The following is a 72089-nucleotide window of genomic DNA, read 5'->3' on the forward strand; positions in this document are numbered from 1 at the left end:
TCATTTATGCTCGTGTGGAGTACAGCCCTCAAATATTAGGGTCGCTGCGGTCACGAGAGAGAAAAACGGCGAAGTTTCATCCCCTGACTGAGCGGCCGCACGGAGGCCGTTGCGCTCATCTGGAGCGCCTAGGCTCTGAGCGCTGTAGCCCTGCACGCAAATAAAATTCGAGAAATATGTGATGGTTCCGGTATGCTTGATGATGCTGTACCATTTCCTCATTACAATGAAACACGTAAATGAAAAATTAAAAAGGTATAACAACATTTACAACAATAGTTATTATTTCTAAAGATAGCACTTTCAAGTCGTCTTATTGCGTCTTCCGGGGCCTCTGACCACTTCGCGCAAGAAAAACAATGTTACCTCCAAGAGCCTATTTCTTTAATTACATAAATTATTCCCTTTGACACTGTATGTGTTACGCAAATGCTCAAAGCGCCTTTAGTGTTTTGGCTGCAGCATTTAAACACTTAAGCTCATTGTTCATTGTATAACACAGCACCATCACTTAAAATAATGGTAATAACGCCATCCTTATGACCATTCACAAGTTTCTACAATTTACTTGGTTAGCTTTTCAGAATTTCACGCGGCATTTGTTGGCTGTACGTAAGTTTATTCCAACCATTACATCACCGCCTTACCTATAGGTTCTATCATTACGATACAATGTGTAAGTATTTCTGAATTCTTGAATCCCAGAGTCAAGCGCTTTGTCGCCAGCCAATTTTCAGTAAGCACTACGATGTCAGCGGGCGCTGAGTCAATGAATTTAATTTGCTGATCTTGCTTATTAGAAATGCTGCTAATGTTCGTGAAAAAAGCATCTTGATAAGTATACATCCCCTCAATAAGCCCTGACTGGGAAGATCACTCGATCTTGCAGAAGACACAGCGGCATTGACACGTCCTTTAGGGCGGAAGGTGTGACTATTGGGCACGACGGCCGGTATCGTGGTGTCACTTGTGACAGTTGCCACCCAAGAAAGGCTTTTTGCACTGAATTTTATTGTGCCTTCCCTATGATTTGCAACTTTTGTAAGGTTTTATGCGAAAGTCAAGATCCCGGACAGTAATCTGCACTTATCGTACGTTCTTTTCTTTAAGATCCGCGCGTTTTCACAGCACAGTGCTTTTACACTTGAAACAAGCCAATTTAACGATTAAGGGTCTACAGCAAATGTGTGCAGCATGCCCAAGCCGGTGAGCGCAAACTATAGCGGTGGAAGTAAGTATGCAATTTAGCAAGTCAGAAAAAAGAAAAATAAGTTTGTGCTTTGCGTTAGTAGGTGATTCTGTTGGAGATTCCTGAATGCCATAAAATGTTAAATTGCCGCGACGTAGACTATTTTCGTTATCATCAAGACGCGCACGCCGGCGGTGGCACTCAATAAGGAGTTTTTAATGTTTTTAGGTTTGTACATAACATGTAGCTCGTCCATCGCTGGCTACATTACTTCAAGACTGCAAAGACGAGCACAAATATTTGGAAGCTTCACACGTATGGTCAGAAATTTCTGGGAAAGCGTAGCAAGTGAACTCTTCAGCTAGCCTAGCCTGACCTGAAAGCCTAACGACCGCTGGTGCACGTCGCGGAGTTTGTCATTTACGTTCAGTTCACGCCTTGTGAGGTTTACTGGGTATCGAAGCTCGGGTTCAGCTCAACATTCCCCGGCAATAACCAAAGCTGACTAGTTACCACTGTACACCCATTCTCAAGAGAAAGCAACACTTGTTATCTTGGAAACAGCAAGAGGAAGTGTTCACTCGTTTTTATGCTATAAAGACTTGTACAGTAACTGATTTGCGGGATAAAGTAAGCCCTGGCACGATCTGCCGGAAAAGAAGTGGCAGGCAGGGTGAGACATCTGCGAATTGTAGCAGCTTGCTTGCTCACTTCACAGGGGTAGCGACAAGCAGTCTTTCATATGGGTTTCGCTGGGTGACTTGGCTGATTACGGCAAAGTCCTGTGTAACTGCGCAGGCTTCAAGTTAAGTCAGACCGTGAGCCTCCCGTGTAACTGAGGTAGTCCCCATTGCACGTGGCACAGAAGCGGTGCGGCAGCTTGTAGTTGTCTTCATCTGTACACGCTGGGTATGGTCGACATCATTCTGGGCGAGAACTAAGCCGACAAAAGTAAGCCATGGCAGTATCTGCGGGATAAAGACGCGTCAGACAGGTGGAGCCATCTGCGCAGTGTAGCAGCTACCATGTCCGCTTTAGTAGGTTCCGTGTCCACTTAATTTCCGTGTCCACTTCAGTTTGGTTCATCTAAATTTTTAGGGTTATGGCAATGTGTGGCTTTAAGTGCAGACAGAATGCTGTGAGTAATTTAAACGCACTCAATGTGGCTGAAACCGCTTGTAACCTTGTATTAAGTATTTGTTGTGTGCCGCAATTCTTTTTTTTTGCCATTATGGCAACGCTACGAGAGAGGCTGCTCGCACCGCAAGACCTGATATCTATTTAGTATGTTCTTGCCTTTAGGACTCAGTTTGATTTCCTGATTACATAAGGCAAGAGGTGAGGGTGTGACACGTATGTTTGTAACGTCATTGAGGTCATTTAAAACTCCTCTGCAGTTCCTGTGAAAAATAAACGTCTCGTTATCATCTTTGTATGGGGTGAAAATGTTTTGAGCCCCGTGATTCCACATTTGTTTCTTTGCATTTTCGGGGTAGTTGAGCGCCCCTCTTAAGTAACCGGCATTGAACCTCCTTTGCTCTTGCCCATCATCTCTTCAGAGACGCTGGAGCCTTTCGCCGCTTGCAGGGGTATGCTATTGTTACACCTTGAAATGTGGGACGAGGCTTTGGAGACTGCCAAACCGGCCTCCTAGGCAGACCTCTTTGGAGGTGGTGGTGCAGCGCTAGCTCCTTCCACCGACTGCGCGGAACCCTTGCATCATTATCATCCTGTGGAACTTCTGCACGCCGCACAATGCTGTAGTGCCACGCCCTGTAGCACCAGAATAGATTAGATGCGTTTATTCACCGGTGAAAATTGATTTCGTGCTTTTCTAAATGTTATGCCCTCTTACATTTTGAGGGTACCTATTTCTTTGTCGTTTTTCATGCTTGGTGAACTAAGGACTATGCTAGGAGATTGCCCTCGCAGTTAGCACAGCGGTATGGTTCGGCTTCACAGTTCTCGGCAGGATTCTTATTTGAGGTAAATTTAGCGCATGACAAGTCTGTTGCCTCGGGAGCTCTGCGAGCCGTGATCGTATTGTTGACATTTGTAGCATCGGCGTGGATTTGTGGATCGGCGTGGATCTCAGATTAATTTTTGCGCAGCGTACCTTAAAAGATTCCGGAAGTACGCTTTACGCAAAGGTTATATCCTCCTTCTTTTTCTGGAATTGTTTGTTTTCCGTCTGATTTCAATACAATAGGTGTTTATAGGCTTTGTTCAGTTAGATAAAGTGTAGCTCTTCCTCAGTACGGTACCTGAGGTTGTCGTCTGCGGTTTCTCCACGGACTGTGTTCAGTGGCCGGCGTTCGCTGTCGCCTATGGGGATCTCCCCCCGAAAGTGTTAGTTATGAGAGCTTTTCATGCTGCTGCTTGGACAGTACTTGTAGAAGGAGGCCTCTGTTTGCCAGCTTGTTGTTTGTAAGCCTTTGATGTTTAAGCCTTCATCTATAGTGGCTATTAGACTCTTTGTTACTAGGAGTCATGACATAAGTCGTGCAGCTTTGTTTGCGCCATCGTGGTGTCCCACATGGCATCGTGGGAATATGATGAAGTCGTTTATGAAAGACCTAACAGCTAAAACAGTGCCCCGCTTATACGAGAGAAATCCTTTTGTTGAAAAAAAGAAGCCATGAAAAGAAAACTATTTTTGGCCACGGTGCCAGACATCCGCTCTGGAGTCCTACAAGGGGATAAAACAGGAACTCATGGGCATGTCCTGCCCGCGCCAGCTCTTCACCATGACTATAACCAAAATAGCACTTAACCTAGGGTAGGTAACCACACAAGGTTACCCTAGACGCCAGGAAAATTTCAACTAAGAAGGAAAGTTGTTAGAAAGGAGACAGTAACGTGAAAGATGCAAGGCCGGACAGGAAAATGCGACTGCAGGTTACCTCCCGGTGGTTCAGACCGGAGCTACCTTCTACCAGAAGCGGAAGAAAGAATGGCTTGTGGCCTTCGCCAAGGAGCCTCACAGGACTAAGCACGTGGTGCCAGCCAAGTCACCAGGATTCCCTCTTCACGGGACCCGACACTACCACGCATGACTAGAGGTGGGTGCTCGGGTGGGAGTACACGCGATTATCTTTCCCATATTCCCACTGCGGGGTCACTACGCGTGTTTTGTCGCACTCGCAGGTTTAAATAAACGTGGCGTTGGTTCTTTTTTTAATAAAGAAGTCTTTGCCTTGTGTTCCCGTGCCTTTTATTATCCGGTGGCGCAATACACAGGAGACAGACAATCCTCCAAGGTGCAAAAGAAACGCCTACAACTTGACCATCTCCGCTGGCGCAGAGGGCGCTCATCCCAACAGATTTAACAAGTTCTTTCTCGCAGCATGAATCGACACTTCATAACAAAAATAGGTGGAAGGAGGTGTATTTTATTAATCACGGTATGGAAATAGCGCAAAATGGCGGTTTCTGAAGCATTGCTACTGCGCCATCACAGATAACGTCGAATGCCATAAAGCTGTTGCACGGAACTGAACCGAAACTGGTTTAAACCACTCTCAAAAACGTTTACTCTTCCTCGGGTAATATCAGTGTTACCAGTACCAGCAGAATGTTTTATGAAAAAAAATCACTCGCAGGCTCTCAATTGTATTAGCATGAATTTAAAATCTTGGGCGTCATCCAATCATATCGCAAAAGAAGAGACGCGTCCTTTAGAGTCGCTGCTGTAGTTGGGGCCGTTACACATTTTTCGCATGATATTTTTTTCTGTTCCGGGCTTTACAAATAAGCACTGCTTTATTTACAGGGTACAAAAGGAAGAGGCGGTTCATTAGAGACCGCCCCTGCTAAATTAGCTAAAATTAGCAGAAGTTGGACAACTTTTGTTCTCTGTTTTTTTGTTACGCTTCTCAACTCTTCCTTTCGTAATTCCAGCTGTTCTATTAAACCATTCAAATATTTACTCTCTGTGAGAGTAGGGCTTATATTTCTCGAGGTGAGTCTTGCTTAAAAAAAACGGTTCTTCACCACTGCTGGAGTTGATTTACCTCAATTTTGTTTACATTATGTGTGCATATATTTGTCTACCAGAAAAATGTTTCCCGTACTGTTCACACTTGAATCAATTTTCGCATGTTCTCAACTGTGCGTAAAGCTTCTTCGGAGAACACTTCACCTGGCTGACTCCCAGCGTCACCTTTCGCCAGTGGAGTAAACTGTATTCCTCAGTGGTCTTAACTTCAACTTATTTTCGTTGAACGTTGGTGTGATTATGATGTATTTACAGAGGTGCACTTTTCTGTGTCTTCTTCGCACTGCGGCAACTTAGCCTGCACGAGAGTTACAATTTGGCGCCCTGCATAGGCGAAATTTATTAGTGTGCTTTTTTTCTGCTTAGCGGTGTAGCAGAATATTGCGGCGCTATGGATTGAAGACTAGGATTTACTATACTTCGGTGCCACTAAGTGAAATGTATGCACACCAGCTGGCGTTTCCAATGGTGTATCCGAGCTCCCCAGGAACGCACTAGAAATGACGGTAACTTGGGTGACAATTCTGCGTTAGATTTTCGGAAGTGTTTCGAGTTTAGACACACTACAAAACCAAATTCCAGGCAGAGCGTTCACTGCCACATATGTTTATTTTGCAGAAGACGGCTGGCTATATACGGAAAGTTACTATACCATGCTTAAATATCCAGAACCTAGGTCTGCATGCATTCAAAGCCGTGGCTCGATGGCAGAATATTCTCCTTCCTTTTTAGTGTCACGTCCGTCATGATTTCGTGTGCAGCCTTCTCTTGGTTTCGAACCGTACTCTTCACCTCTCAATAGACTGTAGAAGTATAGCTTGCTGGCCCAGTTGGCGAATTCTGACCAGCCGCGTGCGTGTTGTGCTTGCGTATTTGTGCTCGTTCTTATTTTTTACAAAAGGTCAACACACTGGCTCACATACACAGCTACTTCCTTGTGCATACAATGTGTCCCCATAACTAATTTTAGCTACAGGTCGCTTCTTCATTCAATGTAGTTTACACACTCTCTAGATGGCCTATGTGGGCCTTATCCTACTTGAGCTGAATCCAGCAATTCGCGCCAGATGCGCAATTCATCGAGGGTCTTGGATGCTTTTTCGGTGCGCTTTGTCTGGTCGCCATTGGAGCAAGGGTGCCGATCATTTGCACGTTGCACCGTATAGCCATTTTTCCGTTTTAGCCTCTTAATGAATGAAAGAAACAACATCCACCCACTTCTCTTTTTTCGTGGTCTCTGCACTCAGCCGTGTTATGCCCTAAAGCACTTGAGCAAGAGCTTCGGCCATTGCCAACAAAACTGCGCAAACAGACGGCCAAATAACAGACTTGGTATGCCGCTTTGCAAGGCAATTTCTTTAATGCTCCAGGCTGGTACGTCATGCAGACGTGGTTATGCGACATGATGAAGTTTACTTGGTCTTGTGAAGCTAGCTAATAGTTAAACAAATACACCTATTGCGCAAATGCTGTTATTTTTATGTTAAACAAACGCTGCTTACTTAAGAGTCGGGTCAAATAAAATATAGTGCTTTTTATACACTCAATTTTTTATCAACGTCTCCACGTACACTGGAACCGAACCGCCAAACCATGTCCCGGTTTTCACAGATTCCGAAAACCTATTAGGGTAGATACCCGCCGGCGTGTGTGTGTTCTGAACATATCATTCGGTTTTATGGTGTTACCGATTACATTCACCCAATAATTGCACGTGATGTTGAATTTCGGCGGTTAATAACATATTTCATGTTAGAGCCTGGGCACTACAAAAACTTCAACACCAAAAAATGAGGTCCTTACCATATTGCAAGCGGAAAAGATTTATAGGTAATATGAATGCCTAATCTATTTTCACAACCTTCGCCCACATGCTTTAAAAAAAATTATTTGCCACAAAAAAAAAATCCCGCAACGTCCAGCCCAGATTTCACATTCCTTTTTGTATCGTTTAAACAAACCTTTCTCACAGAACATACAAGGGCAGGAACGGGTTACATGCGACGACAATATTACCCGTCGGTGCAATATGCGAAGAGACATGAACCTATGCATCGCCTGCCAGGTGTGTGGCTTAGTACTGTTGATTTTGTAAGTATTATTCCTCCGTTCTTGGTGCTCCCAACTGGTGGGTCTAGGCTTAAATGTTGTGCTCTGTTTATTTGCTTGAAGTTTATTTGACATGTTTTAAAACATGTGAAATAAACGTGAACTTCAACTTCATTTGCAAAATACACTGTGTGCCGGTTTGCAGTCGCAGCAAATACAAGAAAACCAGGTTTCGTAGAATACGTGTTCCTAAGTCCCCGTTCAAAGGGGTTTGCCGGCCACACATCTGAACGTTTTTTTTTTGCGTAGCAATTGTGATTGAAAGTAAAAGCGTTTCCTCCAGCAATGGCCTACGATGCACATTACTCTCAAAGATTCCCTCACTTGTTTAGAGTAAACGGATGGTTGCTTCAATACACAAAATGGGCCGTGCTGGTTGTAAAAAACATGAACAAAAGCAACTACAGCCATTTTTTGTAAATATGTATACAAAAAAAACGTCGAAGGGAGTTTGTTACGTACTGTTAGCACCGTACTGTACAGTGTACTGTTATGAACTGTACAGTTTTTGTTAGCACTCACCCAATGGCAAATGTACCTCTCCACTACTCCTAACCAGCCAAAATTACGACACGGCTACAGAGGCTACACGGCTGCACGGCTACGGGCAAGTAAGATACTTGTTCGATGCTGTTCTCAGTAATGACGTGCTTGAAAACAAGTATGCGCAAGTGAACTGTCATGAAGGGCAGAAGGTCACAGCAATCGTGGTGCCGCAGTATCGAACCTAATTTTTGTCGCCTAGATCCGGATTAGGGCAACATTATTGGACGTTGATAATAAATATGCGTATATGTGCAAAGTTGTGTATTCAGACGTTAAACTACAAGGAGAGAGATCACTCCTATCCCTGTAAGGTGTCCTGAATATTGTTGGTAACCGTATGGGCAGTCAACAGTTTTAACGAGCGATGGAATTTTTCGGCAAACAAAAGTCATTTTTTCTATAAATTTCACTTTGGGTGTCTTAGACTGGCCTCTCTCTCAGTGCTACCTTTCAGCGAGGGTTTTATGGCTTGTGACCAATAGTTATTGAAGAACTAAAGTCAACATCTGGACCATCGGAAGAAAATGCAAGACAATTGGTTTTGATTTTGAAAGGGGTTAGCGCATGTGCCCGAAATAAGCGGATAATGTTGGCCATTTTGTCAGAACTCTGTTAAGCGCTGTAAGAAAAACACAGGGCGAGTGAGACAACGACCGCAAAGCTAGTCTATTGTGCCGTTTTCTCTGTTACAAGGAGTTTATATAATACCTGGTAGTCCATTGCGGCTGGCGGGAGCGCGAAGTTTACTGAGGCAGGAACTTTGAAGGAACCCAAAATAGGGCCTATAGAAACCCTGGTATAACAAGGTTGCACCATTGAAAGTCGCAAAAGGAAAATATGCGTTTTTTGTCAACAACCGCTAACAGCAGTGAGCACAAGGTAGTGAGCACAAACTGTTTCCTATTCGGCTTCTTTTAGTTAGAAAAGCAAGGTAGTTAAAGCCTGATGGTAAAACATCTTTGCAATTGACTAGATGTTCCCGCTCCAGATCGGTAGAAGCCCTTCGTCCAGGGCCCAACTGGCAACTGTGTCCTGCATGCCCGGTCCACAGACTGTCGGTGGTCTTCAGAGTACGGGGTGCACAGTGCGGCCCCCTACTTCTCAAGTATTGGGTGCGAATAGTGGAGGCTGCTCCTGTGTTCTGTCATGCCTAGGTGGTATGGTTCAATGTTGGATGTTCATTGCAGTGTGGACTTGTTGGTAGATACATGGTCCGCGAGGACGATATGCCAGAACCTAAGGTGGGAGTTCGTGTTAGGTGGTGGTGGCTGCCTGGCAGCATCCTCCTCTCGGGTCAGCTTCTGGTGCGGTGTTGGTTGTCGCGCTCTGGCTGCACGGTGGTGTTTCAGAAGAGCTGCTAGAGAGGCCCTTGGTCCCGGGGGGACCTGGAGGGTTCTTTATATAACTGTACCGTGTGCTCGCTCGTTTTAGTCGATTCCTTGGTGAATTGGCGTCCATAGTAATACAGTATGATTTAGGCTATCCTTGTGCTTTTAGTAGTCGGAGGGTAAATGTTGAGATGTCACTCATGTAGTAGTTCTGTATCGCTGCTGAAAGGCTTTGATTGTCTGTTTCTTCATAGGTAGAGACATCATCGTCATTGCGATGGCCGTTCCCCTGGCTCTGTCCAAGTTTGTAGTTTTTATGGTCGCAGTGCGAGGGAAACAGCCTGAGACAAGAATGACGCTTACAGCTGTTGCCAGGTGGAATGCGTTGTGGGCGCGTCCGTTAATCGTACATGAGTGTGGTCAGAGTATTTCCGTTGTAATTGCGCCCCTGCTTGCCTACCCTGAGTGTGATGCTCGGGACTCATTGTGCGCGCAAACGGGGCAACCTTGATAAGCATACGGACGTCCCGTGACACAGTTTACGATCGAGGGTTGTTCGTGTCATCTATCTCATAGCCCAGCTGCCTCACCACTGTGCGGCAGGTCGACGATTGCCAGCGCTAATCAAATGGCCCGATGAGGTGGGCATCATTGTTCTCCGACATTTTGTTCTCAACCCCGAGGGCTTCTAGCTTGCTTGTGGCGGTTTGAAGTGGGAAGTCTAGCGCTTGCTGTTTGTTAGCCTTCCGCAGGAGTACGTCATTTTGGTCCACCTCTCTCCTTTGCAGCGGGAAGAAAGGGGTAGTGTACACCCCGCGGCTGACAACCAGGGCTTCCACGAGCTTTATGACATTATCCTCCTCCATACCCTGTGGCCGGTTTGTGACTCGACTCACCATACGCCTGATTTGTGAGAGGGCGTGGTTGGTGCGCTGGAAGGTTAACGTTGCTTCTCTGTATTTTTGAATGTAAAGTCCCTGTGTGCGAATGATCGGGACAATGAGGATGTCGGTACCCTGTATCTTTAATTGTGTTCTCGTGGATTCTACTTAGCCGCCGTGTAGTTTGCGTCTCAAAATGACGCGGTAGAACTTGACTACGGAACATTGAAAACCGTGCATACTTGCGTATTGTTGGATCCCGTCAGCAGCATGTCGGGCCGCATCCTGCATGTCACCTGCTCCCACAAGTAGTCTATATCGAAATATTATGTATTAAGGTAGGCCACTGCATATTGGCCTCCCTTTTTACGTGGGCCACTATGCAGTGCAATCGTATTAGGGTAGGCCACTGCATAGAGACAAACAATCATAAGCACATATGCAATTTTGTGGGCAAGGAAAAATTTGCAGAAATTGAATATTGGAACGATTGCATTTCCGGATTTGTAGGTAGCCTACCTGCACAAAAACGCTGAAAGTGGGTGAACATCGCGCTAGTGCTGCGGTGTCCTTGCCAACTGTAAATGGTAGCTCCCGAGGACTCTTTTGCACGCGCTGCTTAGGAACTGGTCATGCACGAGTTGCCGATATTATGGGGGCCATGAGGACCACGCCGAAGGTAGGGGCACGAAGACGATAAGGTGAAGGGGCGATGAACAGGCCATGACTACCTACAATGAAGTACACAGGATTCTACACGCTAGTGCAAGCTGAGTAAGTCCACATGCATTACCGTTGTCGAAAAAGAGTTTCTAAGCCCACTGCCATTGGAAGAAAACATGCAGTTATGGAAGCAAAAGCAGTCAAAAACGTCCAAACCCCACAAATCTACTCGGCAGTACGTACCAGTACTGGATCTCGCCACCACAGCACACGCACGCAGCCTGAGTACTGCGTTCCCTCTGGGACTTCGCACGTGAGGCTGACATTCTGAGCCGGACTTAATTTTACTCCCTCCTTTTCGACCCTACCATTCCTATAGGCCTCTGAGCCAGCCCTTTCCCTAATAAAGTTACATCTATCTATTTATTTAAATATTTATTTATTTTATTTATTTATTTATTTATTTATTTATTTATTTATTTATTTATTTATTTATTTATTTATTTATTTGATTGCCGAGGGCATTTCAAGAGGAGTGGGTTCCTAATATTTGAAAATAGTCTACAGAAATGCAGGTCAGTGAAATAGTGAGAAAGAAACAGGTAAATCGAACTAGTACAATTTATATTGATACAATGTTAGCCACTAAAGTTTTAGAATGTTGGTGGTTACAAATTGGAGCCGTCAGCGCCGGTTTAGGGTTCTATACCAGATGTACGCGGGGTAAACAACTGTGAGAAAAATTAGCTCAGCGGGGCAAGAAACCGAATTTTTTGACGTAATTTTAGTGAGCGTAAATGTACTCGCGAGAGGGATTTTTCAGGCGGCTGACTGTGATAAAAAAGCTTGTGGAAAAAAGGGCGAAAGATTTTTGCGCAAGTTTGAACGGAAGACGCGTCGAGTGTAGATTTTATAGCAGGCTTGCTAGCAGTCAGCTTCCAATTAGAGATATAAACAAGCATCGTTATTTTTAACCATTTCAAGGGAGCTTTTAGGAATATTTGCTAGGGTTCTGAATTCATGCTGTATATTCTACTGCTGATTTGACGAGTGCTTCGTGTAGCACTAATGCTAGCCTGCGATAAGTTTTGAGGGGCGTACCAAAGCATCCCATTAGCGGTATTATTTCCATACGCACTGGGAGCGGACAAATGATGTCTAATAAAGCGTAATCTGAGACATTTGTAAGTGCCACCAAATTACAAACCAGGACTTGTCAGATAATAAGCAGTTAATAAAATGATTGAGCGGCTCTACCACCACAAGGTTACCGAGATAAAAGCTAATTAGTCCTCCATCATGTCCGCCACGGGAGCAGTCAGTTGATTTCAACCAACCGCACCAACTGCTTTCGCTCATAGACTAGCCACCCACTGTTAATTATGGATAGTTACGTTGGAAACTCAGTGAGCGGAAGTGGTTGGTCCGGTTGGGTGAAATCAAGACAGATGGATCACTTTTAGGTGCGAAACAGCACTAGCGAGGATTGCTCTACTGGATGGAAGCCGCCTGTCCTGAGTTTTACCCAACCGCCCAAACGTTCCCGCTCACTGCCTAGACAGCATCACTATCAATTATTACAGTGAGTCTGGCTAGTCAGGGAGCGGAAACGGTGCTGCCGATTGGGTGAAATCAACTACAACTGCTCCCTTGGCGGCCTTGACAGACCACTAATTATACCATTACTGGGTGCCCGCTCAGGGCACCTTTTATATTCAACCTGACAGAATCGGCGACGACATGGATCCCGACCCGGCATACTAAGCTATAACTAACCATGGCGATACGCTAGGGGGTGAAAGGCAGACACCTCGAGCGGTGGTCACCAGATCATTAGTAAAGCTCCAAGCGATGAGCTTTGTCTAACAGGCAGAGAGCTGCAGAACCTCAATGGCCATGAAGGTCATGTCAGACCCCTGTCTTTTCCTTGCCCATAAGATAAATATAACATAAATAAGGCCCCCATTGGAACATGAACCTGGCAACATTTAATACCGCGGTCTCGTGGACAAAAGAGAACTGGGAGTGGAATTGCTGGTTAATAAAAGCATAGCTGGCAACACAGGCGATTACTATAGCATTTACGTAAAGGGTATCCAGTCTCGTATTTAAAATTAATAAGAGGTGTAAACTCAAGCTGGTACAGGGCAACGCGCCTACATCCAGCCACGACGACCAGCTAGTTGAACGCTTCTGAAGATGTGGAATCGCCAATGGCTGAAGTAAAGCAATGGCTAAAGGAGATAGACACAGTATACCGTAATTATGGGACACTTCAATGCCAAAGTGGCAAGAATCAGGCTGGAGACAAGCCAGTTGGAAACTATTGACTGGCCTGTAGAAATATCAGGAGGGACTTGCTAGTATAGTTCGCAGAACGTAATAATCTACGAATGGTGAACACCTTCTTCTGCAAATGGTACTGCCGGAAGTGGACGTGGAGGACCCCGAATGGGGAGCATAATAATGAAATACACTTCATATTGTGCGCAAACCCTGGCATCCTGCAGGATGTGGCAGTGCTCCGAACGGTAAGGTGTAGTGACAACTGTATGTAAGATCTCTAATTAGGCTAGACTTGAGGAGGTACCATAACAAGCTGACACGAAAGAAGCCGATCAATGAGCTAACATTAAGACGTAAAGTGGAAGCATTTATGATCGCACTGCAGAACCGATATTAAGCTCTTATCGAGGAAGCAGTGTTTGCGACACAGAAAGCTAACGGCAATCTTACACGCGTTATCATGGAGTGTGCAGTACAAGCCGGAAGCACCGTGGCTACACAGGATACTGGTAAACATTACCAGGAAACGAAAGATCTAATTAGGAAAGGGCAAACCATGACAATCTCTACCCCAGCTGACAGAATACGACTAGGGGATCTTTCCAAGTTAATCAATAGGCGTAAGACAGCTGACGTAGAGAAGTATAATGTGGAGAGAATCGAATAAGCCGTAAAGAACGCAGGCAGCATGAAAGCAGCGAAGAGGCATTTAGGCGTGGGGAAAAATGAATTGTATGCGCTGAAATACAAGCAAGGCAATTTCGTAACGAATAGGGATTAAATAGTTATAGTATCCGAGGAGTTCTATAGAGACCTGCAGGGTAGCCGGAAAATCGAGGATAATGCTGAGCGAGAATAAAATTCCGAGAGGACAGCCAAACCACCAGTAACGAAGGAAGTAAGGAAGGCTTTGAAACAAATGAAAAGGGACAAAGCACCTGGCGACGATCAGATAACATCAGACCCCTTCAAGGATGCTTTGAAAATTTTGAGTATTTTAGTATTTGATTTTTATTTCTTGGCAAAACCAAGGGGAGGCTGAGACTAAAGGCGGACGTGGCCTGACAGGGGCCACAGATACCCGATTTGCAGCGTACATAATTACGCGTCTGTTCACAAATTTATAATTATATTAATTTTAAGTTTAATTTTTCTCCCATATTTATTATTTCAGTTGCCTGGTACAGGAAAAATTGCTCACCATAATTCGTTCTTACTTTTGGAGCGTGCAGTATTGTATGCCTGAGATTGTATCCAGAAGATTTATTGTTAACTCGATTGCGGGTCTTTTGTAGATAAATAGTGTGTAGAACCTTCATCCAATAGATTTGGTCAGCTTGAAGCATTGAATATTCAGTAACTACACTACTTGTCCTCAAATCTGCGTAACAACCATATTAATCTATATATACGCGCCAAATGTTTTTGCAATACAGTGAGCATGTTATAATTACTTTTTTTTGTGGTCCCCCCCTACAATATCCCGTAGCATAGTTTCGAAAAAATGAGAGCATTGTATGGGTTTTGTTTCAACCACAGTGGTATTGTACAAGTAAAACTTGCAAACCTGTACACGCAATGTGTATTTGCCGAGAGTGTACCGGAACCTTGAAAGAACCAGAACATCATCCTAATTTATAAGAGAAATAACATGAAGGACTTAAAAATTGCAGGCGCATCAGCCTACCGTCAGTCATATTCAAGGTAGTTACCATCGTAATCTCTACCAGAATAAATGGCAACTTAGATTTCAGTCAACCTGAAGAACAAGCTGGGTTTCGTAAAGGACATTCAACAATGAACCATATTCCGACGATCAATCAGGTGATAGACACATCCGGGGAGTATAATGAACTCCTATAAATAGCCTTCATGGGGTATGAGAAAACATTTGACTCTGGCAAAACCTCAGCAGTCATTCAGGCATTACGAAACTAGGGTGTAGAGGAGCATTATGTGAGAATATCGAGGATACTTACAATGGGTCCACAGCTGCCATCATCCTCTATAGAAAGCACTAAAATACCTATTAGGAAGGGCGTCAGACAAGGCAACACAATGTCCCCAATGTTATTCACAGAATGTTTACAAGAAGTATTAAGAACATTGGATGTAGTAGAAAGAATTTATGTAGAGTAAACTAAACAACCTAAGATTTGTTGATAACGTTGCAGAGCTAAGTAACTCGGAGGGCAAATCGCAAAGCGTGCTTTCTGCACTGACAAAGTAGACCCGTGGGTCTGGAAAATATTATGCAGAAAACTAAAGTAATAATGAATAACCTCGGGACAGCACCGCGGTTTGAGAAAGGTGGCGAGGCAGTAGAAGTGGTAAGCGAATGCATTATCATGAAGCCAAAGACGATGCAGTTGCCTGTTTATTGCAGTTGCCTGCAGTTGCCAACAAGTTTATTGGAGCGAATTGGTGCTCCCTAAACAATTCAAAGAATACACATGCGCCGAAGCAGCAGTCAACAAAGTGTCGTGCGAAAGCAAGCGTCGACGACCCAAATACCACAGCATAATCTCCTCAGGGATTTATATCTGGACGCGAGCGTTTCTCAACTTTTCCAAGTGCATCAAGAACACTGTGAATAAAAGATGAATATTCTACGCCGTTGAGTTTATAATTAAATGCTCTCCCTATCAAAAGAGATAACACGAGCGGAACAGAAATAAAGAATAGAACACGCGCTTCCCTTGGGACAGAGCTAACACAGATAACAGAGCCCGGCGCAGCCGCTCTGAAAAAAACAAAACATAAATTAACAAACCTAATCCATCCTTCGCGGCATTACCCCCCTCTAAGGGTGCATCGACCCGAGGCTAAAATAAAATACAGTCGCAAAAACAGCCAAAAACATTCCTTATCTTGAGTAATAAGGTTGCAGGCGAACGACGTGGATGACTTCGGGAGGCGTGTGTCGTCGTGATGTTGCGGAATCACCATCGGGGATAAACTCGTAGGTAATTTGGCCAACACGTTGCAGATTCCAGTGTGGTCCGCAATTCCGTAGCAGAAGCTTCTCACTTCCTCCTCCACACGCTGAAGGTATCCGTCGATGTCGGCGTTGAGGTCGTCGTCTTCTACGTGCGAAGCATGGCGTCAAGCATTTGTAGTCGGCCGTCTTCCGTAGACCAGCTCGAACGATGTCATCTGCGTAGTTTCCTGGATAGCCGTGTTGTACGCAAACGTGACATACAAACGGACTTCGTTCAAAGCCTTATGTTCGACGTCGAAGTACATAGACAACATATCCGCGATCGTCTTGTTCCAACGTTCCGCTATTCTGTTCGTTTTTGGGGGTTGGCGGTAGTCGTTCGTCGGTGATCCGAGTTGCTCTAGAGCAAGATTCCTTGCATATGGTCCGCAGTGAAGGCGTTTCCGCGGTCTGTTATTAGGACTTCAGGGGCTGCATGTCGCAGCACAACTTGGTTTGTGAAGAACTTGGCGACTTCTTGTGCAGTCCCCTAGGAAGAGCGGAGGCCTCTGCGTAGTGCGTCATGTACTCTGTCGCTAGGACAATCTACTTGTTCTCGGATCCTGACCTGGGGAACGGGCCCAGAACGTCCATTGCAATCTGTTGGACGAGCCTTGATGGGACGCAGAGGTCCGGCGGGCCACGTCAGGGTGTTTTTTGTCGCTGTTAGGCACGGCAGCTCCGGGCTTAGAGGGTGACGTCGGATATAAGTCGGGGCCAATAGTACTTCGCCTTGATTTTTCCAATAGTGCGAGCTGTGCTCAGATATCTGGAAGATGGGACGTCGTGGCACGCTTCCAAAATTTTGCCCCGAAGGTTTCCGGGAATGACAAGAAGATAATTCCTTCTCGTTCCGGGGCTGAAATTCTTCTTTACGAGGAAAGAGTTTTTCAGGCTGAATGCTGGTAGGTTGAGTTTGTAGGCCTTAGGCACGGCGACGTTGCGTCATCCGAGGTAGTCGATCATGACGTGTAAGTTGGGGTCCGCACGGTGGTGGGTGGCTGCTCGATCTCCGTCACGACTCCGAAGAGCGCGCTGTCTTCAGCACAGTCCTGTGGTGGTGGGTCGACGGGGACACGGGAAAGGCAGTCGGCGTAGGAGTGTTTCCTGAAAAATTTATAGACAATCGTAACGTCGAACTCTTGCAGGCGCAAACTCCACCACCAGGACGCCCAGAGGCGTCCTTCAAATTAGCTAGCCAATCTCTGCCACAACCTTTAATGGTCTGCCCTACACGTATGTGCGAAATTTTGAAACTCCCATATGGTAACTAGGCCCTCCTTCTCAGAGGCTGAGTAGTATTTCCCCTTCATCGAGAGTCTAAAACTAGGAAAGGCGATTACTTTTTCGCAACCACTTTGCTTTCGAACGAGGACAGCACCTAAGCCCATATCACTGGCGCCCGTGTGCATTTTCGTTTCGTCTTTTTCCTCGAATTCAGCGAGTACGGGTGCGTTTTGCAGGCGTTATTGCAGCTCGAAGCATGCTTTTTCTGGGGCGTGTTCCCAGCTGAAAGGGGGGCGGGCTATTTTACGTTACCCGCGTGAGTGGCTGCAATGCGTGCAAGGTGCAACCGGTGCCATGCAACCGGTAGTAAGCGCAGAGTCCTAGAAATCGTCGCATGCCCTTCTTGTATTTCGGTCTCGGGAAGTTCGCCATCGCTGAAATTTTCACCGGGTCAAGCAGGACTCCCGCAGCGTTGCGACGTGACCCAAAACCTTGCGTTCCTCGTACACGAAGTGGCATTTTTCAAGCTTGACCGTTAACCCCGATGTGCGAATTGCTTCGAGTACCGACTCCAATCTTGCAAGGTTTTCGTTGAAATTTCGGACGAATACCACAACGTCGTCGAGGTACCCCTGACAGGTGTGCCTATTTAGGCCGGCTAGCATGGTGTCTATCAATCTTTGAAACGTTGCTTGTGCTGTCAACAGCCCGAATGGCCTCACCTTGAATTCGTAAAGGCCGTGCGGGGTTATGAATGCAATCGTCTCTTGGTCTCTCTTGTCCACTACTATTTTCCAGTAGCCTGTATTTAGATCGACCTATAAGAAGTACTTGGCGTGGCTGAAATGGTCGAGGGCGTCGTCGATTTGTAGCAGGGGGTAAACACCCTTTTTGTGAGCTTGTTCAGTCGCCGGTAGTCAACGCCAAACCCTAATGTGCGTTTTTTTCTTCACCAGCACGACCCACGCAGCCCAGGGGCTTCTTGATGGCTGTATAATGTCGTCAATGAGCATGTCTTCCAGTCGTGTCCGGATGGCTTCCCTCTCCTGTGAAGACACGCGGTACGGTGACTCTCGGGTAGGTCGGGCTGCATCTTCTGTTATATTTCAGGGCTTTGCTAGAGGTATCTGACGTAATTTTGAGTTCGATGAAAAACTTTCGCTGTAGCGACGCAAAAAAACAAATATTTGTTCCGTTTTTCCTGCGGTAACGCCGGATTCACGTCGAAGAGGTGCGGAAGCTCGAAGGCATCTTATAATTCGTGTTGAAAGTCGGCGACCACAATCACGCGCTTGCTTCTTGCGCTTCTTCGGGAAACGCAATTGCAGTACCTTGTTTAGGTGCCGGTACGCCTCGGTGAATTTATTGACTAAAATGTGGAGTTGACGTTGTTTGAAGGGCGCAATGCCTCTTGCCATGGAGACACCACGGTCGAAAAGCAACTTATGATCACTCTACGATAGCGTGACGTCAAGAGCAGCATCTTCACAGTAGGCCGTTATCATCAACCGTGCGCGGGGTGGCGGAGTGACATGATCATCGACATTCCCACAGCAGCACGGTCTTAGGTGTGCAGATTCGCCTCCATGGAGGTCAGGGAAAAAGTTATCGACTAGGTCTTCATATCAAAATCGGCGTTTTTGTTTATCAAAAAGCCCATTCCAAGAATTACGTCGTGGGAGCAGTTGGGCAAAATAACGAACGCAGCAGGGTACGTGGCGCCGTCTAGGGTGACGTGTGATGTGCACGTTCCACTGAGCGTCACGAGATGCCTTTTTTCTGTGCGTATGCACGGACCTTCCAATCTGGTCGTGACTTTCTTCAGCTTTGACGCGAATGATCCGCTTAAGACTGAGTAGTCGGATCCCGTGTTTATGAGGGCCACTACATCAAAGCCTTCAATTTTCAACTGGTCGTCTGACGACGCCTTTTTCGAGTTCCAGGTATGTCGGGGCGTCGTATCTCGGCCTTTGCGTCTTGATGGTTGGGCAGTATGCGTCGTCATTATCGTATTCTTGTCTTCGGGAGACTCGGTCTTGTCAGGTAGGCGCTGGACCGTGTTGCTGTCGTAACGTTTTGGAATCTCGTCAGGGTTATTTTGGGTCGTTGGGATGAGGGCATGTCGTGAATCACACTCTACGGCGCATCCTTTCGTCGTTGGAGGGTTTTCGTTTTTTCTCCATAGCGCCACTTCACGTGACTCCAGACGTTGCTGCATTTAGGTTTACCCGCGTGGGCAGGGGGACCTCCCACGTGAGAAGTCAACAGTGGTACGGCGGTTAGGGGACTGGTACGGGTGGGGCTACGCCGAGCGGTTGAAACAGGCTGGGTCACGGCTGGTTTTAGATAGATGCTCGTTTATCTCCGCGGTCGTTGGCCAGGGAGAGGGCGAGGTGCGTCGATGGAGAATCCTCGCAAACCTAGACTCTTGTAAGGGAGGTGACGGTAGATATGGTGGGACTCTCTGCAGTGGTTGCCCAGGAGGCGATTATTCAGCGTTTGCCACACCTCGGTCTTCCTTGGCGTCTGGTATTTCACTACAAGGAGTCAAGCCGGCGACTGTAGACAGCGGTATGGGGGGGCCTCTTGACGACGGTTTGGAGCAGGTCGCGGTCGACGAAGAGCTGCGGAGTAGGTCATTGCTTGTTGCTCGCGGGGTGCTTCGGATGACGTAGAAGTCCCCAGTGTCTGTTGAACCTCTTCGCGGATGACATCAGTCAGGAACGTCACTTGAGGTTGTGGCGTCGTTGGGAAAAGCTTCCGAAGCTCCTCTCTGACCACTGCTCGGATGATCTTGCGCAGTGTGTCGGAGATAAGAGCCCCGACACCGAGCGTCTTGGAAACCAGCGTATTGACTAGGCGATCGTACTGCCTCGCACTGCGATCGTAACTTCCAACGTCTTCTCATTTCGGCCGCCTCAGACGCGAATTCGGCCACCGTCTTAGGAGGAGAGGCAAACAAAAAGGTCGTGTTTTACCCCTCGCGTAGGAAACCTTAGAACATTTTGTTCTTTTAATTCCGGATCCGCACGTCGAAATATTCTCTTCACCTCCTCAACAAATATCGCTATCCCTTCGTTGGGGTGTTGCGTGCGCGTTTCTGGCAAAAGTGCGGCTCGTTCTTTTGGCACTACGGTGGCAAACGTGTTAGGGCACTCGCTCTTGAATAGAGTCCAGTACTACTGGGAGGGCGTGCGCCCTCCCAGTAGTGCAGCCTTCATATAGCGGCGACGTTTCTGAGCGAGCGGCCGGAGAAAGATTATTGCCGCTAGTAAGGACGTACCTTGACAGCACAATGGTGTTATGGAAAGCTGCAAGACAGGGTATGGTGCGGGGTAATCCACAAACGAGCCACTTCACGCTTTATAATCGTAGATAAAACATGCTTTCGTTGACAAACAGGATTGCTAAACATCTTTTGATCTAGCAAAATCCTATGACACCGTTTGACGGTATGATATCCTTATCGATCGTAATTCTTTCAGATTGCCGGGGAACATGCTCAATACTCATGGCAGTTACATGTCGAAAAATCTTTAGTGTGAGACTTGTTAATGCGCTCTCTGATTTGGACCTGCAAGGACAAGGCTTCCCTGGTAGGGGGGCGGGGGCGTGTCTTAGGCTGCACGTTTTTTATTGTAACAATGAACTGTCTTAGAAAGCGACTGCCGCCATACATTTATTATTGTATGTGTGTTCGTGACGTCCAAATTTCCTCTAAATCTTGTAATATTGCAATCTCAGAACGCCAAGTGCAGCTTGGGGACAGCAAACTTGCTAGCTGGCCGGACAAAGGTACGTGGAACCAACTTACCGTATAAACCGGAATATAGGTCGAGTTTTTTTCCAAAAAAATCCGCACAAATGTCACCCCTCGTCTTATATAGCGGTCATTGGCAGAATGTAAATCGTTGTCTGGCAACAATGTTCAAGCGCAGTCCATCGCCATTGCCATTCGTGTCGGACTGCTCTCTCGCACTATCAGGCTTTTATTTGATTTCGCTTTTCTCTAGTTTTTCGTCTTTTACTCGTTTATTGTGCGTGCGTGCATACATTTCTGTACGTCTCTGTTCCGAGATGAGTGGCGGCAGTTGACGCCAGTTCACCGCGGCGTTTAAGCTGACGGCGATTGAGTCACCGAGCAGAATGGGAATATGGCGGCTCAACGCCAGTAAGGCGTTTCGGAGAAAAGTGTGCGGTACTGGCGGAGCCAAAAGGCCAAGCTGTGTGCGTGCAACCCCCGAAACTGATCGTTCCGTGGACGTCAAGCGGTCCACCCCGAGTTGGAGAACAAAGTGGCGGACTTCGCTCACGAACTTCGCTCACGATCGCTCCGGAGGCCATGCGCGGACCGGCTCCGCGAACTGTACAATGAGTGGATAGCCGGCGACAACAAAAAGACCTATACGTGCCGGTTGCGACCGTGTCAAGCTGGGTGTCCTCCTCTTGGCAGTCGCTGCCCGACGACATGGTTACACGAGCGTTCAGGAAGTGCTTCATCAGCAACGCGCCTAATGGCATGGAAGATGACTGCGAAGCAGTCATCCTTGGACGCCTCTGAGAGCTCGGACGAGTGACTTCGGCAGGCATAGTGAGTGGCAGTGACAGACGGGCGTCGAAAATAAATATAGACATTGTGAGTGCGCTTCTGTGCCGAATTCTTTTTTTGTCAACTTTTCCCACCTCAGGGTAGGGGGTCGACCTATATTCCCACTCGACCTATAATCCGGTTTATACGGTAGCCTATATCGGTAGACTACGGTGCAGAGAATCTAAATACACCATTCTCTCAACTGCAAGTCGTCTACTAAGACAGGAAATTACAGAAATGTCAGAACAGGGCACGATACCCCGTACGCTTTTAGGCACCACAGTTTGTGCCGTCACAAAATTGGTGAATGGCTAGGACTCATTGAAGAAGCATGCATAGATGTTTTCATGAAATAGACAGTTCCTCAGTAATTGAGCACGTGAAATGAACGTAAAGCCGTGTTGTTCGTGAGCTAATCGTGTCTAAATACCCAGACTGCAGCTTTTATACGCTGCAAGGTAGGCTGCTTCGCTCACTATTCCGTCAGCTGTCATGCGTTCAGCTTCATTTCCTAAAAGCAGTGGTGCGCCACTAGCCGAGTCAATAACATACAATGGCACCAGGCAGTAAGCAGCTAAAGTGTCTCTATTAGAACCTGCAAAGGCAACAAGATGCACTGGAGGAGGTTAACTAGTGAAGCTATCCGAGCTTTCAATCTCCACTTTTCCGCGCGTGAAGGGGGCGAGATGAAGAATGAATAACACTTCGTTTAAATTGTTGCTATCGCTTAAATGCACCCGGTTCCAACATGATCACCCGCGAAATGAAGTTACTGCCAGTGGTTAGCTGACCGATGTGCCTCCTCGCCTCGAGCAACCGCTGATTATCCGGACAGCGTGCGCTAATCTGCGCGGGCAACGACGACTACTGCACCAGACTGTTGTGAAAAGGGTATATTTAGAGCTAGGTTCGATGGGTGTCATCGCGAGAAGAGGTGACATAAAGGTTGGTACCTTTATATCACGTCTTCTGGCGATCACACCCACCGATCACACTGGCGGGTGCGCCGGCAGCACAGAACGCTCCGGTTGATATTCGGAACTGCGCTTAATTGTTGCATTAAAAGCGGCTTCGCCGTAATCATCCCTGTTCGATGCCGTCTCGATGGGATCTGGGAAGTCGGAGTATGCCGGCACACCGGCCGCTCGATCATCTAAACGCATGTCTCATTACGTCGGTGAAAAATCAAAAGTCCAAGCCAGAGAGAGAAATGGTGCCGTAGTAGACCTGAGTGCCGCCGCGCCGCCGCCGCAAGCTGTTTTTTTCACGCCGCTGTAGGCCGTCGCCCATGCCCACAGAGTGAGCACGGCGCCGGGGATTCGCTCCTGTTTTGTGAAGCAATGGCTACGTCCCCATAAACTGGAAGGGAAGCACGTGAGAGAAACTCCAGCTGTATGTACATATTTTTTAGAAAATAACGCATCGTTGCTGGTCGAGGAAAAGCCGAAGCAGTTACGAAAAGTATGATCTTTCAGTTAAATAAAACTTATTTTGCCTTTAGTGCCCCTTTAAATAGTACTTATATCATCTTCTGCCAGAGGTACGGGATTAAGGCTGAATCTGACAATGGGCTTCACTGTCTCTCGATTCCTGTAAAATAAACACATGTTCTAAAATTTGTAAATAGACGGGTAAAGTTATTTGTACCAATTGAAAAACAATCATTTTCAAAGTCAAGCAAGATTTGGTGACGGCCTAGATGGTCGGTTACTTCTAACGCCATGAGGATTGCGGGGAACGCTGCGTGAACGATCGTGCAGGGGAGCATGAGCGCACATTGGGAGATATAGATGCTAGATCTAACTTGACGGAAAAATTGCGAAAAAAGTGGGTGCCGGCCGCGACTGAATGAGATTAAAATTCTTGGCCGGAGGAGCAGCGATGTCGCGCGTGAGATAATGGAAGCCTTCTTGATAAATAATGCGCACAATTGCGTGAGTGACACATCTTTGGCTCTGTATAAAAGAACGTCTGAATTGTGAAGTCTTGTCCGGTAGGGTTGACGATTTACATGTTCTTTCTTGGCGTTTTTCACATGTATGTTCGGCGCTTCCGCCAAATTTTCTTATATTTGGGGGCGTAATCACTTGTATAAATTAGTTGCTAGTTGTGCTCGTCCTGTTGTCTCCTCTTTGTGTCATCGTTCCGCGCAATCCTAATGGCGTTTAAATTTTCAAAGTCATACGACACCCCTACTACGCAGCCGAAAAGGGACAGATTCTTGTAGTTCTAACCAGCATTGTTGTTTAGAATTCGGACTAAGAAAGATTTGCTTACGCATCCGCGTGTGAACAGTAATAAAATGTTTAACTTCGGGTTCCGCCTGCGGTACCGTCTTGCGTTTGAAGCTGAACGACGAAGCCCATTCTAAAACCTTTATCTCGACAGTGAGAAATGAAGCCTTGAACACCAGCGAACGATCATAGTCTTGCTTTGTGGTTCAAAAAAAATTCGGCAATGCCCTGTATCCGTTTTAAATACGTCCTTTTCCAAATATTCCTGTACCGCTTTTTTATTCTAATCAGATGCCCTAAAGGCACCGAAGGGCATTACATAGGGGGGTGGGGGGGACAATGTGTTGGATACATTTCAATTCAAGAGCAAACACCGTCAACAGCGGGCATGTAACAGGAAAAGGTAGAATAGCAAATAAACAAAAATGTAAATAAAAAAAAATACAAAACAAGCGCACATATTACATATCTGTAATTGTCGCACAAATCTGTAATTCATTTTAACGCACGTAGTTTATCCAAACATAAAGATGACGTAATAAACTTTCTAACACTCCTTGATCATAATTTTTCGATTATATGCCTTTCGGAGACCTGGTTGTCATACGATGACGATAGGCTGTTTGCCATACAGGGTTATGAAGCGGAATACGCCCACCGAACAAGTGATCGTCACGGTGGTTCCGCCATATTCATCTGGAATCAGCTCTCATACAGACGCCGCTCTCACATAAAATTTAACCTTGATAAAGTAGAGTCCGTGTGGCTTGAATTTGACCGCGCTTCTTACCCGTCTAACAAAAACACCATAATTGCCTCCATTCGTCATCGTACGTGAATTTCTGCGCAGAACTGGAAATCATTTTGAGCCACCTGAATCACGAAAACAAAAATATAATCATAGTTGGTGATATAAACATTGACATTACAGATATCACGAGCAGCTGCTGCGCAGAATACGTAAACTGTTTTGTTGGCCGTGGTTTGGAATCATTGTTACAATCGCCTACACGCTGCACTTCACCCCGCCATAGCACTCTCATTGATCATGTCCTAACGAACGTCATCTCGCCTCAGATTGCGGGCATCGTTAACTTTGATATTACGGACCATTACCCTATTTCCTTGTTGGTCGAAACTCATAACCAACGCAAGGGAAAAACTCTAACAAGGTCTTTCTTCGACACCAAATTGTTTCAACAGTTAATTTCAAACATTGACTGGAACGTTATACTCCAGGAACCGAATGTTGAAGCCGCTTTCAGCAATTTTTCTACTAAATTTACGGAAACAGTTAATTTATGCTCATTATTTTCTGTGACATACAAACGCTACTCTGCACCGAGAAACCCGTGGATCACAAACAATCTACTACGGTGTATTCGTAAAAAGGACAACCTACATAAAAAACTTAAAAAGCGCCCATTTAATCTAGCTTTACAGAAGCGGTTCAAAAATTACTCCCAAACGTTATCTAAAGTTCTAAAAGCCGCAAAACGGGACTATTATCAAAATCAAATTATTAAAAATGGTAACAACAATCACAAAAATTGGGAACTAATTAAGGAATTTTTGAACCTGTCTAAACAAGCACCCAGCGCAAATGAAATTTGTTGACGATGGAAAGTGCTTGCTAATTCTTCCGATATAGCCAATTCGTTCAACAAATTTTTTTTCGAGGGTATCATCAATCCCACCAAGTAATATTCCGCATTATGCTCGTTGTTCCCAATCATTTTACTTACGCCCTACATCACCGGAGGAGGTTTTCCGTGTTTTGTGTGGTCTAAAATGTACGGGTCCAGGCTTAGACCTCATTCAACCATCAAAAATTAAGCTTGTCGCTCATGATCTTTCGGGTGTTCTCGCTTCTCTTATAAATAACATATTTACCACAGGCATTTTCCCTTCCAGACTTAAACTTGGAAAAGTTGTGCCAGTTTTCAAAAAAGGAGAACGAAATGCGTTGGGTAACTACCGCCCGATAACGATACTGCCATTCTTAAGTAAACTTATCAAGAAAATTCTTGCTAACCACCTCACCAAGTACCTAGAAACATTTAACCTTCTCACACCACGGCAATTTGGTTTCCGGCCCAATTTTTCTACGGAGCTAGCGCTTATAGAATTCACTGACCAGATTAAAACATTTATTGACAACGGTTGCTGGGCTGCGGCAATATTTATCGATTTTACTAAGGCATTTGATACAATTAACCACAGTATACTTTTTTCAAAATTAGAATCATATGGTATGTGTGGGCCGGCTCTAACCCTTCTAAAAAGTTATCTGTGTGACCGCACACAGGTTGTTCAATTTGCCGATGCCGTATCGCAGCCAATACTATTAATCAAGGTGTTCCGCAGGGATCCATTTTAGGCCCGCTTTTTTTTCTTTTGTATATTAATGACTTACCTAGTTGCCTGAACAGTTCTGATTGCATTCTTTACGCTGATGACACAACTATATTTGCCGGTGATAAGAATCTTAACAACTTAACGACGCGACTTATCGTCGACCTGGTGAACATTGTGTCATGGTGTAAGGATAAAGCGCTGCACATAAACGCCACAAAAACATGCTTCATGGTTTTTCATACCCATCATAAGCAAACCTTTTTAGTTCCGAGCATCATTCTAGATAACCACGTGATTTATTCATCAAATACGGCCACGTTTTTAGGCGTTGTGCTTGACTCTAATCTAAAATTTAACAAACATGCCATGTCTCTTGTTAAACAAATTGGTTTTGGTATACGTGTATTAATCAAATCTCGCCATTATTTCCAGCAGCATGTTATTCTGTCACTGTATTACGCTTTCATACACAGCCACCTCACATACTGCCTATCTTCGTGGGGAAACACGTACGAAACTCACATGTCTCACCTTGAACACTTGCAAAACCAAGCAGTACGCCTGATTACATTCAATCCTGTCCAGACATCTGCCCTCCCAATCTACCGGAATCTGAACATTCTTCCCCTCACATACTCACTACAGTTAAAGCTCGGCCTTCTAATTCATTGAATTCAAAATAAAGGTACTTCCGTTATTAATATTTCTGCCCCACAATTACTAAACCCTAATATTACCAGATTTGCGGAACAAAACAATATGCTACTACCAAAAGTGCGTACTAATTATGGGAAACAAACAGTCCTCTTTTCAGGAATAATTCTTTGGAATTCATTGCCCACAGACATCAAATTCATCAACTCTGAACGCTTATTTTATAACTGCTTAAAAAATCACTTGTGGTCAACAGTTTGTCGGTAATCAGTCACAATTACCTTAATTTATTACATCTAACCCGTTCTTTGAATATATTTGTTTAATTATGTTCTATTGCTGTTTTTTTGTTCTTTGCCAAATATCGCTTCACTGATCTCTGCAACGCTCTACCTGCCAGTGTGTGCTTTTGTTTTGTACTCAGCACAGGAGGTCCCCAGTGTAAACTCTGGGACCTCCTTCTGTAATAATAATTGCCATTGTTCTTCTCCTGTATGCAAATATTTTTCAATAAAACCTGAAACCTGAATAGTTCATGGCGCTGATGATTTAGCTATCTATACGTAAAAATCACTTCAAATGGCTTACAAACAAATCGTGAATAGGAATTGTGGCAATATCTTCTGGTAATCGATTCCAATGAAACATGGCCAAGAACAACGGGGATGTACGAAGAAGATAAGTACTGGCAAACAAGGGGAGGACTTTGAAAGAGTGATCTAGACGAGAAAAAATGTGATGGGCAGGTTTGATATGCGATGCAGAAAATTACGACGCTCTATGGTAAAGCCGGAGCAAGTGAGATAGTAATGCTAGTATTCTTTGTTTTTCTAGAGAGGGCAGCAGCAGAGATTCTTTAATGGCAGTTATGATAGATGTGCGGCAATCGTTCTTAGTAATGAAAGGTGCCGCTTTATTTTGCAAGGCCTACAGTCTGTTTGTTAAGTATGCATGGTTTGGGTTCCGAATAATGGACGCGTACTCAAGTTTGGGTCGAACTAATGTAGTATAAGCTAAAAGTTTAGTTGACTGACTAGCTAAATACAAGTTTCGTTTGATGAAACTGAGTATTTTACTTACCATGAAAATTATAGCATCAGTATGTTCATTCCAAGTAAGGTTGGACGACAAATAGACACACAGATATCTTAGCGTAGAAACGTTTTCGATCACAGTGTTATTAATAGAATACGAGTTTCGGTTCACGTTATTAGACCTGGTAAACGTCATAGTTTTTTTTGGGTGCATTTATTTGCATTTGCTAATCCTCGCACCAGTTAACAATACTACCCAGGTCGGTCTGTAAAGCATTAAAATCTTCATAGCTGTTATTTTTTCTGTAAATTACGCTATCGTCGGCGAATAACCGAACATTAGAACTTAAGGTTTTGCTTACGTCATTAATGCAAACCAAGAATAAAATTGGTCCTAGTACAGAGCCCTGAGCCACTTCTGATTTGACTTCTGGTAAGGGGGACTTGTGGTCTTTTACTGAAACGTATTGATAGTGCTTCGTAAAATTGTTTCAACCCGATTTAGAACACTGCTGTTTATTTTAAGCCGGGCAAGTTTTATCGTATATGGAATCAATTTAGGATGAGTCATGAACGGCCTGATGTAGGTCGGTTACAAGTTCAAATAATCTTGTTTCGCAAAAACGCCCCCGAAGAAATACATGCTGATGAATATAAAAAAAGTTGTGCTTTGTAAGATACGTCACAACGGCTGATGATATGATATTATCTAGAATTTTGCATCGTACGCTTGTTAAGGAGATCGGTCTATAGTCTGAACGTTCCGATCAGTTGCCGGATATAAATACGGGAACAACGCATGCGATTTTTCAGTCATCTGGTTTGATACCGGTGTCGAGTCACTGTTGAAAAATGGCGCCTAAGATACGAGATATAATTAGTTTAGTCATTTTGAACAGTTTTGGACAAGTGGCATCGGGTCCTGGTGCGGAATTATTTGAAAGTTGATCAATGGCCCATTCAATTCCTTCCGCTGTGATGGTAATGCCACTCATAAAAGCTCAAATAGAAACTGTATGGAGTTCAAGTGGTAGTGGGCTTTCTCAAGCCATTCAGCCATTTCTTCTCCATTTTTACAGATATTAAGAGAGGAATCCGCTGTACTTTATATGCCCTTCCTAGACACACGCTTCTTTTCCGAACTTTCCCCACCATGGCAGTCCCGCCTTCGTACATTCACCAAAATTTATATAAACTGCTAGCTAAAAAGAGTGGTTTTGCTGCTTTTCTTGTTTCTACAGAAAAAAATATCCTAAGGCATAATTAAAGAAAAGCATTCTACCTCCACCAGCCAATGGTTCTTTCGTGGCGTGCGGTAAAAGAAATTGCTAAGGCGGCTGGGCGGGCGGAGTGGGCTTTTCACGCACGGAGCACAGTGGTGATGGTGCGGCGATAGAGCGCTATTACCTAGCGTTTGTCATGCTCACCCCCACTGACGAGTTGGAAGGGCCCTTGCGTCGGCTCTTTCGTCTCATTTAGCGACGGTGTTTAGCCTGGTTTGGCGCAGCTTCGCGTTCATTGCGCGCTTAGTTCTCACGGCTTCATTAACTTGTTTTGCGGCTGCTGGGTAACACAGACCCAACGAAATTAATTACTCACACAGCAAATATACATAAAGGATTGGCTTGCTGGGAGGGAAAACAAAATGTAGCGATCACTTACAGACATCTCGCCGCAAGACAAACGCCACGTTTTCCACGCTGCTTGTCACAAATGGGAGTGCGCATATCAATACGGCTTTGTTAGGACAAGAAATGCACAAGACGAACGGAAACACTGGTTATGCGAAATAGCGATTATAAAAGTTCCGCCAGCTTTATCGCAATTGTCAAACTTACGAAAAAATTTAAAATATTTTACGAAACCTTAGTAAATAGGAATCAGTAAGCTCACATGCCGGATTTCTTCGGTGTCTGCGCTTGTGTCGCGCTGTGGTGTAGACCCGAGCTAGCACATCAGGATGACCAGATTATGCGTTTTTGCCCTTCGAAACACGGTGCTCTCAGTTTTTTTCTTCCGACGCACGGTCGGCCTACAGCGCCGGCGTCCGCAGGTCGAACCCCGCCGTGGCCGCAATGCTGCTTTCGGGATGGCGACCCCACGAATCCCAGGTAACGGCTGGCAGAATATCTGGTTCCGCACTTTCTAGAGCCATGTGCGTAGTTCAAGTGACTTCACACGTGAAATTGTTGTGGGGGTCGCTCGCAGCTTTGCTGTAGGACCACCTTCACAGCGTGAATTGGAGCCATTTTATAGCGATGCGTTTAGAACTCCCTCCGCTAGCTGAACATGGGCCAACTTCAATACACACAGAACTGATAATGTAAAGACCGAGCATTCATACGGTGCGGGCTTATGACGTTTTTTGTTTTGAATCCTATTGCTGGGCTTAGAACGCCGAAATCCGCCTGATACTACAATATCTGAGTGCGGTAGCGGTTCATCGTTCCAAACGTTTTCCGAAAAATAACTTTCCGAAAAACGAAAAATTGAAGTTCGGAGGCCATCTGTCTGTCTGTCTGTGTGTCTGTCTGTCTGTCTGTCTGTCTGTCTGTCTGTCTGTGTGTGTGTCTGTCGGTCTTTCTGTCTGTCTGCCTGCCTACCTGCCTGCCTTCCTACCTCCCTGCCTGCTGCTGACCTTCGTACGTACCGACACACGTGGCCAACTGCCTACCTCCCCACCTGCATACGTACCTGCCTATCTTAAAACCTGTGTACCTAAGTGCCCACCTAACAACCTAGCGCCTGCATACCTACCTGCCTACTTGCCTGCATTACTGTCTGCTGGCATACCTCCTACCCATACACTAACCAATTTATTCGCATACCTACAGACCCACCCACATCCCCTACCTAAGTACCCAACCGCCTATTTACCCACCCAGCCACGCTATACTCTTGTATGTCTTTCGCATAGTTTTATAAAAAAAGGTATTATAGATACCTTTTTGCTGATGCCAACATACCGTATGTGAGCTATTATATTAGTTATCCCGCACAAATAACAATCATGCTAATATGGGAATTCCACCTCGCTCGCGTACTTGTTAAAGCACCGATTTGAAGGGGGTTACAGTTTTAAATACGGGACTGAAACTTGAAGCTGAACATTTTGACAGACTTCTGTCTGGTTGGGAAGTTACTAAACTGAGATTTAATTATGCTCCAACAAGCCTTCGACAACCGCACGCCACCTAATCCCCCTCCCCAAAAACCGGCCGACAATAGAGAAAGCGTCCGGGGTCGTTTACCGTATTCCGTGCGCTGAGTCCAACGCCTCGTACATCGGTGAAAGCAGAACCCTACCGGAGGGTATTAGGCAACACAAAAACGACGTACGGAAACAGAATAGAGAACGTAGCGCAGTCGCCCAACACTGTGAATTGGCCTACCACAAAATCGACTTCTCCGGAACGGTTATCCTTCGAAAGGGAGACGGACTGGAGGAAGCGGCTTTTCCTTAAAACGTGTTATATCCAGCAAACCCCTGGGAACCCGTGTCGCTAGCTTGACCCTCTCCCCTTGGTGTACACACACGGATTACGTGCCGAAACGAAGGGCTTTGCGCGAGGCCAGCAAAAGTGAAAGACTATAAGACGCAGCTGCAGTGTGGCCCCAGTCATCCCTGAAAAAGAAGCCCAGCCGGTTTCGAAACGTCGGGTTTTTGTCTATGTAATGGTTGGAGCATAATTAAATCTCAGTTCAGACTGAAAACGTATTGGGTGAAAGACCGCTTCTAAATAAGTTTTCTGTATGCGACGTATGCTTTATTTTGATTATAAAAGTTAAGTCTTATTATCATCAATGATACCGCTGTACGCCAATACGCTCTGCTGGAAAGCCAACATTTTCTGACGACGCTGAAGAACGATTGTGGGTAAAGTGTAATAAAACACAATGCCATCGGTGTCTCGAATAACTCCTGGGGGTCTTGCATTACGCAGCCGGCGTCTCTCCTATTGCTCCATTTCGAGATTGTCGAAGTGGTTGGGAAATCTCAGACAATAACTTAAGACTCTGTCACGAAAAGAATGGCGTTGATGTGCATGAAGTATGGCTGTTAGGAACAATACGTTAGGCGTAACTTCCTTTTTTCAGGCATAGGACACGCGGCCTAATGTCACATCCTGGGGTGAATACGTAAAACAGGCACCCACCAAACAATTACACATTAACGCCAACATGGAATTACTAATTGACACCGTGCACCCCTAATCCAAACGTTAGGCATTCCGAGCGCGCATCTGAATGTTTGTGTGAATTCTAGAAAAGGGGTGCGTACCTCTAGAGTAGCACACCTTGGTGTGTGGGAGTGGCTAACAAAAAAAGTTGCGTGTTCAGCCATCGTCGTCTTAGACTGAGTAGTGCACAGTTTTTTACTTAACATTCCATCTTCTTGATTTAAAACCAAATTTTCACATACATTTTGTGTCTTATAGATATTTGACCAAATATTTTTAATAGCGTCTTTACCCAACTCGCAATCATTATTTTCATATCCCTTGCGCAGGGCACAACCAGGGAGATCGGAAGAAAGAGTACTTCTTGACTGTGGAAGCCCGGTATGCCTCCCCAGTTCTCCTACTGGATACAAAAAACTTGTCTCAGAGTTTTGCCTTTTTCCGGAAATGGAAAAAATCTTGCATGCGCACAACTTGTCTTCCGTAATATTTCATAGCTTTAAAAGGGACACATTGTAGGTATTGTAAAATTAGACGAGGTTGACCGCCCAATGATTTCCTGCGCCACAGCAGCAGGTGGTCATCAGCGCCCAAGTTAACGGCATGCCGGAACTTGTATGAAAAATTTGAAACCGTTACGTGGCCCTTCTCAACAGTCATGTCTAACATGCATGGTCCTAGAGACGATGGGTAAACAAGAACACGGGTCCGCAGCCTTGTCAATGCCAATGTGAGCAATTTAAAATTAGCCGCTAATTTGCCAGCATGCAGCGAGGCCTAACAACGCCGGCATCCGTGCCAACGGTGCTGCACTAAAAATGAAGTCTGTGTTTGGTGGTGCCAAAGCCTACCTGAGCAATGTCAAATTATGCACTCATTTATGAGCGTGACACGTGAATAAACCACGCCAGCTTCCATGACAACGGCGCTGCGGCAAACAGTAACGCGTCTTTGCATCAGTGAGGAGCGCAAGCTTCGCCATATCAAAGGGTTCCCTTATTTCCCAGCATGAAGCGCGGCCTACCAGCGGCAGCGGCACTGGCAGCGCCGCAGCGCAAAGACCACCTCCAATGTTTCGCACAAGAGTAATAGCCTCAATCTGTGGAGCAATGGAATATATGTCCAGCTCGTAACGGGACAGGCCAAGGTTCTATAACCGCCGGCCGGAGAAGTAATTTTTTTTCCGCGCTCTATTAACCAGTCGGACCATGTCCTAGATCACGTATACAGGGAAGTAATTCTTTACCTAAGAGTGTTTATAAAAAAGCTGCGGGTTGCCGGCACTTCGACAAATGACCCCACCTGGATGGCAAGTTTTACACAAAGAGGGTGGTCCGCTTGGTGAGCCTCCCCACTCGTTCATCGATGACGCCTCCCGTAGTGATGATGATGACCGGAAGCAGGGAGCATCCCGGTTTCAAATTTCTCCTGTGGGTACCAGCGTGTAGCGCGCGGGAGCAATGATGATGACTGCTGCTGCGTAACCTCTTGCTCCGACATAGGAGGTTACGGTTCGCTCAAACGCGTCACACTCCACACTACTTTTGTTATTATTTGTTTTCAGTAGCCGCTTATCCTATGATATAAGCTCCAGCACAAAATAACACAAAGAATACGCGCACTGGCCAAACATACGTCGTAATTCTTGTTTGGCAATGCATACAAAGGGATAACAGATCGTAAAATATTATCGGCGGAAAACCTGGTCGCGGCCGTTACCCGTTTCTTATTAGTGTATCACAATTATAACAGATCGTAAAATATTATCGGCGGAAAACCTGGTCGCGGCCGTTACCCGTTTCTTATTAGTGTATCACAATTCACTAAAATTTTTGTTCGTAAGATTTTACTTGGCAATCACAGCATTTCGGAGCTGGAAAGCCTAAAAAAACACATAGTTTGAAGAAAAAAAAAACTCCGGTAGTGGTGGTGGCCCATAAAGTGGCGCATACCCACTCAGGGGGATTGGCCAAGAAGTTTTTTTATTATTATTAAAAAGAACCCGATAGGCAAAAAGGTGCAGTCGAAGAAAGAATTTAGTATATAGGTTGAAGACAAATAGAACAAGAAAGAAGAGCGAGAGAACCTGATCCGAATCATTTTAGCAAGGCAGACGAGCCGTCTCTGAAATGAAGGAATGAATAGCTTGACAGACATCCCCCTGGCAGTGGCCTAGCTGCGTGCCTCCAAAAGACAAAAGCACTGCAAGGTTAGTGGCATTCCAAGACGCCGCAGGGGAGCCTCCAGCAGTCTTCTTCGGTGATGCGAGAATCAGCGGCAAAAAAGGAAGAAACGACAACGGTGCACGCGAAGATTGACCCCAAAAGAAAACGATATTACAAAATAAAACCGCAATGACCGAAATTAAAGCGAAAACGTTCCATTCGAACAAAACAAATTATCTTCATTATTTTGAATTTTACTGGAAAGCAATTATACGGTATATGTCACGGAACGTAGTTCTGCATTTTTCTGGCTATTTTTACGTTCATTAGTGGCGACACGCTTTTTGAAGGGCAAACCACATGCGCCTTGCCAATGCAGCGATATGAGGTACACCCCTGGCAAGAGCGAGGTTTCCATCCTACTATGGGGCGCGAAGGGAGCGGTAACGCTGATTCGCTCCCATGTTTGTGTAATATAGCGCTACCTTTGTGCTCGCGTCCCGTTACAAACGCGAACGGCAAGCTCCAACGATATATCTATATGATCCAACAGGCATGAAAACAGTTTATCTCTTGTTAATTCACACTATCGGGTACGTTCCAAATTCTTTCTGGGCAGCATCATTATCTTCACGAGAGCAAGTAGATAACATTGGCTTCACTGCGAGGTTTTTCTTCACACATCAGTACACACCGCGCAATTGAGCCAATGCAAAATTAGCTTGTAATCTATACAATAACTGATGTTTTGCTTTGGCACTCGCATGCATCTCTGCGTTGACCGAGTTTGCCAATATACCAATGGCACTTATGGTTACTACAAGTGCCTCTTTATTTTTTTATTGCGATAGTATGCCCGTTGGCATAAAATACTGCGTCACAGGTATAGATTAACCCACGTTTCGCGAAGAAACTCATGCAGGGAGCGATGATGTGGTCCCCAAATCCACCGTTGAAGGTCAGGTGGTCTGCCAGGGTGGAGGCCTGTGCCTCGGATGTGTCTTGCTCTCGCCCCTTCCAATGCAGGGCAAGTCCACAGCAAATGTTCAGTGTCCGCCTCTTCGGCAGGAGCCATGCAAAAGGGGCAGTTCTGTTCGAACGGGGCATGGTAACGTGGTGGCCACTCCCGGGTAACGGCAGGAGAGAGGGCTACACCAACACAATGTAATTATGAAAAGTAACAAATACGACGCACGGACTTCGTGCGTCGTTATTTGTTACTTTTCATAATTACATTACCACGAAGTTGCACACAGAGACACATTGCCGCTTCCTGTCAATGCACTGGTTCCTACCGGATGCATGTAGTTAAGGGAAAAGATGGATGTTTGTGTGTGTTATAACTAGGCCAAAACAAACTTTAAGAAGATAGTGGGCCTAACTATGAATGAAAGTTATATAATAAATTGAGGGAGCGCACACAGGAAGGCATAGTTACACCAAGTTCCAACAGATGGCGGCAGAGCTCTCTGAACTGCGGATAATGTACTTCAATTCCACTTCGTGGAGCGGTGCCATTGAGACTGGATTTGCTTTGCATATTTCTTGGAACACGATATTGGCTTTTTGCGTCTATACATACATACATATATATATAAATATTTATATATATAGATATATATATATATATATATATATATATATATATATATATATATATATATATATAAGGTAAACGATGAGGCTAGTGAAGGTTAATTAGTAAAAACGGGCGCACTAAAAAACATCACAAGTTTACTTCGAAAACAAAACTTTACATCGACGTTTCGGACGGGGACCGTCCTTTATCAAGAGTAATATTTTACAGAATGGAAGCGGTTTATATACAGTTCAAGCACTTGAGGTTCCGGGGCGGTGACATACGTTTAAGATTGGAAGCGAGGAGGAAGAGAGAAAAGCGCATTGAAACATGAGAGAAAAAGCCAGCAATAAAGAAGCAGAAACTTGAAAAGCATAAATATGTGAGAGAGGGGGATGGAAAGGCAGAGGTGGGGACGGGCAAACTAAAAAGAACCGAGAGGACACGACAAACAGAAGCTTAGGAGTGATGGGAGACACGTAATTGCGTGGTCGACAGGGATGACCCACAGTGGCGGCGAGTTGTACCTGCCCGTGGCCATCGCAGGCGAACAATATGCAAGGGTTGTTGTACGCGCGCCGCTTCCAAGACTCCCGTGCCAGGAGCGCGTGTTTTTCGTCGGCCCTCAAAGACGCACCGCCATCTACTTCACCCCACCCTTCCTGCTCAGTTCGCGGAAGCCGTAATGTGTCGCCGTGTCGGAGAAAACCGGGAAGAAACGGGCCGCCCCAGTCGCGCCGGCGAGAAGATAAGCAATCGAAAGTCCGAATGAGAGTGATTATGTCTGAGTGAGGAGACATGAATCACGTTGCCTGCAGAGACAGCGAGAATAGTAAGTCAACGTGATCGATAGGGGGCACATAATTGCGTGGTTGACAGGGGTGACGAGTTGTAGGCGCCCGGGGTCAGCGCCCATGAACAATATGCGAGGGGTGTCCTACGTACGCATGCCCTGAAGACTCCCGAGCGAGGGGCGCGGGGTTTCGTCGGCTCCCGAAGATGATCCCCCATTCAGTTCCCTCCACCTCCTCCTCCCAGTCAGTGTCGGCGCCAAAGTCGTAAAGTGCCCGCGTGTTCGAGAAACCTTGGAAGAAAGGAGGCGCCCCCAGTCGCGATGGCGATAAGAGGGCTAAGCTGTTGGGTGATAGTAATTATGTCTGAGTGGAGAGACAGTGAAAGTAGTAAGCCAACGGGGGAGAAAAAGAGAGGGATACCGGTGCCACAAATCAAAACAGAAACAGGGCGAAGGTCAAAGGCAATAGCCGCGCACACGCGCACACAAGTAACAAACACGCACAAACGATCAAGTGGCCATGGAAAGAAGGCAAGACGCCAATGGCTTGACCGATTGACCCAAACGACGAAATCAACCGAGTGGCCGATAAAGCAAGCAAAATAAACAGTGACAAGACAGTTTCTTTTGATACGCGGGTACACTGGGTAAGACAAACCATTAGCAATGGTGTCAAGAAGAATGACGTATAAAAACAATTCTCTAGAAATGAGGTATAGAAACGATCTTGTATAGAAACAAGAAGAATGACGTGTAGAGACATTCTTACACCATTCTGTGCTTATAGATACACACGCGTACACGGTCAACTCCTAAATAACACAATGTTTATACATAATTACAATGAGCAGATTTTTCACATCACCACAACCTACCGATCAGAAAAAAAAAGCAGCAGAGGTGTGCGTTACGGGGACAAAAACGAAAACCTCCCCTCTTGTTCATTTATTCCACCTGCAACTGTGTTGAATTTGTGGATTAGAAATGATTCAAACATCTCTCTTTCGTGGTGTGTTCTAAACTTCGATTTTAGCACGGTCACCGTGAATTTGTCAAAAGAGTGACCAAGGCAAGTAACGTGTTTTGAGACAGGGAGGTGAGGCAGCGTTTTGGTGTGTGATCTGTCCTTATTAATTCGTACTCGCAGTGGTGTTTCCGTCTGACCGATGTACTGTGCGCTGCATACAGTGCACTGAAGAAGGTACACAACATTAGCACTATTACAATCGAAGGTTCCGCGTATTTGATAGAAGAAGCTAGTGGCAGTGCTTTCAGCAACAAGAGTTTTTGGCATCATGGGGCAAAGCTTACAGCGGGGTTTGTTGCATGGTCCAGAGCCTTGAACTTGGGAAGTTTCTGTTTTTGAAGAAGTTATGATATCTTTCAGGTTTTTTGCTCGCATATATACGACGCGGGGCGGTTCAGGGAGAACACGTCGCATTCGATCACTTTCCAGAAGGATGTTGTGATGTTTTCGCAAAATTATTTTTACGTTCGGAGCGGAGGCCGAGTATGTTTGAACCAAGTTGATTCGAGGATTATCAGTTTGGACGTTGCTGCTGGTGTTTATTAGTTCAAGTCTGTCCAGTGTTTTCGATTTTTCAATGGCATCGTTTATTACGGGAAGATGGTATTGTTGGCGGGTTAAATCTTTGCGTAGTTGGTCACAGTTGGCGGCAAAGTCTTGAGGGTTAGAACATATTCTTTTGAATCGGATGGACTGGCTGTAAGGAATTCCGGTTTTGCAATGGCGAACATGGCTGCTGTGAAAGTTTAGATACTGGTGTCGGTCAGTGGGTTTTCTGAAAAGTGATGTCAGTTTACCGCCAGATATTTGCACGGTAACGGCCAAAAAATTTATGCTACAGGCAGAGTACGAGTGAGAGAACCTGATGTCACTGTGGACATTGTTGAATGCTTCAATAAACGTAAGGATAGCATCCTCTCCGTGAGGCCAGATCAGAAATATGTCGTCAATGAATCTCTTATCGAAGAGCGGCTTTAACGGGTAGTCGCCTAGGAACTTGTTTTCCAAATTTCCCATGAAGATGTTGGCATGATTGGGACCAATCTTTGTGCCCATAGAGGTGCCATTGATTTGCACATAATAGTTATTGTTGAACTCAAAGTTATTCATTTCCAGAATTATTTTCAAGAGTTCCCCAAGTGTCTGACTATCGATTGATCTGTTAAGCGGCTCCATTTCCTCATACGCAAGTATTACTGAGTTTATGCCATCTTCGTGAGGGATGTTTGTGTATAGCGAGGCCACATCCAGGGTCACTAAAAGGCTATTTTCAGGTATACTGAGGTTAATTGTTTGGGCAAGGAAATGGGTGGTGTCTCTAATGTAGGAGGGAAGAGAGCATGGTATGTTCCGTATCAAACCGTCCACAAAACTGGCTATGTATTCGGACACTGTGCCTATGCCAGACACGATCGGTCATCCTGGATTGTTTTCCTTGTGGATTTTAGGCAGGGTATAGAACCTCCCAGCTACTGGACTTAGTGGTAAAAGAGACCGCGCCACCGATTCAGTTATTTTTTGTCCTTTCACAAGGTGGTCAAGATTTTCCTTTATCTTATCTTTAAAGTGAGTTGTTGGATCGTTCGGCAATAATTTGTAAAAAGAAGTATTATTCAGTTGTCCCTGGGCTTCGGCTATGTAGTCTGATCGGTTCATGACCACTATCGCTCCTCCCTTGTCTGCTGGCTTTATTATTATGTCGGTACGGGTGCTTAAAGCCTCCAGTGCCTTTCCTTCCCCGCGGGAAAGGTTTTTGCGGTAGGGTGTCTGATTCTTACATGATGACACGATGTTACGTTGGACTGCCCTAATATAGATATCAAGGCATTTGTCTCTTTGCGCCGGAGGTGTCCATTGACGACTAGATGGGAGTTTTGCCTCGCCATCCGTGTATTGCGGCTTGTCCAGGAAATATTCGCTGAGTCTTAACGATCTTGCAAAGTTATTTACGTCTCTGTAGAGCTGAAATTCATTGACGGAGCCTGTAGCAGGGCAAAAGTTGAGGCCTTTAGAAATAACTTTATGTTCTTCTTCCGATAGTTCTACATCTGAAAGGTTAACAATCGGGTCTTCACTTTTGTCAATAGTTTGGGGTATGATCGAAGGGGCAGCGCACGAAGATGTAAGGGCTGCTTCTGATCGACTGTCAGTAGTGGAGTGTACGCCGTCACGGCGAAGCATTTTACGTTTTGTTTCCGGCAGCTCGCGCTCTTTGTTTCGTATAAAGAGTTCCAAGCGGCGGAGTTCATTTTCTGTTAGGGGATTCTCTCTGATGAGTTTCTCTTCCTGAATTTGGAGCGAAAGTAAGTAGGACCGGTTATGTTGGATCACATAGTGCAATAGCTTTTTAGACGCCTCATGCAGGGTATCTTTCCATTTTTGTTTCAGTTCAGGTGAAAAGTCGGATGTAGCCGGCTCTAAATGGAGCCGGAGACCCTTTGGAACAATATCAGATTTTTCATAGATGATTAAAGTGTTGACATGATATTCACATCTAACTCTTGTTTCAACAACCTTCCGTATTCTCAAAAAGTTCCTGGAAACTACGTTAACAGAGAGTTCACCTGGGGTGGTAGATAGTCAGTTGGACTGCTCGGCCTGGACGACGTCCTTGGATGCCCTTCGGAGGTTGTAGCGTGGTATCACGCCAGTCTGCACAGCACCGACGAGCGGAGGTGGGGGTGGTAAGGGCGGAAACTGCTCTGGGTCGAGTACAGTCGTAGAGGTGGGGTTGGTCTGGGGCTTTTCATGCTGTCGTTCGCGTGCTCCGTCTATCTGGGTGGTCCCGATGTTCGTCAAAAGCGGGGGTGTCGGTGGTCGCCGTGCTGCCGGCTGCAGTTGTCCTGCTGATGAAGTGACCGGTTCGTTCAGCCAAGTTGGTGGTGCCCTCCTCAGTTCCCGTCGCAGGAGCTGTTGAAGATGGCTTGCCATTATGGCTACACCCTCAAAACTAGGGTGCAGACCATCAGCTGCTAACGCACGTACTGGGGGAATCCATTGCAGCTCGTGGTCCAAGTAGAAGAAGCCCTTCACCTGGCGGCAGTGATTCCGCAGGAGGTTGTTGAACTCGGTCGGGAGTCTCGGTCGGGGAGTCTCGGTCGGGAGGTTGTTGAACTCGCTCGGGAGTCTTCAGGGCACGTGTACGTAGGACACCCCTCGCATATTGTTCATGGGCGCTGACCCCGGGCGCCTACAACTCGTCACCCCTGTCAACCACGCAATTATGTGCCCCCTATCGATCACGTTGACTTACTATTCTCGCTGTCTCTGCAGGCAACGTGATTCATGTCTCCTCACTCAGACATAATCACTCTCATTCGGACTTTCGATTGCTTATCTTCTCGCCGGCGCGACTGGGGCGGCCCGTTTCTTCCCGGTTTTCTCCGACACGGCGACACATTACGGCTTCCCGAACTGAGCAGGAAGGGTGGGGTGAAGTAGATGGCGGTGCTTCTTTGAGGGCCGACAAAAAACACGCGCTCCTGGCACGGGAGTCTTGGAAGCGGCGCGCGTACAACAACCCTTGCATATTGTTCGCCTGCGATGGCCACGGCAGGTACAACTCGCCGCCCCTGTGGGTCATCCCTGTCGACCACGCAATTACGTGTCTCCCATCGCTCCTAAGCTTCTGTTTGTCGTGTCCTCTCGGTTCTTTTTAGTTTGCCCGTCCCCACCTCTGCCTTTCCATCCCCCTCTCTCACATATTTATGCTTTTCAAGTTTGTGCTTCGTTATTGCTGGCTTTTTCTCTCATGTTTCAATTCGCTTTTCTCTCTTCCTCCTCGCTTCCAATCTTAAACGTATATCACCGCCCCGGAACCTCAAGTGCTTGAACTGTATATAAACCGCTTCCATTCTGTAAAATATTACTCTTGATAAAGGACGGTCCCCGTCCGAAACGTCGATGTAAAGTTATATTTTCGAAGTTAACTTGTTATGTTTTTTATTGCGCCCCTTTTTGCTATACATATATATTTATATATATATATATATATATATATATATATATATATTTATATATATATATATATATATATATATATATATATATATATATATATGTATATGACAGAAATACAAATTGGCAGTCAAGAACACCTCGGAAAGCAAAGGGGAGGATGTAGTAGCTAAAGATAAAGAATTTAGAAAATAAGAAAGTGGAGAAAAAATGCCCGCCATTTTTTCTCCACTTTATTATTTTCCAAATTTTTCTCTTGATCTACTACATCCTCCCCTTTGCTTTCCGAGGTCTTCTTGACGGCCGTTTCTTATTTCTGTCTTATCTTCAACGAGCCCCTCATTTCCTATTCTGACTCGGTATGTATATATATATATATATATATATATATATATATATATATATATATATATATATATATATATATATATATATATATATATATATATATATATATATATATATATATATATATATATTGTCACGTCACAAAGCCGAGTCCAGGTGGAAGGGGGGTTTTAATGATGGAAGAGCGGCGATCAGAACAGCCAGCAGCCGCAGGCCAGAAGAGAGAAGAAGAAGAAGAACACAGAGCAACCAGGCCGATCCCCTCGCTCATAAAGCCGCGCAGCCGCTTGGCGGCGGCAGCAGCTTGCTAAAAATGTGAGCCCCCGTATACCATGTCATCGTGGCAATACCCCCCCGCTTTTTCAAAGCATCGTCTCGATGCTTGCCTGATGTAAATAAAATGAAAAAAAAACACACACAGCAAAACAGCACGACGCAACACGCAAAAATTTCGCGGCCACTGTCAACGTGAGTGATACGGCTTCATCCGGGCAACATGAACAACTTCAGGGAGTGTCCTACTACGCTTTGACCGTAGTGTTCCTTCGGGAAGAACTTCATAGTTCACTGCGCTTACTTGGCGTATCACTTTGTAGGGCCCAAAGTAGCGGCGTAAAAGTTTTTCCGAACGTCCTCGGAGTCGCACAGGGCTCCACACCCAGACTTGGTCACCGGGTCGGAAAGTTACTTGTCGGTGCCGTAAGTTGTAGCGGCGGGCATCAATCGTTTGTTGGTGACGGATGCGTTGTTGCGCAAGTTGTCGGGCAGCTTCGGCGCGGCTAGCGTATTCCGTGGCGTCTGGAGTAACCACATGGATTTCATCCGGAAGCAGCATCGCATCCAACATAGTTGTCACTTCGCGGCCGTGGACCAATCGGAAAGGAGTGAAGTTTGTCGTTTCTTGAACTGCCGTATTATATGCAAAGGTCACGTACGGCAGTATGTCATCCCAGTTTTTGTGGTCAACATCAACGTACATCGAAATCATGTCGGCGATGGTCTTGTTCAGCCTTTCGGTCAGCCCGTTTGTCTGGGGGTGATATGCAGTGGTTTTGCGATGGTCGGTATGACACAGTTTCATGACGTCTTGAGTAAGTGCTGCGGTGAACGCTGTGCCTCTATCGGTTATGATGACTGATGGGGCGCCGTGACGGAGAACAATATTATGGACGAAAAATTGGGCAACTTCAGCCGACGTTCCTTTGGGCAATGCCTTGGTTTCGCAATAACGGGTAAGATAATCAGTAGCGACTACAATCCACCGATTCCCAGCTGATGACGTAGGGAATGGCCCCAGTAAATCCATGCCGACCTGCCTAAATGGCCTGCTCGGTGGATCAACAGGCTGAAGGAAACCAGCTGGTTTAGTGGGCGGTGTCTTTCGTCGCTGACAGTCACGGCATGTTTTGACGTAGCGCTTGACTGTCGGAGCCAACTTTGGCCAGTAGTACTTCTGACGAAGCCTTGCGAGTGTGCGGGTGAAACCCAGATGCCCCGACGAAGGGTCGTCGTGGGAGGCGTGAAGGATGTCGTCACGTAGCGCTGCTGGCACAACAAGAAGGTGGGTGGCTCCTGTAGGGTCAAATCCTTTTTTGAAAAGGACTCCGTTGTGCAGCAAAAATGATGACAGCGAGCGCTGGAAGAGCCGTGGAGGACGCGAGCTGTGACCTTCGAGGTACTCAATGAGCGGCAGAAGTTCTGGGTCCTTCTTCTGTTCTTCCGCGAGGGCTGATGGTCCCAACGCTCCGAGAAAGGGTGTATCATCTTCTTGGTCAGCAGTAACTCGCTCCAGGGGGGCTCGTGATAGGCAATCAGCGTCGGTGTGGCGTCTTCCGGACTTATATACGACCGTCACGTCAAACTCTTGGAGTCGCAGGCTCCACCTCGCGAGACGTCCTGACGGATCTTTTAGGTTGGCAAGCCAACACAGACAGTGGTGGTCGCTGACCACTCGAAACGCCCTGCCGTATAAGTACGGGCGGAATTTTGTGACTGCCCATATCACGGCCAAACACTCCTTTTCGGTCGTGGAGTAGTTTGCCTCAGCGCGTGATAACGTGCGACTTGCGTAAGCAATGACGCGTTCAGCACCATCCTGCCACTGGACTAGGACTGCACCGAGACCCACGTTACTCGCGTCGGTGTGAAGTTCGGTGTCGGCGTCTTCATCAAAATGTCCTAAAATAGGGGTACTTTGCAGGCGCGCCTTCAACTCATCGAAAGCATTGGTCTGCTCAGGGCCCCAAACAAATGGCACGTCGTCCTTTGTCAGACGAGTGAGTGGCTCAGCTATCTTGGAGAAATTGGCCACGAAGCGCCGGTAGTAAGCGCAGAGACCCAGAAATCGGCGCACGGCGCGCTTGTCAGCGGGCGTCGGGAATGCGCTCACCGCCGCCGTCTTGTCAGGGTCGGGGCTGACACCCTCAGGACTAACCAAGTGGCCAAGGAACTTGAGCTGTTGAAATGCGAAGTGACATTTTTCCGGTTTGAGCGAGAGTCCCGCTGAACGGATCGCGTTCAACACGGCATGCAGGCGATCGAGATGTTCGTCGAAGGTCCGGGAAAAAATGACAACATCATCCAGGTAAACTAGGCAGGACTGCCATTTCAGGTCCGACAGCACACTGTCCATCATTCTTTGGAAAGTCGCAGGGGCAGAGCAGAGACCGAATGGGAGCACCTTGAATTCGTATAACCCATCTGGGGTGATAAATGCAGTCTTTTCGCGGTCGCGCTCATCCACTTCGATCTGCCAATACCCGCTGCGTAAGTCGATGGAGGAGAAGTACCTGGCATGACGTAGTCGGTCTAAGGAGTCGTCAATCCGAGGGAGAGGGTAAACGTCTTTCTTCGTAATTTTGTTCAACCTCCTATAGTCCACACAAAATCGAAGAGTGCCGTCTTTTTTTGCCACCAGGACCACGGGTGACGCCCATGGACTCGTCGACGGTTGTATAACGTCGTCTTGCAACATTTCTTTGACTTGGTGACGTATTGCATCTCGCTCTTTTGGGGAGACCCTGTACGGATGTTGACGAACAGGTCTTTCCCCTTCCTCTGTCACTATGCGGTGCTTAGTGACCGCTGTTTGTCGTACCTTCGACGAAGGAGCAAAACAGTCAGCAAAAGAAGAGATGACGCTGTGGAGTCGGCGCTTTTGGTCTGCCGACAGGTCCGGGTTAACCTCAACATTAATGCCTAAGTTGGAAGCGGCCTGAGGGGCTGCCGTTGTCGACGTGTGCTGCTGATCGTTTTCCTCCATCGCAAAGAACGAAGGTTGTCCGGTACAGTCATACTCTTCGTCCAGATGGGCCACGGCAGTCTTCTTCACTAGACGTTGGTGTGCGTTACCGAAGTTGGTTATCAGAACTTCGGTCCGGTGGTCGCGGAGCTGCACAACTCCTCGAACTACGCAAACTTGCCGGTCTAGTAAGAGGGACACGTTGCCTTCAGCGATCCCGCAGGTGGCGTCGCTTTCACATTCTACCGTGACGAACAGGCTAGCTCGGGGCGGTACTGTTACGTACTCGTCGCAAATGCGTAACGCCGCCTTGGGTAGTTCCCCTTCGTTTCGGACAGCTCCCTGTGTCGAGAACGTTACGAGTAGCTCTCGAAGGTCAACAATCGCACCGTACTCATGGAGGAAGTCTAATCCCAATATTAGCTGCTTGGAACATTCCCGCAGCACTAGGAAGCAGCCAGGGAAATGTACGCCACGTATCTGGATCCTGGCGGTACATACACCGATCGGCGTTACCAGATGACCACCAGCCGTACGGATCTGTGGACCGTCCCATGGTGTTGTTACCTTCTTCAGTTTGGTGGCTAGCTCGCTACTCATCACGGAAAAATCGGCGCCGGTATCCACCAAAGCCGTCACGTGATGACTATCGACCATAACTGCAATATCGGCCAAAACTCTTTTACTGTCGTGATGGCGCGTCGACGGAGCTGGTGCGGTCAAGTCGTCAGTGGGGACCGCTGAGGTCGAGTCGGGTTCTGAACAGGCTCCGGTGAAGTCGTCGGTATGGATTGTTGGTGTCAAGTCGGGTGAGCGGGTTCGTGGGATACGTGGAGGATGTTGACCTTTCTGAGCGGCGGCGGTCCCACCTCCGGAGGACGCCGTCTTTAGTTTCCCCGGTTAGGACTGGGGGTCCGGCCGCTAGTCGTCCCCGAAGAGAATGGACGTCTAGGTGACGTGAAGCGTCGGGGCGAGGGCGACCGAGACTCACGGCGTTGTGCGGGCGGAGAAGAGCGCAGGTGGGCGGCCAGGTACTCTTGGATGTCGTGGGGACGTTCACCGTAGCGCGGTCGTGGAGCATCTGGCGAGAACCCCCGTAGGCCCATCTTGCGATATGGGCAATGGCGAAGAACATGTCCGGCTTCTCCGCAGTGATAACATAGAGGCCTGTTGTCCGCCAAATGGTAGCCTTCCTTGCGTAATGGCCTGGTTCAGTTCGCAGAGCAGCGTCGGAATACCGCTGAAATAGCGGCCTAGGCTGGGGTTGTATGGGCCGGACCGTGGGGGCGGTTGGTCGTGGCATGTCCGTGTACGCTATGACGGGAGGGGCTGCTTCATAATACGGAGCAGGAGTGCTCTGCGATGAAGTAGAGGTTTGCATCGCCTGGCGAATTTCGTCGCGGACAACGTCGGAAATGGCGTCGACGTTTGGCTGGTGACCGGCGACGTGGAGCTTCTGCAGCTCCTCCCGCACGATGCTTCTGATAATCTCTCGGAGATCTGCTGTGCCGCAATTACTCGTGGACAGCGAATGGCAGTTCGAAGTTGCCGGGTCAGTCTGCCGAACGTATTGGCGAAAGCGCTGCTCCAGTGCGTGCTCCATCGTGGTCGCTTCCCTGGTGAAGTCAGCTACGGTGGCCGGGGGATCACGCACAAGCCCCGCAAACAGCTGTTCCTTTACGCCGCGCATTAAATGGCGCACCTTCCTTTCTTCGGGCATGTTAGGATCGGCTCGCTTAAATAGCCAACACATGTCCTCAACGAACATGGCAACCGACTCATTCGGCTTCTGCACTCTCACCTGGAGAGCGAGCTCAGCCTTCTCCTTCCGCTCGCTGTCACCGTAGGTGGCGAGCAGCTTCCGCCGAAATTCTGGCCACGTTTTCATAGAAGCTTCATTGTTTTCGAACCACGTCCTGGCGTTCTCTTCGAGAGCGTAATACACATGCTTGAGCTTCCGCACCTCGTCCCACTCGTTGAACGCCGCCACACGTTCGAAGCTGTCCAACCAATCTTCGGCGTCCTCAAACCTCTCACCGTAGAATGGTCTCGGAGTGCGCGGGGTATGGAGCACCACTGGCGGGGCTTGCATACTTGTCTGGCTCGCCGTTGAAACCATCGCGACCCTGCTCGGCGCGGCCCTGGTTGGCGTAGAAAGGCGGCCGAACTCAGGCTGAAGGCCACGCAGGCGCCGGCTGGTCTTGTGGACGGGTGTTGTGTCCACCGAGGCCGAACCAGTAGCGAAGCAATCGTCCGGGTCAAAGTGCATGGACAGCTACCCAGCAGCTCCACCAAAATGTCACGTCACAAAGCCGAGTCCAGGTGGAAGGGGGGTTTTAATGATGGAAGAGCGGCGATCAGAACAGCCAGCAGCCGCAGGCCAGAAGAGAGAAGAAGAAGAAGAACACAGAGCAACCAGGCCGATCCCCTCGCTCATAAAGCCGCGCAGCCGCTTGGCGGCGGCAGCAGCTTGCTAAAAATGTGAGCCCCCGTATACCATGTCATCGTGGCAATATATATATTGTTTGGAAATGAGGGGCTCGTTAGGAAATACAGAAAGAAAGGCCGGCAGTCTACAACGCCAAAGAAGGCATAGGAGAATGATTAGACTATTTTTTTATCGTTAGTGACGTTACAATATTTTTCTTATTAATTACGTGAGAAAGAAAGAAAGAAAGGAAAACTCGCGCCCAGAGTGGAGACCGAACCCACGCCTTTCGATTAGATCCCGAATGCCTTGGTAAGGCATTGGTAAGGCATTCGAGATCTAATCGAAAGGCGTGGGTTCGGTCCCCACTCTGGGCGCGTGTTTTGCTTTCTTTCTTTCTTTCTCACGTAATTAATAAGAAAAATTATGTAACGTCACTAACGCTAAAAAAATAGTGTAATCATTCCCCTATGCCTTCTTTGGCGTTGTAGACTGCCGGCCTTTATTTCTGTATTTCCTAACGAGCCCCTCATTTCCAAACCCTATTATCGTGCGAAAGCTTAGCGAGGGCCTCGGTTCTGGCAGCCTTGATGCCAAGGTAGCATAAGAGGGCTTCCCGCTAGTTACCCGCTTATGACAGGCTGTAGACGTTCGTGTCACGCCCCGGGGGTGGAAAAGAAGGTCCCCTTCTCCCCGTGTAGTCTGAGTGGCGCTGGCTACCACCCTCAAATGTCGGATACACTTCTAGCAAATATAAATAGCCCAGAAAGTGAAGGAGAACACAGTCGCCCAGATAGCCGAATTGGTAAGGCATTCGAGATCTAATCGAAATGCGTAGGTTCGGTCCCCACTCTGGGCGCGTGTTTTCCTTTCTTTCTTTCTTTCTCACGTAATTAATAAGAAAAATAATGTAACGTCACTAACGGTAAAAAAATAGTCTAATCATTCCCCTATGCCTTCTTTGGCGTTGTAGACTGCTGGCCTTTCTTTCTATATATATATAAGGTTAGTAGGGACAGAGACAGAGACTCTGAAGAAAGGGAGTCCTCTCCCTGAAACGTCAGTAAACTTATTTTTATTTTCTAAGTCTTTCTCGTTTGTCTCTGTCTCTACTAACCTTATTTTTTTCGCGCTCTGTGTGAGTTTTTAACTTTTCAGTCTATATATATATATATATATATATATATATATATATATATATATATATATATATATATATATATATATATATATATCTATATATATATATATATATATATATATATATGTATATATAGTTGACGAAATGGTTGACTCACGTCTTCATCTGATCTGAGTAACATAGAACATAGAAGCACGCACGCTTAAATAGGTGCAGAAGGTGTCCTATAGTGCACCATTGTTAATAACATTGGCTGGTTGGGGGGAGGGAACAGGCAAAGCGATGGCACTATACACGTGCGTACAAACTTTTGTGACATAGTGCTCCTCAGGAGTGGGATTTGGGCGAGTTGGTGAATGTTCATGATTGACAATCCAGCGCGCAAAAACACGGCACAAAAAGAACGAGAGTTAGACAGGACAGCGATGTCCTGTCTAACTCTCGTTCTTTTTGTGCCGTGTTTTTGCGCGCTGGATTGTCAATCATGCTCCTCAGAATATCTAAACAAGAACCAAAAATAAGGAAAGGAACAAAACAAGGAAAGGTTTATAGTAACAGGAGACGCGGTACCGCGTGGGACGAACTATTTTCTAAAAAGCAAAGCAATATACAACTTTATTCTATTGAAAAAAGACAGGCTGCGAAGCTGGACAAAACAGACACATCGCGTACGAATTACAGGAAGAAACGAAAGGTGCAGGGAACGTGTCGACAGACGCCATGCAAAGTACAAGAACAACAAACACAGAACGTAGGCCACCAGTGACACATCCGTTTCTGAAAATACGAATGACCGGCGGCGTGGGGAATATCAGGGCAGTTCACAAGTTCACAGAAGTCACAGAAGGGCGTATGTGCCAGCAACGCAACCAATTATAAGTATATGGTATCTGGGTGTGTCCTGCGTGGAAGTTACTATTAAATAGGTCACCAGTAAGGGTCAAGAAGTTTCTGTGTATATGATCAAAGTATGTCACGGCGGGATGGAGGCATAGAAAGAAGTGGGGAATGAATGAGAAATTTTATAGTTAACTAGACTGTCCAAGAAGCGTAGTGGTGGGGAAACCGCACACACGGCGAATGGCGAATGACCGCGTGAACTGCGCTTTCGCGGTAACACATTTACTCCCGCTTCTCCCCCCCCAAAAAATGGCCTTCCAACTGCAGTAAACGCCCCTTTCGCTCAAATGGTGTGGGAGGGGGGAGCGGAAGCTTGCTGTGAATGCCATGCTATTTGCGCGAAAAAAATGAGAGGGACACAAGAAAAAAAACAGGGGCAGGGGGGAAATATGGTGACTGACAGTGTTCTGTATTGAGAGTGAAACAAAAAAGGAAGAAAGGTGAAAATGCTTAGGTACCCAGCAGAGCGATACTTTCCAAAAACTCTCATATTGCCTGAGGATACGGATTTTATATTAAAATGAGGTACGATTTGCGGATTAGTCAATCGTGGTGAGAGTGATACCCAGATACTAATATCATGGCTCTGAGGTGGTCAAAGGAGTGCCCAGGGAGGATAACGTGTTTTGACAACTTGAGAGATGGCAGAGTTTTGGAATGTGACTTGTGATTATTAAACCTACTTATGAACAACTTTTGTGCTTGCCCGATGTATTGTAGGTTGCACATGGTGCACTCGAGCAAATAAACAACATTTGAATTATCCCACTTGTGGTTTCCTCTGATTTTTAAACAAAAGTGAGAGGCTGTACTGACTGCGGTATCCGTTGGCGACATGTGCGGGCATATTTGACATCGAGGCTTCCTGCAAGAATTGCATCCACGAGGGGTCTGAGTCTTTATTTAGAATGAGACCAGGACATCGCTAATGGTTTTGTTTCTCCATTGCACAACCCGTGGGGGCTACGGAAATATATGTTTTAGGCGCTCACTTTGGGTAAGAATGTGTAGTGTTTTTTTAATATTGACGAGCCTTTGGGAGCACACGCGGAATGAGTTAAGACCAAGTTCGTTTGGGGGGTGTCACGAGATGTTTATGCCTGTGAGAAAGTCTGAGCGATTCAGGTTTTGTGATCTGTGTAAAGCGTTGTCAATTATTTCAACTGGATATTTTTGTTTCAAAAGTTCACTGCGTAGCTCCTGACAATTTTAATTGAAGTCCTCTTCCTTTGACCAAATTCGACGTGAACGATGTGCTTGGCTATACAGAATCGGCGCAACTACACGTGCCTACACGAAATAACACTAGCTCTGTGGTCTTACTGCAACCAGCTTCCGGATGGCGCAGTCGTGCAGGGACTTTCTAACGGGGATCGTGGTGACTACAGCAACCCCAGGTCTCACGTGAAGCCTGTCCTCAGCCGTTGGAGCTTGTCGCTCTTGCTTTAGGCAGAGTACAACTTCGAATATTTTTGCTTGCGTCTTTTATTTCTAGACGCATTCGCCAGGGCAGACCAGGCTCAATAATCCGCAACTACGCCAAGCACAATAAAATGAAAGTTTCTAAAGGGCAGTTTATTTCAACTCGGATATGCTACGAAGAAATAGTCGGGTACAGTAAATCAACACCTTTTCGAGGCATGCGCCATTTCTTGCGTAAACAATTTTTTTAACTGTTGCACTATAGTGCCTAGGATATACTGTATATTCTAGGCACTATAGTGTCACCCACTTTTTGTCTAGGCCGTCGACTAACATATATTTGTACAAACATGACATTTGACATCAAATAATTTTTGTAGTGATCAACACAACTGTTATTTTTAAGAACCCATCAAATGCAGGACAAGCAATAATGTTATTCGTGTTAACAACTCAACTTTTAAATGCAGAGCATCTCTTTAACTCACCATGTCACCCGTTCTAGTTGTCCATCGTCGTCCGCATCCCTCCCCCGACACTATATAAAAAAAAATAATTACCGGCACCTGGTTTCGATCCCACGACAATGCGGGCGGAACGCAAGGTACATGGTGCTCTACCCACTGCGCCACAAATCCGACACAGAATGGAGGGCTACGAACGCGCCTTATATCCTTGACTCATTCAAATTACGTCAAGAAGCTGCTGATACAACGCATTCACTACCTGTGGGCGGAACGCGAGGTACATGGGGCTCTTCCCACTGCTCCACAATATTCATACCCACCTGCTAATAAATGATGTCACGTGACCACGTAATTACATCTCCTCATTTATTAAAATACAACAAACAACGGCAACAAGGGCACCAACATTAACGTAACGCAAACTACTTAACGTCGTGCGCCCCCGGAAATGCTCTGAATTTGATCGTGCCCCTCACGAGGGGGATAATTAGTTTCCTGCCGCAGCAAGAACCAGGCGGCCTCCTGCGCAGTTTGTGGCACATACCCACTTGGGTGATCGGACAGGATCATTTAACTTACTACATGCCGGTTACGGCATTTATAAACGCTTTCACTCTTTTAGACGCCAACATACTGTGCAGTTTCAGTTTTCTGTTCGGTGGGAAAAAATAAACTGTAGCGCCGTTCTTGCGAGCGAATGCATGCGAAATTAGAAGAATGAAAAATCTTCCGATAGTTGCGTGCTGCTCGTCCGCCTAACGTCCGCCTAACGTCCGCCTGACGTTTGGCAGGGATGGACTGGCTATAACGCTACCTTTTTATTTTTTTTTTGCAGTGCGCCCTACTATTTGCACCTGAGGATTGCCCGCGAGAGTGTCCTTGCATAGAGTGTGGTCCGACAAATGCGTACTGCGCCTACAGAGTCCGACTAAGCGACAGGTGCCTGGAATATAAAAAGAAAAACGCTGCCGCTAAGTATATGAGAAAAACGTAAATATAGGCATTTTGATGGTAATAAGGCTACAAAGACTCATCTGGCGATTTTGTGAAGATAAAATATTTTGAGTTTTCTCTCTCGTGTACAAACAATAAAACTCTCGCCATCCAACTTTGTCACGTTGCCGCCTTGTGATGGTCAGAAAACGTTGAGGGTAAAATACTGCAGGGACATTCATTATGTGTTACGCAGTATAGTTCACTTCAAGTGAGGGAAATATGTATATATAGCATCTCTATAGCGGTTATGCTATTCAACGTAGAGATAAATATTTACAACTCACAACATGCTGGACAAATGAAACTATGATCACCATTGGGGCAAGCACGCACACAACATTATTTTCGTAGTATCACTGGTTCACTAAAAAGTACGCTCCCGACTCCTCTAGACCAGTTTATTAATCTGATACGTCTGAAAATGTTTTTGAAAAAACAAGGATATGAAGTTCATTCAATTTCGCTAGCTACAGTATATTCTTTGCTATTAACCCGCGACAGTTACTCATTGGCTCTGGCGTTGTGCCGCTCAGCCCTAGGACCTCGGTGTGGTTGAGTCCGCTGTGACTGTTTTTTTGCAAGAGTAACGAATGCCATGATAAATGAAAAAAGAGCTTACGGCGTGAGCGTCAGCTGAGACATAAAAAAATGGCCGAGAGTGCAAACAGAATTGAAGAAAAAATACAGTGCATATGTGACTTGAGCCCAGGTCCTGCACAATGGCAGTCCGAAACGAATCCCGCGGATCATCGATGAAATGTCACTCCCCGAAACAAAAGGGCGACCTAGCGACTCCGTTTCTGCCTTCGAAATATAAACGTGTTACAGACCAGTACCGAGTCACCCAATGTGGGCGTTCACGCACAAAAGCAGCCTCTTGTGTTTGCCCAAACCTTCAGCTGACCCGACAAGCAGAACCAACCGCCTGTCACGTGTTCTGTCAGCATATATATATATATATATATATATATATATATATATATATATATATATATATATATATATATATTGAAAGGTGATTTATTGCCAAAGATCTTTCTGAAGGCGAGAGGTCAGGAATCGCGGACCAGGGAAGCAGACACGAGCCGAGCGAAGCAGTCCGAGTGAACCCTGTCGTTCTAGGCGATGGCGATGAGGATTTTCGACAGTCTGTTTGCTGATGATGACGCTGCTCGTACTGGTCAACATGACCTATTGTGGGTAATGACGCCTCCGATGCTTTTGCGGAGCATAGCTGCTAATCTTCACTACAATCACCCCCCCGGAAAAGAGGGTAGCCATCCTGGCGACTCAAGGTGATGGCGAGACGAGCGGGTCATAATAATGCTTGAGACGAGCAACATGCACTGTGTCACGTCCACGGCGTCGGAGATCCTGGGAAGGTGTTAGCGGCTCGACGACGTAGTTCACCGGGGAAGTGCGTTCAACAACACGGTACGGCCCCTGGTAGTTCGACAGGAATTTCGAGCACAGGCCAGGAGTCCTGGTGGGTACCCAGAGCCACACGAGAGAACCGGTACCGAAGACGGGTGCGGGCTCGCCAGTCGTGATGGACTTTTGTCGCTCCTGCTCTTCAGTGGTGAAAGAACGGGCAAGCTGGCGGCATTCCTCGGCGTGTTTGGCAGCCTCAGAAATCGGCGTGCACTCGGATACATCAGGGCGGTAGGGAAGGATCGTGTCCAGCATGCACGATGGCTCGCGCCCATATAGGAGGAAAAACGGAGAAAAACCCGTCGTCGCTTGTATGGCGGTGTTGTAGGCGTACGTCACGTAAGGGAGTACAAGGTCCCAGTTTCCATGGTCAGACGCAACGTACTTGGACAACATGTCCTCGAGGGTACGGTTGAAGCGCTCCGTGAGGACATTCGTTTGCGGATGGTAGGCAGTGCTCGTTCGATGGACGACGCTGCATGCCTTAAGAAGCTCCGCGACGACGTCAGACAGAAATACGCGGCCCCTGTCGCTGAGCAGCTCCTTAGGCGCACCGTGACTGAGTATAAAACACCGCAGGAGAAACGAGGCGACGTCCCGTGCGGTAGCAGCTGGTAGAGCGGAGGTCTCAGCATAGCGCGTCAAGTGGTCGATGGCAACTATAGCCCAGCGGTTGCCGGCGGTTGTGCAGGGTAACGGTCCGTACAGATCAATGCCCACACGGTCAAATGGTTTCACTGGGCAAGGCAGCGGCTGTAACGGACCACAGAGGTGAGGTACCGGCGAGTTTCGGCGTTGGCAATCTTGGCAGGATCGAACGTATTTTCGCACGAAGTTGTACTTCCCGCGCCAAAAGTAACGAAGACGCAAACGTTCATAGGTTTTGAGTAGGCCGACATGACCACATGTGGGATCAGAGTGGAACAAGGCACAAACATCGGACCGCAAATGCCGTGGAATCACTAGCAACCATTTGCGGCCATCCAAGTAGTAGTTGCGTCGATAAAGCAGCTGATCGCGTACTGCAAAGTGAGATGCTTGCCTACGGAGAGCGCGTGTCGTTACAGCTTGGGAAGGATTGGTGAGCGAGGTGACAAGGGCAACAATCCATGGGTCCTTCCGTTGCTCAGCTGCCATGTCAGTCACAGCAAGGGAAGCCAGGTCACCCGGAGAGTCCGATAGATTAGCAGGTACGGGTGAACGGGAGAGAGCGTCGGCGTCCGAATGCTTCTTACCAGACCTGTATTTTACTCGTACGTCATATTCTTGGAGGCGAAGCGCCCATAGCCCCAGACGACCGGCCGGATCTTTCAAAGAAGACAGCCAACAGAGGGCGTGGTGGTCAGTGACCACATCAAATGGGCGGCCGTACAGATATGGTCGAAATTTAGCAAGCGCCCAGATGATGGGCAAGCACTCCTTCTCGGTAACTGTATAATTGGATTCTGGCTTCGTTAGGGTGCGGCTGGCATAGGCGACGACATATTCGTCGAAACCTTGTTTACGTTGGCAAAGCACAGCCCCAAGGCCAACTCCGCTGGCGTCAGTATGAAGTTTGGTGGGCTCTGTAGGGTCGAAGTGTCGAAGTATGGGTGGCGATGTAAGGAGACGGCGCAAAGTATGGAACGCGTGGTCGCAGGCTGGAGACCAGGCAGGCAAGTCACGGGCACCACCGAGGAGCTTCGTCAATGGCTCAATGATGGAAGCAAAGTTGCGAATGAAGCGCCGGAAGTACGAGCAAAGCCCGATGAAGCTCCGAAGGGATTTTATGTTGTTTGGCTTCGGGAATTCGGCGACAGCGCGAAGCTTGGCTGGGTCGGGGAGCACGCCGTCATTGGATACAACGTGACCCAAGATGGTAAGTTTCGTGGCGGCAAAACGACACTTTTTCAGGTTAAGTTGGAGCCCAGCTCGTGAAAGGCATGTTAAAACTTGCTCCAAACGGTGTAGGTTCGTCTGAAAATCGGCGGAAAAGATGACAATGTCGTCTAGATAGCAAAGACAGATCTTCCACTTGAGGCCGCGCAAAACATTGTCCATCATGCGTTCAAATGTTGCAGGGGCGTTGCACAGCCCGAACGGCATGACATTAAATTCGTACAACCCATCAGGTGTGACAAATGCCGTTTTCGAGCGATCACCGTCTGCCATAGGAACCTGCCAATACCCGGACCTTAAATCAAGTGACGAGAAAAATTCTGCCCCCTGCAAGCAGTCCAGAGCATCATCTATGCGAGGGAGAGGATAGACGTCCCTGCGCGTGATTTTGTTGAGGCGGCGATAGTCTACACAAAATCGAATAGAGCCATCTTTTTTTCGAACGAGAACGACAGGAGATGCCCAGGGACTGCTTGAGGGTCGAACAACGCCACGCTGGAGCATGTCATCGACGTGTTGCTCGATGGTGCGACGCTCGGTTGGGGAGACGCGATACGGCCGTTGCCGAAGGGGAGCATGGCTTCCAGTGTCGATGGTGTGCTCCACAGTGGACGTACGACCAAGGGCGTTGTGCGACAAATCGAAAGACGAACGGAATCGCTGAAGTAGAGCCATAAGTTGAGCTTGTTGGGTGCTGTCTAGAGCATAATCCACGGAGGCACGAAACACGTCAGTCGCTGAGTTTGGATCTGACGAACACGGATCCAGTCCGTCGATGTCAATGTGTGATACGCCATCCGCAACGTTGAAAATAAGGCCAGGGTCGATATGTTCTAGAGTTCCAAGAGTTTCGCCTTCTAGGAGTGCGCACGGTACGGTCGATGTGTTCGTGATGAACATGGCGCTTCCCCCGGAGTGGAAATCCAGAGCGGCAAACGGCAGTGGAAAAAGGTTGCGGCGGTGAAACGTGTCAGATGGTGTAAACAGCGCCGTGGCGTCGGTCACAGACACACAGCATATAGGCACACATACAGAAGAACAGGGCGGAATGTGAGTGTCTTCTGCCACGACAAGTTTAGCAGCGTGGATGGGATGGTCGTCGTCAAAGAATGCGTCAGAAGAGGCTGAAATTTCCACTTGTGCGCGTGCGCAGTCAATCACTGCGTTATTGCGGGAAAGAAAGTCCCATCCTAATATTACTTCGTGGGAGCAAGCCGGAAGCACTATAAACTCAACGTGGTGCACGACGTCCTGAATAACAACCCGAGCCGTGAATGCAGCCACTGGCTCGATATGTTGTGCACTTGCGGTTCGGAGTGATAGTCCATCCAGAGGCGTCTTTACTTTGCGAAGGGAACGACAGAGATCAGCGTGAATAACGGAAATGGCGGCTCCTGTGTCGACCAGAGCTAGTGTGCGAATGCCTTCAACAACAACATCGATGACATTGGTAGGGAACGGAAGGGGATGAGGCCTTGGACTTTTCGACGTCGACGCAGTTCGTGCCTCAGGAACTGCGGCGACTAGTTTTCCGTATCTCCGGGACCAGGACGGCGCCGCATTGGGGAGAGCGAGCGACGGCGTGGTGACGGCGAACGGTGGTCGGTAAAGGTGGCGTGGTTCGAAGAGGAGGTCGGGAACGACGAGCGTGGCGTCACATGGACTTGAGGCGACTGAGTGAAGTCTGCAGGCGCTGAGTTCCAGGTTGACGGCGGACAACGACGACAATAGCGTGCAACGTGCCCAGGCATCCTGCACGCAAAGCAGATAGGGCGATTGTCCGGTGTACGCCATACACTCCGGGGTTGCGGCACGAACTGAGGTTGAGGAAACACCGAGGGCGGAACCCGAGGTCGAACTGGGAATGTCGGCTGGAACGTCACGGCAGGCTGCTGCAATGGTCTGGTGACGACTTCGGCATAAGTGACTGGCGCAGCTACTGGCACGTACTGCGGAGGCGGCGGCGGAAGTGCTTCAGCAATTTGACCCCGGATGACATCTCTGAGGGCAGGCTCCAGCGCGGACACCGACGTCGTCGTGGAGGGTAGGAGGGACAGCTGTCGCGCCACTTCCTCACGCACGAAGTCTTTAAGTTGCGTAAGGAGCGCGGAATCGGCGGAAATCGCTGCCAAACTCAACCCAGAGCCATCCCGTGCAAGAGATTTTCGAGTGAGGGCCCGTTGCTTCCTCAGCTCATCAAAGCTTAAGCACAGCTTGACGACATCGGCAACCGTGCTCAAGTCCTTGGACAAAAGCATTTGGAAGGCGTCGTCATCTATGCCTTTTAAAATATGTTTGATTTTATCAGCTTCCGCCATAGATGGTTCGACGCGCTTACATAGGTCCACGACGTCTTCAATATAACTAATAAAGTTCTCGCCAGCCTGCTGTGCTCGAACACGCAGACGCTGCTCCGCTTCAAGCTTGCGCACCGCTGAACGGCCAAAGGCCGCAAGGAACTTTACCTTGAACTCAGACCAGGTCCGGCAGTCGCGCTTGTTGTTCCCATACCATAACTCGGCGGCGCCCTTCAGAGAGAAGCCGACGTCATTCAGTTTCATGGCGTCGTCCCATCGGTTATGAGTGCTTACGCGTTCATACACGGACAGCCAATCCTCGGCGTCGTTATTATCGGTTCCGTTGAAGAATGGAGGTTCTCGCTGCATAGCACCGTAGCACATCACCGTCGGCGATGAGGGCGTAGCACTCTGGTTAGGTTGGTTGTTCATGGCCGAGGGTAACTTCCGGCTCCGGAGTTCCAGGATTAAGGCGTTACCCCGCACCTCCACCACTTGAAAGGTGATTTATTGCCGAAGATCTTTCTGAAGGCGAGAGGTCAGGAATCGCGGACCAGGGAAGCAGACACGAGCCGAGCGAAGCAGTCCGAGTGAACCCTGTCGTTCTAGGCGATGGCGATGAGGATTTTCGACAGTCTGTTTGCTGATGATGACGCTGCTCGTACTGGTCAACATGACCTATTGTGGGTAATGACGCCTCCGATGCTTTTGCGGAGCATAGCTGCTAATCTTCACTACAATATATATAGTATAAGTAAAGAGTCGGATACACAGCAAGAACAATAACAAACAATGTTTACTTACGTAGCGGCAACGGGACTTGCCTTCATCAGAGTAAAGTTACATGATTTTGCTGTCGCAAACATTTTGAACACATTTGTTGAACACATGTGTTCAAAATGTTTGCGACAGCAAAATCATGTAACTTTACTCTGATGAAGGCAAGTCCCGTTGCCGCTACGTAAGTAAACATTGTTTGTTATTGTTCTTGCTGTGTATCCGACTGTTTACTTATACTATTGCTGCGCGCTTTGTGAGTGTATCTTTTTGTAGATTTATATATATATATATATATATATATATATATATATATATATATACATACATACATATATATATATATATATATATATATATATATATATATATATATATATATATATATATATATATATATATATATATATATATATATATATATATATATATATATATATATATATATGTATATATATATATATATATATATATATATATATATATATATATATATATATATATATATATACGGTCGAACAAAAGCAGTTTCCAATGGTGCAGAAAAAATATCAAAAAGTAGAGTCCGACGCAAGTCTCAAAAACCAAAAACAAACATGTTTACTAACGTTTCGACTGGTGGTCCAGTATTCATCAAAGTAACATTTATAGTACACTGCAGAACGCTTTTATAGGTGCGTGTAGACAGAGGAGGAAGTTACGCTACAGTGCGCCCTCTTTAAAAGAAATCATACGTCATCATTCAGCAAAACAAGAAAAAACGCAAGACATACACATGAGAGGGAATGCACTGCCCTCCCTCTTTTTTGGGAGAAAAGGTGCGCTACAATGCGCCCTGTTTAAAAGTATTTATTGGCAAGTGGTACAACAAAGAGAAAAGAAAAATGCAAAGGGACGTCTAGGAAGGAGGTAAATTGGCGCCTCTCCTCATAGGAATTAACAGAAGAAGCGGGGGCGGGGAAGAGAAAGGAGTAAAGGCGGCCGAACGAGATAAGGAAGTGGGGAACGAGCGTCAGCAGGTCATCGCTTTTCGTCTTAGGAATGTGTCAACAGAAGAAGCGGGGGGGGGTAGCGGCAGAACGAGATAAAGAACTGGGGAGCACGCGTCAGCACGCCTTCGCTTTTCGTCTTAGGAATGTGTCACGTGAAGCCGGCGCTAAGAGGCTAATTGAGTGAACCTGGAGGGATGAAGCCGGCGCTGGTATGCCTAAAAAGAGGATTGGTCACGCCAGAAGCGAACGGAAGAAAGGCGAGTAATTATTGTGGCAAACACGTCAGCGCGCCCACGCCTTCGTTCAGCCCAGAGGATGCGGTTTTGAACTTAAATATGAGATATGATTCGCGAACTTCGCGTGCGGGGTTGCTGTTGAAATTGGATTCAATTATTGTTACCTTCAAATTATTAAATGAATGACCCGAGATTCCGACGTGACGGGACAAAGCAAGGTTAGGAAGAGACATGGCGTGTGCCCTATGATTGTGGAACCTTAATCTAAAAGCGTTCGCCGTCTGACCAATATATTGCAGGTGGCAGGTATTGCACTCGAGCAGGTAAACTACGTTGGCTCTGTCACAGTTAAAATTTCCCTTCAGTTGAGAAGAAGTGCTGCGCTGATCAGACGTGTCCTTCATCGGCTCCGCAGAATTTCACGCAGCATGTGTTAAATTTCGTTTCGTTCCACCCTTTATCCCGTGATACTGAATACTACAAGCTCTACCGATCACCGGAGCACCCGCCGCGACCCCGTGGGTGAAATATTTCGTGATTTACTTTTGTTCACGACTCCCGCACCATGCCTGTCGCCGAGCGCTAGGCGCAGCCAAGGAACCCGTCATGCAAGACACCTCGAGCACCTCGAGTGCCGCCACTGGGCCTTCAAACAAGACCTCCTCGGATGCAGATATGGATGCTGATGTCATACAAGAAGGTCACTCGACTGCAAATCAAGACCAGCAGCCATTATCCAACCCCTCAGCAGACACCGAAATGGACTCTATTATCACAGAAGATCACTGTGCCGTAAATCAAGATCACCATCAAGACTTCGTTAAGGTAGTCTCGCGAGCCCAACGTCGCCGACAGCGCAGTGCCGCCGCGGCCAACACTGCCACAACCACTACTCCACAACAAGCCAAGCAAGCCTTGCCGCCCGCAAGTAAACCATTCCTCAGGCCTGAGCCCCTGCCAAGGGACGACTTCAAACTAGTATTGCGTCCCCAGGGCGGGCTGGCGCTCGGCAACATTGAGTACGCTGAGCTGTCCCTGGCGCTACTGAACGCCATCAAGGTCACGTGGCGTCAAGCAAATCTGCGCCTCAGAGTTGATGTAACACAAAACACGGCCACTGTTAGTACTCCATCCTCCGAGGCCACACGAGCTATGGGTCAAGTCCAATACGTAACACTTCATAGCAAGCAGTACCCCGTCCAACTTTACGGCCTGGCACCCGACGACTCTGTTAAAGGTGTCATCAGTGGTGTCCCAGCTAGACTGTCTGAAGCAGACATTCTCAACAACATTGATCAGACTACGGATGAAGTGTACGCAGCTAGAAGACTTGGCACGTCATCTACAGTGGTTCTGACTTTAGCGGGACCCAAGGTACCTTACACAGTCCGACTTTACGGCGCAGAATATCCATGCTCAATCTACAGGAAAACCGTTCCCGTGTGTGCTACATGTCATACCGTGGGTCACAGGTCCACGGCTTGCCCGAACCCTACCACTCCGGTCTGCCATGAATGTGGGATCAACCAACCTCAACTAAACCACACGTGCTCGCCCACCTGCGACCTCTGCGGTTGTTCCCACCTTTCGGGAGCACCAGGCTGCTCAAAGCGTTATGTCGAACCGTTTATTCTCCGGCAAAGGCGGCTCAGACAAGCCCGGGCAAGCACTCCTGAAGCAGCCCGGGTCTCCATACCGGTTCGTGGGCTTGGACGGGACCATTCAATGACTCCTTCGTCAAGAAAACGCAGCCATTCTCGAAGCAAACCACCAACGCAGTCCCAGGATCCGCAGGATCCACAGCTGTCACCCGACATCTAGCCAAAACAAGTAAGCTGGGCCCAAAGGGTCTCTCCGGCAGCTCAAACTAATTCCCTTCCGCCCCCGCCCCCACAACAGTCCCAGAATACAACTCCCTGCATGGAATGTAAGCATCTTACCCGAATTCTGGAACAAAATGCTCTAATAGCATCACTCAATGCTCGTCTCGATGCACTAGAGCACAACCAATCTACAGCCGGCGAAAAACGCAAAAAACCTAACCCCCCCGCTCAGACATCCGAACTGCCTAATTGGACGCCGCAGAAACCGACCCAGCCGCCGTCGCCCCCACCGCAGATCGAAGAAATGTTTACTAACCTAGCTAAGCAGCTTGCTTCCATAAACCAAGACCTCCAGAATATTCGGCAAGAAAACCAAAAACTACAACAAGATATTCAGTCCCTCCGCACGAAATATCACACATTCAGGCAGGAAGCAATCTCTGTGAACACTTCACCCACTTCCCTCGACCACAGCAATGACCTCGGCCCCATCCGACAAGACACAGCTTCAAAAGGCTCCTTAAGGAACCACACCCGTGCCATCCCATACGCCCGAAACACAGACAACACCATGTCTGCCTCGTTACCTGATGAACCGGAAGCAACCTAATCCCACTTCTACGACGCTCCTCCAATAGAATTGTAGAGGCCTCAAACAAAAAGCTGCATCCCTTACTCAGTTCCTCACCACCCTTGATTCGAAACCAGCGGTCATTGCCCTGCAGGAAACGAATAGTAATATGAAACTCCCTGGATACATCGCCTACGGTTCCTCGGACAACTACTCAACGCTCACGCTTATTCGTAGCACTATATCTGCTGTTAATCATGTCACCCCACAGAGGGGATGCAATCACATCCTCACCGAGCTCCTATCTCCATCTCCTAAGAACAAGCTAAGCCTTTACATCCTCAATATCTATTGCCGCCCAACCCAGAAGGTTCCCGACATTTTATCAACAATTCGTGACGCTATTAATATAGCTGGAACGAAACCCCTCCTTATTCTTGGGGATTTTAACGCTGCTCATCCTCAATGGGGTTATCCTTACAAAATGAAACGAGGCACTCTTCTGGCGCAAGCGATTGATGATTTTCACCTCCTGCTTCTAAACCATCCCGGCTCAACAATACGAATGGGAACCAGCACAGCCAGGGACACTTCCCCAGACCTGTCTTTATTACTGGGCACCCTGGATGTGTTATGGTCATCCACTGGCGAGAACCTTGGATCCGACCATGATATTATCGAACTAACAATTCGTAATCTCGATTACAACGTCAAGACAGGAGTCGCCCGTCTCACTAACTGGGATGCGTTCCGCAAGGCCAATTCCTCTCGCCCTATAGACCCTAACCAACCTCTATCTGACTGGATCGACGACATTATTGAAACCGTCAGGGTAAACACAAAATTCATAATCACTTCCTTCCAGACCCCCAGCATGGATGCTAAACTTCTCCACCTCTGGGAGGCCCGTAGGAGCCTCAAAAAGCGATGGAAACGGCAAAGACGGAACCGCAAGCTCCGGTTCAGAATTGCAGTGCTTAATAAAGAAGCCACTGAATACGCCATTCACCTATGCAAAGAGAATTGGCTTCAATTATGTGACAGCCTCCAGGGTACCCTTACCACTCGAAAAACGTGGTATTTACTTAGGCACCTCATTGACCCGCTCTCAAGCAAGAGTGAGACCCAACGCAATATGACCCGGACCCTAAGCTCCTTCAACGGATCTCCCCAAGATCTCATCCAAAAACTCACGGCTAAATATTTGAACACCTCTCGCCACTTCAACCCACCTCCTTACAAGGGATCGACAAACAGTGACTTGGATAAGGACTTTCAACTTTACGAAATGTAAGCAGCTTTGTTCTAATGCAATAAAAATAGCGCCCCGAGACCAGACCAAGCCACTTACCGGCTTCTTGCCAACCTGGACGGCGGCTCGCTGGATCACTTTCTATACCACATCAATTCGCACTGGAGCTCAGGTCACCTCCCCCCCAGTGGAAGACGGCTGAAATACGATTCATCCCCAAGCCAAATAAGTCCCCTCATCTTGATAACCTAAGACTGATCTCTCTGACCTCCTGCGTGGGCAAGTTAGTGGAAAGAATGATACTGAAGCGCCTCTAACCCTTCCTTGAAGAAAAAGGCCTTATACCCGACACCATGTATGGCTTCAGGAAGCATCTCAGCACACAAGATATTCTCCTTCGAATTAAAGAAGAAGTCCTTGCTCCAGCGACTCGTTGCTCCCCTCGGGGCATTCTTGCCTTGGACTTAAAAGGGGCATTTGATGATGTTTGGCATTCCTCCATTTTATCCCGCCTCAATCAAACAGGCTGCGGCCACCGTACGTACTCATACATTGCAGATTTTCTTACTCATCGGCAACCTATTATTCGTGTAGGTGACATTAAATCCCAGCCTATTGCTTTGGGGGACCAGGGCACACCTCAAGGTTCAGTACTTTCTCCACTCCTTTTCAATCTCGCCCTCCTGGATTTGCCCCAGAAACTTGACGCCATCCCTCACATACATCACGCACTTTACGCAGACGACATTGCCATATGGACAGACACAGACTCCATGGCAAACATCCAAGACTACCTTCAAAAGGCTACCGACGTCGTTCACAACTATGCCTCCTCCGTGGGACTTCAATGTTCCCCCCAAAAATCTGAGCTTGTCATAATCCGTAAACATCCGCCTGCTCTACAGAAAGAACCAGTCTGCATCCACCTCGACGGCCATACTGGACGGCCCGGCTCCTCCCTTAAGATTTTAGGCCTCACCATCCAGGCCAATACACGCAACAATGAAACTTTATCTAAGCTCTCCAAGGCTTTTAACCAAGTCTCCCACATGCTTCGACGTGTTTCTAACCGCCACCGTGGCTTGAAGGAAAAAGACATGGTCCGACTGGTCCAGTGTCTCCATATTTCACGTGTCACGTATGTCGCACCGTACCTTATCCTCAACAAAAGTGACACTGACACCATTGACCGGCTTATACGGAAAGCATTCAAACAAGAGCTAAATCTTCCTATGAACACCTCCACGGCCCGTCTTTTACAACTGGGCCTCCACAACACGGTGTCAGAACTTATTGAAGGCCATTTATCTAGTCAACGTCTCCGTCTCACCCAAACCCCTGCGGGCTTAGCCCTTCTGAAAAGTCTTCACGTCCCATGCCAGTCCACTGCCTCTCAGCCCCTCCCTCATAACTGGAAAAGTGTTATCCGGGTCCGCCCCTTGCCAAAAAATATGCACCCGGACCTACAGCCCGGCCGCCGAAAAGCGCGAAGTCAAGTGCACGAGACCATCTATGGAAAGCGTACAGATGTCTCTTACACGGACGCTAGCACCTACCCCAACGGACAGCATCAAGTAGCCGTAGTCACCACCAAGACCGCCCTCGTAGCTTCAGCAACAATCGAGACGTCGTCAATATCGATTGCCGAAGAGTTCGCCATTGCATTAGCCCTCATTCTTACGAAGAACCCCGTAATCATCACAGATACTCAAGCAGCCTGCAGAAACTTTCTAGCCGGAAGGGTGGCCCACTCAACTGTAAAACTACTGTCTTTGCATCAACCCTGCCGGAAGGTTACCCTCGTTTGGACTCCTGGCCACTCCTCACTGACGGGCAATAACTTTGCTCACCAGCAATCCTGCGCCCTGTTCCTCCAGGCTACTGAGGATACCGAACCGTCCGTCCCTCTACTGACTTTTCAAGACATCACTCAATATTACCGGTTCGAACGACAGCCCTTCCCTCTTCCGCATCCCAAACTCTCAAAAGAAGAAGGATCCCTACTTCGCCGACTGCAGAGCAATACCTTCCCTCACCCAGTACGCCTCCATCGCATGTTTCCCACGCAATTCCCGGCCACATGCAAGTTCTGCTTACAACCCGGTACTCTTCCCCACATCATATTAGAGTGCAAGCACAACCCCAACCTCCCCCCTCTTCCATCCCCCCTTCCCACCCCTGAGCTGTGGGAGAACCTGGTGACCAGCAGCGATCTGGACGTCCAGACACGTTTGGCCTCCAGAGCGAAGGCTGCCGGCTCATCGCATGGCTTCCTGGAATAAGGAACCACTCCCACTTCAACGGCTCAGTAAAATGTTTCTCACTCACTCACTCCCTTCAGTTTTACAGAGAAGTGCGAGGCGGTGCTAGAGGCGGTTTTTGTTTTCGTCATGTGGGGGCATACCTGACAACGAGGCTTGTTGCATGGACCACAACCGGTCACTGGTGAATGGCTGAGCCTCGAAGATGTCAGAATGTCGCGCAGGTTTTTGTTTCGCCTATAGACAACGCGTGGTGGTTCGGAAAATACAGATGCTAGTCGAGGACTTTGACTTAATATGTTGTGATGCTTTCGAAGTATGCCAGAAACATTCGGCACAGATGCGGAGTGAGTGAGAACTAGGTTACTTGAAGGGCGTCGGTCGGCTGGCTTCCTGGAGTTAAGGAGTTCATTGCGGCTCAGCGCTCCTGCTCGGCGAATGGAATCGTCAATTAATTGGAGCTGGTATTTTTGTTTGAGCAAATCGTTTTTCAGTCCCTCACAGTTGGAAAGAAAATCTGTTTCCTTGGAGCATATCCGGCGGAAGCGGTGCGTTGACTGTAGGGTATGCCCGTTTTCCAGTGCCTAATGTGACTACTTTGGAAATGCAAATATTGATGGGAGTCCGTCGGTTTTCGGTAAAGGGTGGTCTCTAATTTTTTCTGCGAGACAGATACCGTCACGTCGAGGAAGTTGATGCTGGTAGCGGAAAACAGGTGTGAGAAAGAAATGTTAGGGTGGACCGCGTTAAACTCGGCTATAAATCTTAGGAGATTGGATTCTGCGTGTGGCCAAATCAGAAAGACATCATCGATGAAGCGCTTGTAAAAAAATGGCTTCAAGTCGACGCTTGCACGAAGCTCCTCCTCGAGGACTACCATGAAAATATTTGCATAATTTGGCCCTATCCTTGTGCCCATGGATGTACCACTGACTTGAACATAGTGTTTGCCAATGAACTCGAAATTGTTTAGCTCAAGAATCAATCTCAGTAATAAGGCCAATGTGGAATTCTCGACGGGCTTAGGATCCCGTGATTCACTGTAAGCGTGGATCACCGCTTGTATTCCATCAGAGTGGGGAATATTGGTATATAGTGACGTGACGTCCATGGTGACAAGCAGACAGCCACTGGGAATCTCAAGGTCTAATATTTCAGAGAGAAAGTGGTTTGTGTCTCGTATGTATGAAGGAAAGTTAGGGGGAATTTTGTTGAATAAGTTGTTGACATAGAGGGAAATATTTTCGGTAACCGTGCCTATGCCAGATACAATTGGGCGACGAGGGACATGTGCCTTGTGAATTTTGGGCAAAAGGTAGAACCTGCCTGCTATTGGGCTGAGTGGTATCAGAGAACGCACCGTCGTTTTGTCTATTTCTTTGGCCTCCAGTAGTGTTTCGAGGTTTTCCTTGACAATTTCTTTATATTCAAAAGTTCGATAAGATTGAAGAATTTTGTAAAAGGCTGTGTCGGATAATTGTCGGTCTGCTTCTTTGATGTAATCATCTCGATTCATTATCACTATTGCTCCACCTTTATCAGCGGGCTTGATTACAATATCGTGGCGACATGCCAACTTCTCAAGTGATTCTTTCTCTTTAATTGAAAGGTTGGGTCTAAAAGGCGTCTGCTTTTTATAGGCTTCAAGCACGTCATGTTGTACTGCTCTAATATATACATCTAGACATTTATCGCACTGAGTCGGTGACGTCCAGTGCTTGGAGCTGGGTAAAGAGCCGGCATTGTCCGTGTAAGGGCGCCCATGAAAGAATTCATGCAATCTCATGTTGCGAGCGAAACTGTCTAAATCTTTAAGAAGCTGGAATTCGCTGAAACCTCCCGTTGCTGGACAAAAACTTAGGCCTTTGGATAGTTGGCGAACTTCGATCTCTGTCAGCACAACACTGGACAAGTTCACTAAATTACTGGTGGGGAAGTCACTCTTCTCCGTCATTTCGGAGGATGATGGCATCGGAGGGGGTAATTCAAATTGCTTCGGAGGAGGGACCATGTCCCGAGACATTTTTTAGACTTCATCGTGGCTATTGAAGACTTTTCCTTGAGTTCAAAGACTGCTAGAGAATCAGATTCATGTTTGGTGAGAAGAGGCACCAAAGTCGATTCTTGCTCATGCACAGATTTAACTTCCGATTTGTAGTGAACTAAAACAATACTGGTTAATTCTAGAGATGCAGAAGTTAGGACATTTTTCCATCTGGCTTGGTTATGAGGCGACAATTCAGACGTAGCGGGTTCGAATTTCAACATGAGACCTTTCGGAACAGCAGATTCATTCAAAAAGTGGGTGAGTTAGGTGACGTGCAATTCAAAGCGAATGCGTTTTTCTGCCAATTTTCTAGCATTTTAGAAGTTCCTAGACACGGTCAAAGTAGCAGATTTACCAGTGTCTACGGTGGGAAGTCAATTTCGGCGGTTGCTTGTTGCGGGCTCAGCATCGCTGCTCCGAAGGTTGTAGCGGCGGGGGCTTGGCTGGGGTCTGTGCGGAGCCGACGGCTGGGGTAGACGGCCCATGGCTGGAGCCGATGGCGTGTGTCTCTGTTGAACCGATGGTGTCCTATTATGTTGGGGGGAGTCCTGGGTTGTCTGGCTCCGTGGATAAGCTGACGCGAAGCTGCACCACGTAGTATCATCGCTAGGTCTTCGAAAACACAGGCGCCGGATATGACTGGCCATGATGGCGACTCCCTCAAAACTGACGTGAAGGCCGTCGGCAGCTAGTACCCGTGCCGCCGGGAGCCACTCCAAGTCATGGTCCAGGTAGAATGTAGTCCGAGAATGGCGGCAGAAGATACGGAGCAGTTGATTGAAGCGGCAAGCTTCCTGATTGCAGCGGGTCACCAGGGAACGGTTTCGGCCGCCACGACGCCGATCAGTGCTCCTAGGGAGAATTAGGCTGGCGTACACGCGCGACACTTGGGGTCGCTTCCTGGTGATCGCTTCAGGCAGGGAGCGGTATTCTTCGAACACGGTCGTCGCCTTTTTTGAAAAAAGGTTGTTGGTGCCCACATTTAGAATAACAGTCTTGGCACTGTCTGGGATGGAGTCTAGAAGGTCGTGCACATCGCTGACGCTTGCACCACACTGTGTCACGAAGGCAGGGGTTCCTATGCGGTTGGGATCAAAATGCTGGAAGAGGTGCTTTGTTTGCGAGTCGCCGATGATTACTGTTGAAGTCGTGCTTGGGGTATCCCAAGACCACGACTTCAACAGTAGTCATCGGCGATTCGCAAACGAAGCACCTCTTCCAGCATTTTGATCCCAACGGCATAGGAACCCTTGCCTTCGTGACACAGTGTGGTGCAAGCGTCAGCGATGTGCACGACCTTCTAGACTCCATCCCAGACAGTGCCAAGACTGTTATTCTAAATGTGGGTAACAACGACCTTCTTTTAAAAAAGCGACGGCCGTGTTCGAAGAATACCGCTCCCTGCTTGACGCGATCACCAGGAAGCGGCCCCAAGTGTCGCGCGTGTACGCCAGCCTAATTCTCCCTAGGAGCACAGATCGCCGTCGTGGCGGCCGAAACCGTTCCCTGGTGACCCGCTGCAATCAGGAAGCTTGCCGCTTCAATCAACGGCTCCGTAACTTCTGCCGCCGTTTCCGGACTACATTCTACCTGGACCATGGCTTGGAGTGGCTCCCGGCGGCACGGGTACTAGCTGCCGACGGCCTTCACGTCAGTTTTGAGGGAGTCGGCATCATGGCCAGTCATATCCGGCGCCTGTGTTTTCGAAGACCTAGCGATGATACTACGTGGTGCAGCTTCGCTTCAGCTGATCCACGGAGCCAGACAACCCAGGACTCCCCCCGACATAATTGGACGCCATCGGTTCAACAGAGACACACGCCATCGGCTCCAGCGTGGGCCGTCTACCCCAGCCGTCGGCTCCGCACAGACCCCAGCCAAGCCCCCGCCGCTACAACCTTCGGAGAAGCGATGCTGAGCCCTCAACAAGCAACCGCGAAATTGACTTCCCACCTTAGACACTGGTAAATCTGCTCCTTTAACCGTGTCTAGGAACTTCCAAAATGCTAGAAAATTGGCAGAAAAACGCATTCGCTTTGAATTGCACGTCACATCACTCACCCACTATTTGAATGAATCTGCTGTTCCGAAAAGTCTCATGTTGAAATTAGAACTCGCTACGCCTGAATTGTCCCCTCATAACCAAGCCAGATGGAAAAATGTCCTAACTTCTGCATCTCTAGAATTAACCAGTATTGTTTTAGTTCACTACAAATCGGAAGTTAAATCTGTGCATGAGCAAGAATCGACTTTGGTGCCTCTTCTATCCAAACATGAATCTGATTCTCTAGCAGTCTTTGAACTCAAGGAAAAGTCTTCAATAGCCACGATGAAGTCTAAAAAAATGTCTCGGGACATGGTCCCTCCTCCGAAGCAATTTGAATTACCCCCTCCGATGCCATCATCCTCCGAAATGACGGAGAAGAGTGACTTCCCCACCAGTAATTTAGTGAACTTGTCCAGTGTTGTGCTGACAGAGATCGAAGTTCGCACACTATCCAAAGGCCAAAGTTTTTGTCCAGCAGCGGGAGGTTTCAGCGAATTCCAGCTTCTTAAACATTTAGACAATTTCGCTCGCAACATGAGATTGCGTGAATTCTTTAATGGGCGCCCTAACACGGACAATGCCGGCTCTTTACCCAGCTCCAAGCACTGGACGCCACCGACTCAGCGCGATAAATATCTAGATCTATATATTAGAGCTGTACAACATGACGTGCTTAAAGCCTATAAAAAGCAGACGCCTTTTAGACCCAACCTTTCAAATAAAGACAAAGAATCACTTGAGAAGTTGGCATGTCGCCACGAAATTGTAATCAAGCCCGCTGATAAAGGTGGAGCAATAGTGATAATGAATCGAGATGATTACATCAAAGAAGCAGACCGACAATTATCCGACACAGCCTTTTACAGAATTTTTCAATCTTATCGAACTTTTGAATATAAAGAAATTGTCAAGGAAAACCTCGAAGCACTACTGGAGGCCAAAGAAATAGACAAAACGACGGTGCGTTCTCTGATACCACTCAGCCCAATAGCAGGCAGGTTCTACCTTTTGCCCAAAATTCACAAGGCACATGTCCCTCGTCGCCCAATCGTATCTGGCATAGGCACGGTTACCAAAAATATTTCCCTCTATGTCGACAACTTAATCAACAAAATTCCCCCTAACTTTCCTTCATACATACGAGATACCAACCACTTTCTCTCTGAAATATTAGACCTTGAGATTCCCAGTGGCTGTCTGCTTGTCACCATGGACGTCACGTCACTATTTACCAATATTCCCCACTCTGATGGAATACAAGCGGTGATCCACGCTTACAGTGAATCACGGGAGCCTAAGCCCGTCGAGAATTTCACATTGGCCTTATTACTGAGATTTATTCTTGAGCTAAACAATTTCGAGTGCAATTGCAAACACTATGTTCAAGTCAGTGGTACATCCATGGGCACAAGGATAGGGTCAAATTATGCAAATATTTTCGTGGCAGTACTCGAGGAGGAGTTTCTTGCAATCGTCGAATTGAAGCCATTTTTTTACAAGCGCTTCATCGATGATGTCTTTCTGATTTAGCCACACGGAGAATCCAATCTCCTAAGATTTATAGCCGAGTTTAACGCGGTCCACCCTAACGCTTCTTTCTCACACCAGTTTTCCGCTACCAGTATCAACTTCCTCGACGTGACGGTATCTGTCTCGCAGAACAAATTAGAGACCACCCTTTACCGAAAACCGACGGACTCCCATCAATATTTGCATTTTCAAAGTAGTCACATTACTCACTGGAAAACGGGCATA

General features: G+C 47.2%; 1 long non-coding RNA gene across 1 annotated transcript; it reads left to right on the forward strand.

Annotated features, from left to right (window-relative positions):
* The first annotated feature begins 7156 nt into the window (after positions 1-7156).
* Positions 7157-52706, forward strand: LOC144164962 (uncharacterized). Its single transcript, XR_013321275.1, has 3 exons — positions 7157-7277; positions 32588-32639; positions 52562-52706. It is a non-coding gene; the product is annotated as an uncharacterized LOC144164962 (long non-coding RNA).
* The last annotated feature ends 19383 nt before the right edge of the window (positions 52707-72089 follow it).

This window comes from Haemaphysalis longicornis, unplaced genomic scaffold (genome assembly GCF_048455015.1).
Source record: "Haemaphysalis longicornis isolate Haplotype H1 unplaced genomic scaffold, Haemaphysalis longicornis Haplotype H1 scaffold_14, whole genome shotgun sequence".
NCBI lineage: Eukaryota > Metazoa > Arthropoda > Arachnida > Ixodida > Ixodidae > Haemaphysalis > Haemaphysalis longicornis.